Source organism: Daphnia carinata, chromosome 5 (genome assembly GCF_022539665.2).
Source record: "Daphnia carinata strain CSIRO-1 chromosome 5, CSIRO_AGI_Dcar_HiC_V3, whole genome shotgun sequence".
In the NCBI taxonomy this organism is placed as follows: Eukaryota; Metazoa; Arthropoda; class Branchiopoda; order Diplostraca; family Daphniidae; genus Daphnia; species Daphnia carinata.
The window spans coordinates 6,220,316-6,275,891 of record NC_081335.1 but is presented as its reverse complement, the minus strand read 5'-3'; the positions used below and the strand labels follow the sequence as shown (position 1 = coordinate 6,275,891).

The 55,576-nt window shown below is 36.0% G+C and overlaps 5 protein-coding genes across 5 annotated transcripts; 3 read left to right on the top strand and 2 right to left on the bottom strand.

Moving 5' to 3' along the window:
* Nucleotides 1-6,559: 6,559 nt before the first annotated feature.
* Nucleotides 6,560-7,895, bottom strand: LOC130702977 (uncharacterized). The gene has a single exon (XM_057524604.1). The coding sequence runs from the start codon at nucleotides 7,626-7,628 to the stop codon at nucleotides 6,666-6,668; it is 963 nt and encodes a 320-aa protein (XP_057380587.1). The 5' UTR covers nucleotides 7,629-7,895; the 3' UTR covers nucleotides 6,560-6,665.
* Nucleotides 7,896-12,290: 4,395 nt separating this feature from the next.
* LOC130703038 (uncharacterized) lies at nucleotides 12,291-14,703 on the top strand. Its single transcript, XM_059495402.1, has 4 exons — nucleotides 12,291-13,362; nucleotides 13,431-13,923; nucleotides 13,993-14,106; nucleotides 14,201-14,703. The coding sequence occupies exons 1-4, from the start codon at nucleotides 12,970-12,972 to the stop codon at nucleotides 14,701-14,703; spliced, it is 1,503 nt and encodes a 500-aa protein (XP_059351385.1). The 5' UTR covers nucleotides 12,291-12,969.
* Nucleotides 14,704-28,047: 13,344 nt separating this feature from the next.
* Nucleotides 28,048-29,280, top strand: LOC130703037 (alpha-(1,3)-fucosyltransferase C-like). The gene has a single exon (XM_057524656.2). It carries the CDS (start codon nucleotides 28,063-28,065, stop codon nucleotides 29,059-29,061), a length of 999 nt encoding a protein of 332 aa, XP_057380639.2. The 5' UTR covers nucleotides 28,048-28,062; the 3' UTR covers nucleotides 29,062-29,280.
* Nucleotides 29,281-36,837: 7,557 nt separating this feature from the next.
* LOC132087991 (uncharacterized) lies at nucleotides 36,838-38,109 on the bottom strand. The gene has a single exon (XM_059495401.1). It carries the CDS (start codon nucleotides 38,107-38,109, stop codon nucleotides 36,838-36,840), a length of 1,272 nt encoding a protein of 423 aa, XP_059351384.1.
* Nucleotides 38,110-45,517: 7,408 nt separating this feature from the next.
* On the top strand, nucleotides 45,518-46,634 carry LOC132087990 (uncharacterized). The gene is made up of 3 exons (XM_059495400.1): nucleotides 45,518-45,847; nucleotides 45,911-46,469; nucleotides 46,617-46,634. The coding sequence occupies exons 1-3, from the start codon at nucleotides 45,753-45,755 to the stop codon at nucleotides 46,632-46,634; spliced, it is 672 nt and encodes a 223-aa protein (XP_059351383.1). The 5' UTR covers nucleotides 45,518-45,752.
* Nucleotides 46,635-55,576: the final 8,942 nt, after the last annotated feature.

Genomic DNA, 55,576 nt, shown 5'->3' with positions numbered 1-55,576 from the left:
AAGGATAACCTGTTGATAGTTTTTTCCCCAAATTCCAATCAATCTGTCGAATTGATAGAATAGGTTTGACAGAGGTAAATAATAAAAAATACATAAAAGGTACTCTAATCTGTACATCGATTTTTTAATTGTATATTTTCAGCCCGGCAGGTGAAACATGGAAGAAAACGAAACGTGAAAATGAAAAAATTTAGTTTAAGATTGGAATTAATCACTCTCTAAATGATTTACCATCGCAGTAGCTAGATATGTGTTTGTTAAATCATTATTCATCACCAAAACACACTTTTTTTTAATTTCTGAAGGATCAAAAGCGTACTGATGTTTTGATATCCCCACAAGACGTGTTGTTTGTCCACAAATAGGATTGAAATGAAGATCATTGAAAGGGGAAGGCAAAAATATATGCTTCGATTCTGAACCATATTTTTTCGCAATGATGAATGTCACAGATAATGATTCAAGATAAACTATGCTGTCAATAGCAATAAAGTCTCCGTTTTCAAGCAATGCGCAGTAATTGATTCTTTTAGGGGATTTTCCATACTCGGTGGTAGTAAAAATGGAGCCAATTGAATTAAGTTGAGCCCGAGGGAAAAAATCGAAAATTCCTTGAAAATCTATTACGTCTCGAAAATGATTTAACTCCGGATGGTATCGCAACTTATTTCTTATTGCTACTTCCTCGCTCACTGTCAATTGCCGACTAAATGATCCACCAATTAATTTGACAGATCCAGAATTAGTTATTTTGCCTTTGCCAAGTTGGCCAACAGAATCATCGTGGGATAAATTAAGCAAATCTCTAAAAAGGTTTTCGACAGGCAATGGTACATTTTCGGTTTTCAACAGCCGTATTGTTTCCTCTCTGACTGCCAAATTTATCAAATATGTTGTGCTCATTTGTTCGGTAATTGCCTGTGTCCCTTTACACATTGAAACCAACACCCCATTAAACCATTCAGGAATATAGGCCGAAGTTGCCCACAAACATCCCCATTTCCTTACACTATCTGGTAAATGGGTCAAAAAATGCAAATTGATCCCAATGTGTTCGATCCCATAAAGGGTTTCTGTGTCAATAACAAATTTGTGGAACACAGCTTCTACGTTGGAAACGTCGGCCACATTGACACATTCTTGTAACAACATGGACATGCCGTACACAAGACTAGAGAAATGTTCAAAAAAAGGTGCTGGCAAGAGGCCTTCTAAGAGATGAAAATAGTATAGGACAAATGTCCGATACATAGACGCTTTCCAATTGGTTAAATCACTAAGAGAATCAATAGTGCGGGAAATATCGTAGGGGGGTTTGGCTTGAGACAGGCGGGCATTAATAACGGCGAGGTAGTGACCTATATACCATTTTTTCACCTTATGTTTCTTGTCAGTCCAAAGCATAATGAAAGTCTTGAAAACACCTAGGCAACAAGAATGCATATACTCCGGAATATATGCCTCTACGTGGTCGAAAAAATTCAATTTTTCGAATGGATTAGGGCCAACAATTCCATGGATTGGCTTATTCCTCAACATGCCAACCAGTTGTAGATCCTTTTTATGTTGTTCCATGGACCTCGGTTTAAAGGTGGGGTATGAATTAGGCTGCGGATACACCCGGACATTACCCTTTCCTTTTCGCACTCGTTCGCCAGGATGAAGGCAAAAGTCGCATCCAAACTCACCATTAAATTGAGTTGAATTGCGAACGAGTGGACGAGCGACAGTGTCAGTCGAAATAATTAAAACACGCACTTTGTAGACTATTCCGTTCACATCTACACCGTGTGTCTGAAGCTTATTCAGTTCTTCAATAGGTTGTTTGAGCAGAGTTTCTCTTGGTGGCTTCTTATTTCCGTACCAAAGGGCTAGTAAAACAATACAAGATCTACGTATCTTGTAATTGGCTTCGTTAATGATCCCCATCAATGGCCAAATTCCGAACTTGCTAGATTTGAACGTCTGAGCTCCATCAGTATTTATCTGCAAAGTAATGGTTTTTTCATCGATAATACCGGCTTCTCGTAGTTTTCTGTAATTTCCGCCTGAGTTCACATCGCTGCGAATGTTAGGGTCATCTGAAAGATGTGCTGACTCTTGTAGTTTATAATGATGAGTTTTAATGTAATTAATAATCTGTTCGGCAATCGGAAGTTGAAGTATATAGCAGTCACTTGAGCGATTTTTTGTATGCTTGTGTCCACATTGTTGTTTTTCAATCGGGACTTTATTCTCGTCTACCACAAGTTCCGCATTACATTTTTTCTGCCTACAGACGTATGTTTTTTGAATTGTTGTCTTCAAATGGCTGTATTTTGATAGCAGGTTATGTGGGCTCGTTAAATTTTTTATGCTAGTCTTTGTAGCCACCATCAAGATTTGGAGATGATGCTGTAAGGCAACTTTAGACAAACGGTGTCTTAGGTAGAAGAGTAGACATAGCAATGGCAGATACACCGATGAATCAGTTTCAGTTTTTTCCTAAAATGGATGTTTAAATTACCATTACAATTCACTAATAAAACCAAGTTTATGATTATACTTCCGTTCCTGAATACAGATGCATGTCACTGCTGGTTTCTTCTGTTATGCTATCTACTTCTACAGAACTTCCATCGGCTACAGAGTCATTTGACATTTCACGTTGTAAGATACTAGAAACAACTTTTGTATCAGAAGCTTGATGTATATTTTCTTGTACTACAGGAAAACTACAGAAATCTTCTTGAATTATACTTTGTCGATGAGAATTTATATCTTCCGCAGCCAATATTGTCAGAGTGTCATTAGGTATTTCACATTCAACTGCAATATCTGTACCTGGACTACTGGTTAGAGGATGGTTAGAGGTCTATGAAACGAAATATAAAGTAATTTAGGAAAATTATGATTGACAAAGTTTTCGCACCTCATTTTTAGCTGTCTTGCAAGGAGGATTCAACATTCTATCGACAATTTCAGAAGCTTTCCTTTTTCCCATTCTGTTGAGAGTCCATCTAGAATATCCAGCTTTTTTCTCGTTCTTACGAAGACTCATGTTCCGGAAATAAAGTATGTAATATGAAATATAATTCAACGTGTTGAACTTAACTTAAGTACAAGAACGCAAGAATGAAATTCAATGTTTTCTTCACTGTTTACATTCGAATGTAGTCTGCTACAAGCTTTTTGACAGAAGCTTATAGATCAATATTTAAACATCGAAATTTTTATTGCAAAGTTAATATTAGTTTTAGTAGATAATTGAAAGAAAAAATTTCCTATATTAAATTTATACAATGATTATGTATTTGAAAGCATATCATACTTTTCAGATGAAAATGCAATCTTGCAACAGCGGTATTTGGCGCCAAAACATTTTCAATTCGCCTCATGCTGGATTTGTACTGCACTGTTTACTTAGAGTATAGTGGGTTTCAGACACCATTCACTTGGCTTTCAGTATTTTTATCTTTATTTGACGAAGATAGTGTCGTTTGATTCACAAAGGTATTTCCACTTGTCAATTTCATTGTATTCAAGAAAAATTTTGCAATACTTTGTGTTATTTTCAGAAATGGAAAAGTCTTCGAAGAATGTTTCACTTCCTTTGGTCTTGTTCGAGTTCATTGAAAGTGATTGTGTTGCTGGTGTTGGAACACTTGGATCTATTTATAAGCCTCCTCTTCCAGAGAGCTTAAGTGAAAGTGTTCTTATGGTGCATTCTTGGATCACATCAAGTCAACATTTCACCATCCGGTAAGTATTCAGCATTTTATCTATTAAGTCATTAATAAGTTCAAGCGTCTTTCACAATATTTTCTTTTCTCTTTGCAGATGGCAAAAGAAATGTAAAAACAATTGGAATGATAAAATTTATGGAAACTGTTCAACTGAAGATCCTGAGGATGAATTTAGACTTTGTCGTGCAGTCATGTTATCAGGTATATTAAAAGTTATCGTTTCATCATTATGTAATTGAATCATCATTGTGTTTAATATCTATACAGAAGATAAAGATTTCCTTAAAAAACATCTGCAAATGTTAAATAAGAAATCTGCCCTGGCGAAAGAGGCCCATCAACTTAAGGCAAACAAAGTTAGACGTAACAAAGGCAATGTTACGATATCTACAAATAGCAACAATATTCCTGTTAGTATTGCTACTAAATCGAAGCCCTTATCTGCCAGCCCAACTGCTCGGAAGGATGATCCTAGTAATAAAACTAGTAAAATTCGTCGCCAACTAAATTTTAATTAATCGAAAAAATGTCTAATACAGGAGCTCTAACTGAAAATTGTGATGGCGATCAACATACCGGCTTATCACCAAAAACGGACGATGCAATAAGCCTTAAACGTCGATTAGTGCAGGTAACTATTCAACAATAATGTATGTCAAATAATATATATATTGAAATAATTATTTGTTTGACTCTTACAGGAAAACCAAGATTTAAAGAAGAAAGTGGCTCGACTTGAAAATGAGAAGGAAGAAGAACGAAAAATTCTCAGTGGACAGATAATGGAACTCGAAGAGCAATTGGGCACACTCGAAAAACTTTGCAAAGACAAAGCTACGGAGGTATCGAACTTAACTGAAACACTTGAAAAATTGCATGCCGATCAACTTGCTCCAGGTGTTCTTATCCAACGTGAGTTTTGTACAATTAATGCTCAAAGTAATTGGCTAATATCGTTCTTTTACCCTTTAGATATGACCGACCTGATTAGTGTCATCAAAACTGATTCGGAAAAAAGACAGGGTGAGTTTCTACGCTTATCAAATCAATTTGCCAGCTTCCCTTCGTCTTCTGTTTCCACGCCTTGTTCGTCCCAACTGGCTACTCCGACAAAGCGATTAGTAATTTCACATTTTTTAGTCTTCGAATCATTAATGAAAATTTACTAATACTTGCTATACCTTTTTTTGATTGGGCAGGTCAAGTTTGATGGAGATATACTGATTGATCCAGATGCGCTAAAGAACGCCATTGCCTATGGATCTACTGCCAACACCGATCATAATTTAAACCTAATGATCAACACGATCCTTGACGCATTTTACAAGCAGAGCGAATTGGCAGCCTTTAGTTTATCTGGAAAGCCATGTCCTAATATGAAGGGGAGTAAGGCAAAGCCTAAAATTCCAGCACAAATCATGCAAGCCCTTAAAAGTAAGTAATTTTTTTATTTGAAAGGCTCTTTACTGCATAATTATGAATTATTATTTTTTTAGATTTCATACGAAGGCATTGGAAACAATGGTACCAGGTTGTTCCAACCGATAAAGCCATCAACAGTGGAGTTGGGGCAAAACTACGCTCCTGCCATACAGCCGCTAAAAAACAACAAAAAAAGTCTACAAATGCGAAAATTTCTCCAATAATTAACGAAGACGACATCGGCAATGATTCCAACAACTTGAATAGTAATACCTTATTAGACGACAATCCTGGAGATGACCTAGAAGATATTGAAGTTTCGTCAAGCTTCGAGGAAATTGGAAAACAAAGTGATGACTCGTCATCGGCTGATGAAAACGAAAACGAAATTTAATAACTTTCCACATTTGTTTAAGAGTATTGTACGTTGTGTGTGTTTTGTTGTCCTTTAAAACAGGGTAAGTATGAATGAAACTGGGCTTTTGCGTATATAACACTGCCATAAATTATTCAGAAACATCTTATGATTGTTTTGGTGAAATAAGGATTGTACGTGCAATATGTTGCAATAAACACGGCAATAATTATGAATGTTTTTCGTTGTATGATTAATAATGTAATTAATGTACAAATTCTAAAAGACAAAAAATCTAAACTTTAAACTAGCTTGCTCGATTAGAGAGGAATACCAACTAGATAATACTATATCATACCCAACGTAAAGTTAGCATTCGAAAAAAATCCATGAAACTAGCTAAGTAAAAAAATGTAAAACACAAACGAGTAAAACGCTTGCTTGTGGGGGTGCAAAGCTAGCTCGCTAAAGACATGTTGGGAACAACTAAAAACCAGGCATTTTGGCGAACTAGTTACTAGCTAGTTTAATGTAACATTTTTCGCACGGGATTATTACTGTATTTTTCTAGACACAATGTCACGGCGCTAATAATTTTTTTTTTATGTTTAGATAAAATTAAATATTTCCCAGCCATGTTTTCTTAGAAAGTACACACCAATAAATTTTTCACTGGCAAAGTTTACAGCAGTAAACTATCAAAAAATATAGCAATCGTTTTTCAACTGCTTCCCGCATAGGCCTTCGCCGAATTGATTACTTTCATACTTTTGTACAAATCTAGAAGAAAAGGTCAATTTAAGTGGATCAAATTGAACGGAAACAAAAGGAGAAAAAACCAAGCAGATATCAATGTTTTTTAGATATCTAAAATACTTTAAGTGTCATCAATTTAATGTGTTCTCTAAAGATCACCCATCTACATTCCTATTACCCCAAATTTTTTCAAACTCTGACTCTTCCAGAGCTATATTTTTTGTTTCAATTACCTTGGGTTTCAATTTGCCTTCTCTCTTTCCTTAGTTGCACGATTGTAAAATGCATGACATAGAAACAGTTGATTAAAATGATTGTTTATTAGTATTTTGACAACAGCGCAGATCCACATGACGGAATATCCACAACGACAGAGTGACGTAACGAAATGGAAACTTCCAATGGCACTAGAAGGGAGACGGCGAAAGTTTACCATTATACCATGCTATCTCGTGACCGAACGATCCCCACAATTTGATCTCGGTGAAATTACCAACCGACCACGGGTTGTGTTTTGAGTCAAAACGAATCATTCCCGCTTTTTCGACTGATCTCAAAATTTTTGCCCATTCGCGATATTTTTCTATATTGTCCCTGTGATCCAGATGAATTTCGATTCCCATTTGTCGAACTTTGGACAACATTCCAGATTGTAGGATCTGCGGAAGGGCTATCCACTCGTAAAATTCAATATCTATCTTCAAGTAATCTATAATGTTATGACCATGATGATTGACAAGGCTTTTATAAATTGAAGATAGGGAACGCATCGTCCAATTTTCGAAGACATTATGCTCATCTTGATTACTCAGTCCCCAATTATAGAAATGAATACCAGGGCTGTGGTCATGACTTTCCACATTCATCGATGGATCGAAAGCAAAAACTTCACAGCCATATCGTTCCATATATTCGTCGAAAGACCATTCATTGTCAATGCCGAAAGAGTATACCAAACACTGATTTGGTTGTGGTGCCACCTTGGGATCGATGCACACTGCTTTTTGTCCAGCTATTCCTGTAGGATTTTTTCTGATTTCACCTCCAAAATCATGCGTTAATAGGCAAGAAGAATGGTTCGTCCACGTAAAGTATTGCATGACTTGGGAACCGGTTAGGGATTCTGCGTCCAACAGAAGGTCCCAGTCAGTAAAGTGATCCTGAAATAAAGCGTCAACTTTACAGGGAGGTAAAGTTGTTACTGTAAATTGACTCGAAATTTTCACGTATTGTTGGATAAATTGCACATAAATAATTCTCAATGAAAATGCAAAAATTACGCATACAATGCATGACATTAACAAGAAAAAAGTTACTAATACGGTTCGTTTTTTAATGATACGTTTACAAGTGAAACAGATACGCGCCATAACATAGCCTAACCGTTTCGAAATAGTAAGGCACAAAATGAATTCCTATGCGATATTTTTAAAACAAAGATAGCCAACGATCATTTGCTGCAAATGAATTCGCTCTGGCAACATTAATCGCAGTTCACTGTAACTCAGTCGAAAATATGTATATGGAACGTGATTTTTCACTTGAACAGGATGCTGGTATTATTAACAAATAAGTTGGATGAGACAAAACATGGTCATATATAATGATAGACAACCATGGTACAGGGTTTTCTCTCCCTCCCCTCACCCCGAAAAACTGCAGATTGAAAACCAGATTACACGAATAAAAGCATTCTGTGTTCCAACCTCATAGCGTGGAAAAAAGTACTAGAGGAACAACAACTACAAAGGCAAGTAGTAGTGAGTATACTTCTTACACTGATACATGCTCTGTTTATCTCACGTTGCACTTGTTTGTGGTTTGACGGTTAAGTTGAGTTTTTCGCATAAAAATTTATAACGCACCCGTATTTTATTCTTTTACTACTGTAATTGATAGAAGACGAAACTAGAGGGATATAGAGAAATTGTGCTTAATAAAGTAGAAGAACGGTAACAATTCTACCATATGTACGATGAGTACACTCTCAATTTTCGCCTTCTACCATTTTCCTACTTTTCGACTACCATACGTGGTAGAACTGAAAAGGTAGAAGAATGGTAGAAAAAATTGTCTGCTTTCAGCAAGTAGAAGATTGGTAAGGTATCTACCAGTCCTCTACTATATGGTAGAGCACTAGGTGTCTACCACAAGGATGGAATTGGTAGCCATTAAATCTCAAACGCCATCAAGAAAATGGACGACGACCGAGAACATTATATCCGGGAGAAACTTGACAACATGTGTTATATCGTAGTAACATGTGCACTTTGGTGATCTGGGATTTCTTTTTAATGTCAAATTGTTTTGTATTAAAATACTGCAAAAATTAGAATGTAAGTATAATGTAAAATATTATGAAGATTTACATTGTGTGTTTAGGGACCTAGAACTAAAAAATGTGTGTGGTCAACCTGATTATAAATTTTTTACATGAGGTTTTCATTAGTCTTAAAGGCTTTTCAAGGATCTAGTGTCTCTCCTACAAAAATTTTGATATATTTGTAAGTGTAAAATTTGTTCTCCGTTTTGCATCTACAAACGTGCGCGTTTTTTCATTTGTAGGATTATTGATAGTGGATGGATTCTGGATTACTTTCTTTCTCTGATTCTTGATGTGATTTCCCATTTAGTGCCAAACAATCTACTGTATCTTATGGAAATGGTGCAAGTTCGCGTTTTTTTTTGTGAAGCAAACGAATTTTTTCTAACCACTTCAAAGGTATACATATTCTTTTATTTTATGTAAAGATTTTAATCAATAATCCCATCGATTATTTTCTAATTTTTGTCCTTTTCTTAAAAAAATTGTCCAGGAGAAAATTGAGGGAAAATAAGGAATGCTGTTGCCCGGCTAAAAAGGCAAAGCCTAATTGCAGGCCTGACAATGAGCTTAATAGGAATGGAGACCCAATTTTCGACGAAGATGATGATAAATTCTACATTACATGTTTTTCGCTTTTGATTTTATTTTTTTTCATAAACAGTAAGCAGTATTGCTTCACTCAAACAAAATTTTTTTTGCGCGTATATTAAAATTGAAAAAGGGTGGTAAAATAGTAGAGCAAAAAGTGGAGAAAATGTAGAAAAATAGAAGGGAAATGGTAGTGCATTTTCCGTGGTAGTATGGTCTACCAATGCGAAATTTTTGAATGGTAGACGTATTGGTAAATGATTTACTTTCCTCTACCTTTTCTCTAATATATAAAAATCAACGACTTTCCTACCATAGCATGTTGTACATTATATGTTATAGCATGTTTCATTTCGCTACCAAATGGTAACCAAAAGCAGTGAAAAAGTAGAAATCAAAAATTGAGAGTGTACACTGCGGTAGCACGTACACCATAATCGGAATATACCACCAATAATCGGCATATACTAACCATAAATCGACACCGATTTATGGTGCGATTTATCGCAATTTACGGTACAAACACATACAAATTTTCATCGATTACCTCTACCGAAAATTTCCTTTAATAATACCCCTGTGAAAACAAAAAAAAACCGGAATTGCAAAAATAGTTCACTGGTATTATTTTCTACCACTTTTCGGTGTTGCTTCCACTAAACGGTAGCAGGCATCGGTATTCGGTATCACTTTCTACCGAAAAAAAGTACATTTTGTAACAGTGCAGGTCGAATAAGAGAAGAATACAACGAATCCGATTCATAAAAATGGTTTAAAATTGCACACCTGTTCTTTTTCTTTACATTGACAATTCAGTGTCACCCTTAAAACAGTCGACCCCTTAAACAAACCCTTAAACGATGGAAGAAATTATAAAAAAGGTCTTGAGTCATTTCTAGTTCATTTTTCTATAAAATGATTACATAATTTTTTTCCTAGCTCGTTTCTATATTCTATAAACAATTAATTTCCGTGAAGACCCATGCTAGGGGCAAATGAACACCGATGCGCGTCCTCTTTCCTGCGATTTGGCAACACCGTTCAAGCTATTGCAGATAAATTGCCCAACTTGGTCTCCGTGGCCTAGGCCAACCGTTTGGCTCTTGAATGAAGCCAAACAGTTGGCTTAAGCCAATGGTTTTGCGGAGCCCCTTCTAACCGAAGCGCTTTTTCTTCTTGGGCTCAATCCGCTTACACACCGGCTTTGACATTTGAAATTCGTCTGCTGGGTTGACATTACACTTTTTTCCTGTTGGCCAGTTTTGGTCAAGTAGCCCCGGTCAACATTGACAGGCGGCAATAATGGACGACCTCAAGGTCGTGAATTTGAAACGCTACTTTAGCCATTAAGCTCTGAATTTGCATATAAAGATATTAATATAAATTAATTTCGATTTTATCAAAACATAGCTACGTAAGAGATCTGCATGATTTCGGAAAAGTTATGCTTTCCAATTACGATAAATAGCCGAACTGGAGGCTTTTTGAGTCGAAATTCAGAAATTTATACGCCATTATGGCAGCTTTTAGTTTTTTTAAAATTATTTTGAAACCCCAGATAATCTAATTTATTGGAAATAATGGGTATAGCGACTTAGCTCAAGAAGAAAAAGCGCTTCGGCTAGAAGAGGCTTCGCAAAACCATTGGGCTATGCCAGACTTGCTGCGATCGCGATCAAAAATTGATCGCCGATCCGATCAAACTCAAAAGATCGCATCGTCGATCGAGATCGGAAAATTGATCGGCGCGGCAAGTCTGGCCTAGGCCACGGAGACCAAGTTGAAATTGCCAAATACAGCCTTTAAAATTTACTATTTTGAAAAATATGGTCTGCTGGTTGGCTTGTACGTACAGTATCGTCTGCATTATATTTTTTCATTTTTTTACAACTTTGCCAACGTTACGTTGCTTAAACTAATTAATTGGTAAAACTCAATTATTTTCATTCATAACAATTAGGATATATGTTTTAACAGCAATAAATGCTATTATAAAAATTGAATTTTCATATTAGCAACCGTTTTCCGATTTTAATGACTAACTATGAACAGTGTATTGGATTTTTGCCCGCAATTCAAATCAAATCCAAATCAAATCAAATCATTTTGCTGATTTGATTTGGATTTCAAAATTTTTTTATAATGATGCTTTGGATTTGGATTTGATTTGAAATATCGTGAAAAATCCAAATCAAATCTAAATCATTACTTCCAAAAATTGCTTTGCAGATGTCGCTAGTGACATGAGCGATTCGCACGTTTTCCGATGTTTTAGGGGCTATAGTTATAGGCCTATTAAGTAGCCAGTGGGGTAAATTTCGTCGTTCATCGTCACTAGCAGTCATTGCCCATTTGTCACACGCAAGACAACAACAGTTCTCAGTTAATATATCGTGTTATCAACTTATCGTCCTAATTTTATCTCATCACTCCACGTCCTACAGATACCTTCCCTTTCTGATTGGTAAGTTACTTATTTGCTACATTTGTTCGCATATACCTTATTGTCTTCTATGGAAAATATTTTACTTCTAGTTGTTGCTGAAGTGACGGTTGACAAGCTGTCTTCTTACTTGGCTTTGCCTCTAATTAGGCTCTAAATAGTCATTATCACAGGCACAGGCAAGGCAGCAAGAAGTCCTCAAGTGAGGGTATTGTTCTGTCATCCTCCTTCTATCATTCTACAGATACCTGCCAATTCTGATCGGTAAGTTTTTTGCTATTTTTGTTTGCGCCTAACTGGTTGACTCTCCCATATATTCTATTTCCAGTTTTTGCTGACTTTGCCTCTAATTTGTACCATAGCCACAGACAGCCACTGTCAAGTGTCACATTTAAGACAGCAAAAGTCTTCGAGTGAGTTTGTGGGTCCTCATTCTAACATCCCACAGATACATAGGGTTTGCATTTCTGATCTTATCTTTGTCTAAGATTTAAGTCCTCATATTTATCAGGTTTCATTCTTAGGTGATTAAACATGGGTGGACCAGGTAGTGGCAGCAAGCGTGGTGCTTCAAGAGGATCACGAGTTGGATCAAGAGGTGGATCAAGAGCTGGATCAAGAGGGGCATCAAGAGGTGCATCGCAAGTTAGAGAATGTAACCGTGCAATAGCCCCTTCCATTCAGGATCCATTATTGTACGAAGAGGAGGAAGAAGACACTATTACAGAAACCCAATATGAAGGGGAGGCAAGTGCTCCTGATGGAGATGAAATGTCATCTGAAGACGAAGATGTTCTGGACAAGGGAGTAAGATCCATCCCAGTAGAACTACCAAAAAACGCTGTGAAAACGCCAACCTTTGATCAAACGAAGTGGCCTCTCTGGAGAACTAATTGCTGGAAGAACTGGCATACTGATTACGCAAGCGGAAAGGTCTTCGCGCAATGTAAGTATTGCAACAACGGGAAATATCACCACGGACATGCAGATTCCTTTTCCAATTTCATCCGACATTTAAGAAGATGCCACGAAGAAGATTATAACAAAGTAAAAGGAGGAGGGAAACCAAACCTAACAAACCAGTCTTCCATGAAGAATTTCATAGCAACACCAAAAATACCAAAAGATACTCAAAAGAAAATTGACACTCTTTTAGACGAAATGATTGTTTCAGACAATTTGCCTTTAACAATAGTGCAACGAGAGGGATTTCGGAAGCTGATCTCATTTCTCGCACCTACATATCAAATTCCGAGCTATGAAAAAATGAGATATGGTATCATACCATCAATCTACTCAAGGAACTGAATGGAAAGGTTAGTACCTTATCTTTGTATTTCTACGATTCTGCATAATGATTCATTTATATTTCCAGGTTGTTCGCACTGTGACTGATAATGCGTCAAACATGACTGCTGCATTTCAATTACAACTCTCAAATTTCATCAGAGAAGACAAGGAAGATGAATTCATTGAACTAGAACTCGAAGCCGGAATGGATGAAGTACCAAATTACGTTTTGATTCCAGAATACTTAGAGTGTACGTCATCAGCTGACGGTTCGCAAAATGAAGATATCGTCATTGAAAATCTAGTATCTGCATTAGAAATTGACCTCGCAGAGCTGATACCTGAAAACAGCTGGAAAATCAACGAGACGGGTTTTGTCACAGCCACTTCGTCTCACGCAGGATGTTTGCCTCATCAGGCACAGTTAGTCATTAAAGATGGCCTTAAGGCACTCGATGTAAGTATCAGTTCATTGTTTCAATTTCCTTGTTTGCTGTCCCCTAACCAGTTCTCAAATTTTTTTAGAAATTAGTTTCGGAGGCCCTGGATTTGTTGTGTAAGATAGTAGGAGGGGTTCGGCGAAGTGTCGTAGATACTAAGGTTCTGGTAGATTCCGTCGGATTTAAAATACCAATGATGAATCTTACTAGATGGAATTCGCAATTTTCAATTGTGAAGTACTTCCTCAACGCCGTCGATATTGACCCAACCCTTCAGTCTAAATTGAATGCTTGCAAAGCTCACGAATCACATTCATCTCTGCAACTGAAATGTTTAAAAGAGTTCGTTACCCTACTAGAGCCCTTCAAAATTGCAACAGACGTTTTCCAGAAGGATACGGAAACAGTAGGATTGGTAATTCCATTTTATTTGGATTTGGTAAACCAATGTTCTTCGGACCCAAAAATGAATCACGAAGCAAAATTCATAATTTCTTGCAAAAGCATGGCAGAAGAATTAAGCACATCTCTCACTAAACGATTGGGATGGGTTACAAAAGACACCTTTTTTGTATTGGGTATGTATTAACGTTGAAGTCACTGATATGGTTATGATACTATTTCTTTAACTTTCTTAACTATTGCAGGATCACTGCTTGACCCAAGAATAAAGGGAACGTGGATAACAGCAGCCGGAGAAGACGAAGAAGACGTCATTGCTACTGCTAAGGAATTACTGAGATTGCGCTATCGTACAGTCGGTATGAAAACCACTTTTACATTCATGCGTCTTATACACATTTGTGTCTTAGGTAAGCTGATTTATATGGTTGAATTTATTATTTGAAATTTTAGGTGGTAACGAAGAAGGGGGAGACAATGAAGACAACTCTGGCAGTGGTGCTGAAGATGAAAGAACACGTAAAGCAAATGAAAATCCATCAGCTACACCTGTTCATAAGCGAGCAAGACAATCCATCCGTCCTCTACTTGCCAGCGTGCTCGTTCGCCCACGAACTTTGTCAAGGGGTGTGTCGAAAGTGCTCGATGAATTTGATAACTATCTGAAAGAGCCCCCAATTGTGAATGAAAAGGGTCAATTTGGTCTTGATTTTAGTCCATGTGAATATTGGAATCTTAATCAACATAGATTCCTAGCCTTAGCCCCAATTGCAAGGGATATCATGGGAATTCCATGTTCTTCCGCTAATATTGAGCGTGCATTTAGCACGGCAGTTGACATTTTGTCAGCAAAAAGAAACAAGATAAAACCCAAATTGTTTGACATGCTTGTATTCATTAAACGAAATGCTCATCTTTTGGAAACTGTCAATCGGCAAGAGAAAAAAGTAAAATAAATTGGATTTGATTTGGATTTGATTTGGATTTGATTTGGATTTTTAAAAATATAAAATGATTTGGATTTCAGCCATATTTTCAAAGATTTTATTTGAAAAACCGGTTTTTCACCCTGATTTGATTTGGAATGATTTGCCGAGCCTTTTTTTCAAGGATTTGATTTTAAGTTTTAAAAAGTACCAAATGCAATACACTGACTATGAAGCTAATCTGAAAAATTACAAATATTCATTAGATAATATTTAGTTGTTCCAGGAAGTTCTAAAATACCTTAAAAAATGTAGAATAACGTTTTCTATATTTTAGTAAAAATTTCATCGAAATATGTGTCCCAAATTCTGAGATATCGTCATTTTAGTTTCTTTATAAAAACGTGAGCTCCTTTGTGGGAAACCCCACGTTTCAATTGCCCAGACGCTCTGTTTCAGTTGTCCGGAAAGGATTGGCAATTGAAACATCTTGAGGTACCGCCTGTTTTTTTTTACCCATAACAGATGTTCTTCTTGGCCGAACCCCCCCAAAAAAAATATTTTCATGTAGCTGAGATAACTGGCTACAAACATATATATTTTTTTTGCTTAGTTGGACGATTTTTGTAATCTTAGGGAACAAAAATGAGTTTTTTGTTCCAACCACGCCCTACCTCCCCTAGCTAAACAACAAAACCCAGGAAGATTCTAAGTTTGAGCTTTCCAGACCAACGAATTTGAGATTTATTTCGTTCACAAGTCTAAGAACGTTGCGGTTTCTTACACGAAAATTGTGAATGGAACGTAACCCCAAAATTCAGTCAAATGCGAAAATTTAATTTATTTACTTTTTTTGGAGTAGCTATAACCCGCCACAAATTGTTTCCATTTTAACAATGTTTTCGGACAATAGTTTTTCCATCACATTCATAATTTAGAGTAGATCATGTTTCAGCGCAATTTTATAATATTAACCATATATGTTCTCATTTTAAACTTTCAGGTATGGTAAAAGTTTCACCGGAGGGATGCAATCTACTATGACTTGTGTGAGATCGCAACAACGCACTGCACATCTACTACTAAAAACTTTTTTATTTTCCAGATATTAGTATTTTACAACATTCAGAGCAGTTCACACCGTTAGTACTAAAGGTCCTACATCATCGTTGTTATTCAAGACCTATCATTTAATCACCCACCGATTGCCATATTTATCAATTCGGGTGATATCTTCACCGTGATTAGGTAGTACGGATTATTTGTTACAGCGTTATATTTTTAAAATAGGCTAACACGTATCAAGTTGTTGAGTATTGCATGATGAATTCGCATTTTTGGTAATTGCAACAAAACGCTGTTTCTTCCTATTCACAAATGAAATAAAAAACTAATTTTTGTAACGTGTGAAATCTGGAGCAAGGAGAGGCTTGAACGACTTAAAAAATTCGACCCACATCGAGAAATTTTTTTACACCGATAAAAAATAGGAAACCTTGTAAAAATCAGCAAGCTCTGCTGATACGTTTTCATGCAAAAACATTTTACGTCACCATGAGAAAATGAAACCAAAACGAGCACACAAATTCATTCCTTTTCCAAAAACAAAAAATCTGCGTGAACTTATTGGTGACGATATTGGAATAAAAAAGTTGGATGAACGCGTACGGCAGACATTTTAGGTTAGGCCAACCACTTAGGCATGTATTTAGGCATCCCTACTTGATGGGGGCGGTGGTAGCTGCAAAGATCATCTTAGGGGGATTATTTAAAATTTTTCAGTCACTTTTATAGGATTAAGCTATGCACAATATGTCTAATTGCAGCACATTTGCTATTTACGTCTCTGTTTTTTCAGAAATTACGAATAAGTTCCCCTTAAAACACATAAATATCTTGCCAAAGCATGGGGTTACTAGTTTATAACGTTTTTTATTAGTTATTAATAGCTATATTTATTTTTTGAATTTAGTTCCTTATTGGAATTTTGGAACTAAAAAAATTGCTGATTCAAGTGAAAAATTTTCCCTTATAAAATATTTCGTTGAATATTAGCTATAATGTAGGTAGAACAAGGTGGGGCCAATCACAACGTGGGACAATTGAAACAAAAAACCTAGCCCTTGACGATTGACAAGAAGTGTATACGATTGGTCAAATCAAAGTCAAACTAAAGTCAAATCTAATCTGAATAGTCGCACAGTTTGATTTGGACTCGAAAAATTTTTGAATAGGGGATATTTGATTGGCATTCGAATCGATTTTCCTCAAAATATCGAAATCCAATGTTGGTATAACTGAAAACATAGACTACGAAGTAAAGACCGCCATCCTCTAATATACCCCAGTGCAAGCGCAATATTATACAGTCGTGGCTGTATAATTCTATATCTTATATACGTATATTCCATGCATTACTAAACATCGAGAGCCAAACTTTTCATTTCATTTGGCTTAAGTTTCAATTAGTCTTAAAATATTCCATACGAAAATTTCAAGAAACCATAAATATAGAATAAAATTTCTTTTACTATTTTAAATCTTAATCTCCATTGATTTTTGTGTAGGACAAATGGTGATGATATCGAGAATGGAGAACGTGATCGGATTTTTTTCAAAATCAATGTTACTCATTATCATTTATTACGTAATACAACTCAGTCGACGGGAAGCATCGCAGATTACTTCAATTATGGAAGTTAACGAAGGATTCCGTTTCGAACAGGTTACATATCAAATAGATCATTTTTACATCAAACCATTTTTGCTTAAGTCCAAGAATGATAAAATGACAGCCATTTTTAGGCAATATGCTATTCAAATTAAAAAAAAAAAATTTGGGGTAACATTTTGCCTTTTTCATGCAATATTACCTACAATAGGAAGTTTCTCCCACATATCGACAATTAAAGCTACATATCTTTGAAAGTGGCACTATTATAAATAAGCCTACCAAAAACTAATGCAACACTATTTAAAAAAAAGCCTCGAATTTCGGTGAAATTTGCACCTAAGTCGGACTCTGCCAGATGGGTGGAAATATCACCTAAAAAAATTTAGGGGAGGCTCCCTGAAATTGGTAAAAGTCCTCCGAAAAGTGGTTAAAATGACACCTAAGTTACAACACATATTTACCGAAATATGAAACCAAATGGCCCGTTCGTGTACTAGTTACTTATATGAATAATTGAAATAATTGCAGTAAATCCAACTGAAAATGTTATTTATTGTTACTGTATCTTAGTTAACAGATTAAGATTAACACAAAAGTATAGATTTCGAGCTCTGTGCAGTTACAAACACAATGAAGAAGTCTACATTTTATCCACCAATGCGGAAAGGGAATGAACAGATGCACAAATATCAGTTGCTTCGTCCTTTACGCCTAAAACGTAGGACTGAAGAAACCACAATGCGCTTTGAACCTTACCGTTGTATTTAAAGTGGAAGACGTAGCAGGTCGCCTTTAATCTATTAAGGATGAACAGTGATCCTCTTGTTTCTTGCTCGATGCAACTTGCTAGGTTAGCTGATTCCTAATAATTAAAACAATAGTCAGATAAAATTTTATAATTTGTAATTTTATATTTGTTGCTTCCATAGCAGTCTGAAAATCTACTTGATTAAATTTTCTTTCATCAGACAGACAGAGGAGAAATAACGTAAAGTCACTATAAACAAAATTAATATTTTTTAAGTTCATGGATATGGAAAACAAAATTTATTCTACTTACTAGCTGTGGGGCTTCTGAAGCACTTGTTCTTCTGTTGAAAAGTAGATGCTGCAACTTCAATATTTCCTTCAAAGAATGTTGGCCGGTGAGACCGCAAATGTTTTCTTAGTCACCTTCGGTTGGATATCTTCTTTCACAACCAGCCAACCAATGTGCATCAAATGTACGATCGCCTCGACGAACTGTCCTATAATGTGACAGCATTTCTTTTTTTTGTCCGTGTACGAACAGTACAATTCACGACTACACATTGGATTACTAACGGCGAAGAGCAGCGAATATACATACTGTAATACTAATCGGAGGCAAACAGTGCTACACATTTAAATTCACGTATTAATATGGCATACCTGTATTTTCTACTTGAATTTCCATGAGGCAGCAAATCTGGAACTCACAAGAGTTAAAAGTCAGAGCACAACAGACGAACTATTTTTATGATGTCTGGCCGTTTCAAGTTTCATTGAAAACATAAACAATTAACAGCGCCACCTTTCGGGGTAGCAACTTCATTTTTTAGTTTTTTAACACCATTTTCTGATGCGTCAACCCGTTATCTGGTGTGTAAAACCCAAAATATATTTTTCGGGTGAAAATTCACCATATTTTTCGCAAAAACTGAAAATCACCGTTTTTAGGTAAAATTACCCATTTTAGAGGAGGTAAATTACCGAAAAAAGTACATATTTTTAACAGTGAAGGCTACCTATTTTCTGAAATATTTTTGTTTATTTCATGGTATTTTGTAAAAAATAGGTAGCTTTAATTACATATCAGTTAATTAATGTAAGGAATTTGCTGATTTTAGAACCACGTTTAGCTTTTTTCGGGATGTTTAACCGCTAATAGCCCAAACATTCGAACAAATACGCCAATTTAACTTTTTTGGAATCAATGTTGATCAATCATCGGTAGTTTCAAACAAAGTTTTTAGCTTGTAAAATCCTATGCTTCTAAATGCCTAAAAATTTCACAGAAAATTTTCAGTTACACCGTGCATCTGATTTCCATTTAATGAAAAATCTCTAACCAAAACTATTAATAATGTGCAGTAGTTGCATGACAAGAGACTGCTAAAATTTATAATTTCAATATAATGGTTTTAGGTACCATTACCTAAAATAAAATAAGATAATTCATCATCAACTCCCTAAAGGGAAAATAGAATTTACGTAATTTTAGCTACATTTTTTCGGTGTCACTTTTTAACATGACCTTCAATGTCACTGCAATACAGTCTGAGGACTTTTGCTTGTGTGTGGGTTGCGTTGGTAAAGTGATGCAATATTATAGAACGAAATGTCGATCGGCGAAATCTACAAACAAGCTAATGGCAATCCTGGAATTACCTACTGCCCAAAAAAAACTGCCTGCCTTTTTGGGTTCCACCCCTTACAAGATGTCCGGGTGACCGAAAATCGAAAGAGAGACCATAAGACAACTTTAAGCTTGAATTTACTGCCTAACATGGCATTCTTGTAGTGTTGTCGCGTTAACGAAACGAAAAACAAAAATCGTTCGTTAACGAACGGTTTTTTGGAAACGAAACCAAATCGATAACGATTTGTAATAAAATTTAAAAAACGAAATCGAAACGAAGAATTTGGGTTCCGTTTTCCTAAATTTCGTTTCCGTTTTATTTTTCCTATACATAAACATATATTGGGGTTTTGGGGGAAAGAATAGCAAAATTCCTAAGAATTAAGAATCAAGTCAAACAGCGTAAATTGGTACAATTAGATTTCCCTTTCTAGAAAAATCTACATACAAATGAATTTAATACAAAACTAGTAAAAACATCGCCTAATTAAATTTCCAACTGCTCAATTTTTCGAAGCCTTGACTCTCGGTTTCACTATTTTTATTTATTATTCATTTATTCCATTTCCGTTTCTCTATACCAGGTTTTTCTTTCTTTCTCAAGGTTTAAACATTTGCTTTCGTGACTCTCTACTTGCCTCTGTATAAGCAATTTTAATTTTTTTTTCGTAAAAATCAAAACAATCCGGCATTTTTTCAATAATTAAAAATTTGTTTCGAAACGTTTTTTGTTCATGAAAGACAAAAAAATTAAGAAATTTACGAATCGAGATTTCTCTTTTACCTTGAAACATTAGAAAACGAAAATGAATTTTTTTAATGATCGTTAACAAAATTGTCATTAACTAATGATCATTAAATTTCAACAAAAAAAACGAATATTTCCAAAATTTTTAAAAACGAAATTGAATGATGTGAAATTTCACTGAGGAGGGTGGACGCAAATGGAACACGGAGTAATTGAAAGAAAAATTCTACCTCTCGAAATATGGTAGGAATTTGGTTAAAAATACTTGGGTTCAACGGAATTAGGATTCTTTATGAGAGTACCAAAAACTTTTTTTTACTGTCCAAAACTTTTTCATTTTCATCCTTAGAAGGATGCAAGGAATTATTAAAAGTCTTGCATAACTCCTGGCTCATATGTCTACAAACTGGTTATATTCTTTTTTTCCTAGCTCTTTTTATACCCTGAAAACAACAAAATTCTGTAAAGACTCACGCTAGAGGCAAATGGAAGTATGGAACACCCTTGTTTTACTTGCCCCCTTTTTGCATGCGCGTCCCCTTTGCTGCAATCTGGAAAAGGTGTTTTAGCCCTATACAGCGAAACAACGAAATACTGCTTTAAAATTTCCTATTTTGACACATATGGTCTGCTGATTGGCTTATACCTATCGTCTGCAACATTAAAAAAGATTTTTTTACAACGTTGGTTAAACCAGTTAATCAGTAAAATCAATTCCTCTCATTAATTAGAATTATGATGTGTGATTGAAAAACATCGAAGAACATACAAAAAATGCTATTATAAACATTTTGTCTTCATGCCAGCAACCGTTTTCCTTTATTAGGGACGTTATTCTGAAGCTAATTTAGAAAATTTTAAAAATTCGTTAGGTAACAATTTGTTAGTATCAGAATATCTAAATTATCTTAAAAATGTAGAATAAAGTAAAAAAGTAAGAATAAAGTTTATTCTGAAGCTAATTAAGAAAATTTTAAAAGTTTGTTAATCAATAATTAGTTAGTACCGCAATCATCTAAATCATCTTTAAAAATGTAGAATAAAGCTTTTTATATTGTATAGGAAAAATTCCATTGAAACATTTATCCCGAGATATTATCATTTTGATTTCTTCACAAAAACGGGAATATCCTAATAAGAAATCCCATATTTCAACTGACTCGACGCCCTGTTTCAATGTCCTCGAAATATTAACAAATGAAACATTTGCAAAACCCCCAGATTTTTATCCATATAACCTGTTTACTTGTAGCAAACCCTCAAAAGAATTATATTTCTGTAGCTTAGCTAACTAACTACAAAACAATATATTTTTTTTGCTTAATTTGACAATTTGTTTACTCTGGGGGAATACAAATCATTTTTGCGTTCCATCCAACCCCCGGTCTCCTCAAACGAGGCAACAATAAGTTTTTCTACAGTAATCTGGTTGGCAATCTTTTCTAACTCAACGCGTTTGATAACACGCGATTATTTTAAAAGAAAAAATTCACGTGAAATTCCTAATAAACGTAAGATGTATTTTTGGTCCACCAAAGAAGACGAACCCATTAAATTCAGCCAAAAGAATGCAGTTATGTAGCAAATTATCTTAGCTATACAACAAAAACTTTTTGGTTGGGTTACACAAACATTAAAAGCCGAAAAAAGTTTTAAACTAGAGACATTTTAAATTTTGACAACGTCAAAATCTCTGGCAATCGAAACACGTCGTCAGGGCAATTGCAACGAAGGTCTCTCCATTAGCGAGCGCTTCAACGCCGTTGGCGATTCGTTGAGAGAGAGATTCGTGACTTCGATCGTGTCCACAACCTAAGCATTGATCTTCGTTATATTTATTATTTTATATACTTTAAAAAAATGTTTAGAAAAAACGCATGTAAAGAAAATGTAGATAAATGAACGCGGATCGATTTAATACTTTTTGCAATAATCTATTTTAGGATTTTTTGAGAAGAATTGAAAAAATAAAACGGAAATACATTAAATGGACATAAAAATTCTATATTTTAGCGAAAGCTTTTTTGGCCAGTAATTTCAAATTTATCAATAATTAAAAGGCCCATTCCTACCCACATCGCACGACTGGCTCCTAAGTACCTCCGCAGAACATCCTACTATTCTCCCCAGTCTTCCCCATAACCGTCCTCGATTCCTCTTAGAACCTTCTTTTTGGTTACCTGGCAGCTGCCTGACAGGCTCTTCAGTCCCTCTTGTATCATCCTCAGGTAGTACCAATAATCTCCCATGGTATTAGTATATAGAATAGAACCAATACAGAACCAATTATAGAACCAAGCATTTAAATGTAATTAAAATAAAAAATGAATATTAAAGAACAATTGAATATTTGCAATGGTTTATTCACATTCAAAAGCTTGATCTTTTATTGGAATTGGCGATGAAATAGGACTGACTTTTAAAATATTTTAGGTCAGACCTATTTTACCAAGGCATTAGTCCTATTCCCATTTAGAGATAGGACTATTTTCAAAATTGTTCCAATTGAAACGATGAGCCTCCAATCCGGTAGGCAATATATTGCGTAAAAAACGTCGGCTTATATGCATTTTCCTTTTTAAAATGATGGTGTTTACTCATTACTTAAATGGTTCACAAAACCTTTCTTTCTTATGCTATTTTAATTAAAATTACAGGAGAACATGAACTATATTCTATTTAATAGAGTTCATTTAACAAAATACTATTAGAGCAAAATGAGAAATATTTATTACTTATATTGCACTTTATAGTGGTCATAACAAAGTTTTGCAGTTTCATAAATTTTTTACTATTTCATGCTACTATCGTTAGGTACTTCTAAATCTCTAATTTTTAATTCTAATTTGAAATGGTAAATCCCAAAAAATACATTATCTAACAATTCTACTTGAGCCAAATGTTCTTGTGATACTTTAAAACTCACGCGTCTTACTTTCATGGAGGGATCTCCTAAAGCACTCCTGAGCATATCACCAACAATTTCTTGAATTGAAAATATTGGCATGTTTCTCCACAATTTTGCAGCCTCTTGTGGCCCTTCTCAGTACATCTCAACGGTATGATTGATGCGCTGGGGAGGCTAAGAGCCTTTTAGGAGGTTCCTAGGAAGGAGATGTGCCGTGTGGGTATTACTCAAATTTTTTTCTGAGTTATACCTCTTATATGTTGAAAGCTCAATTTTTGTTTCAATTGACTCCACCCCTTCAACTTAAGGAAAATTACAACTTAAGGAAAATATAGTAACGAAATTTAAAATGTTAGTTCTGTTAAACAGGAAATAAAAATAAAACTAGAAATAAAAAGTCATTTGAAGGTTGCCGTAAACCCTTGGGAGTAATCCAGTTAAAAACGAACATCCGGAAATGTAAATGGGTCCCGGGAATGATGCAAGATTGTCGTCGATCTTGCATCAGTGGATCGTGGGTTTCGCGTTGGTGGAGGAGAGTATATAAAAATGGTAGAATATAGAGTTGGGAGGAAGAAGAAAAAGAGATACAGAGAGGGTGGGATTCGGTTTTAGTTTTTCGGTGGACATAACGCTAGTAGAGTGACGATTCGAGCTTGTTCGGACAGTGTTGGTTTTGTGAGTTTGATTGGTAGCGTGCAGTTGTTCCTTTGTTTTCGATAGTGTAGAGGCCCGGCGGCTTGACATGTTAGACTTCGGATCTGTAGTAAACTAATACCAGACCGAAGAATAACTATCAAGACTAACCGGTGGCCAAAAGCACGTCAATTCCGTTTCAAAACGAAAAAAATCCCCGACGTATTGTGGGTCTTTGTCCAAGACCACGTTACAATATTATTGAAAGCATCATTTTGCTAACACTAAAGGTTTATGCTAACACTACGGGAATGTTCGAAATAAGTTTTTGAAATAAAATTAGTATGAAGAGCAGAGAATAAGAGCCTTCAAGTCTCTCTAAAAAGTGATATAAAGAAAACGGTACACTCTCAGTTTGTGATTTCTAGTTTTTCACTGCTTTTGGCTACCATTTGGTGGCGAAATGAAACATGCTACCAAATGGTAGCAAGTACTACCATTTGGTAGGAAAATCGTCGATTTTTATACAGTAGAGAAAAGGTAGAGGAAAGTAAATCATTTACCAATACGTCTACCATTCAAAAATTTCGCATTGGTAGACCATACTACCAGGAAAATACACTACCATTTCCCTTCTACCTTCTACTATTTCCCTTCTATTTTTCTACCATTTCCCTTATATTTTTCTACCTTTTCCCCATTTTTTGCCCTACTGTTTTACCACCCTTTTTCAATTTTAATATACGTGCGAAAACAATTTTGTTTGAGTAAAGCAATACTGCTTACTGTTTATTGAAAAAAATATAATCAAAAGCGAACAACATGCAATGTAGAATTTCGCATCATCTTCATCGAAAAATTGGGTCTCCATCCGTACTAAGCTCATTGTCATGCCTGCAATTAGACTTTGCCTTTTTAGCCGGGCAACAGCATTCCTTATTTTCCCTCAGTTTTCTCCTGGACAATATTTTTAAAGAAAAAGACAAAAAATAGAAAAAGAATCGTCAATAATAGAAACGGAACAATGAAATGCTATAGTTTGAAAAATGTAGGTTTTTAGCACAAATAAAAAGTTTGGAGATTTATAGTATACCTTTAAGTTTTGTAGCATCATATGAACCGAAGTCGATCGAGAGCAAGGTGATTATACATGAACCGCATTAAGCTGTGAAACATCCATGAGGACCGGAGTACAACTTGCATAATAAGGCCATGTTGAAAAGAAGAACGAAACGCATCAACAACGGCCAAAGAACCAAAGTCAATAAAAAAACAAGAGGAAACAACTCGACCCTTCATGGGATTATTTGATTAAAATCTCAACATCAAATAACAGAATATGTTTACCTCTGAAGTGGTTAGAAAAAATTTGTTTGCTTCACAAAAAAAAAACAGCTTGTACCATCCCCATAAGATACAGTAGGTTGTTTAGCACTAAATGGGAAATCACATCAAGAATCACAGAAAGAAAATAATCCACAATCCATCCACTATCTAGAATCATATGAATCATCCAATATAGAACATATGAAAAAACGCGCACGCTTGTAGATGCAAAATGGAGAAAAAATTTTACACTTGCTAAGATATCAAAACTAAGATATGAACGACACTAGATCCTTGAAAAGCCTCGAAGACTAATGAAAACCTCTGTAAAAAATTGATCACCAGGTTGACCACACATTTTCTAGTTCTAGGTCCCTAAACACACAATGTAAATCTTCATAATATTTTACATAATACTTACATTCTAATATTTTGCAATATTTTCATCCAAAACCAATTTGACATTAAAAAGAAATCCCAGATCACCAAAATGAACATGTCACTAGTAATGTTGTCAAGTTTCTCCCCGATATAATGTTCTCGGTCGTCGTCCATTTTCTTCATGGCGTTTGATATTTCATGCCCACCAATTCCTTCCTTGTGGTAGACACCTAGTGCTCTACCATATAGCAGAGGACTGGTAGATACCTTACCAGTCTCCTACTTGTTGAAAGCAGAAAATTTTTTCTACCATTCTTCTACCTTTTCAGTTCTACCACGTATGGTAATAGAAAGGTAGGAAAATGGTAGAAGGCAAAAATTGAGAGTGTAGACAAAATTTGTCTAGCGCAATTTTTTTTACATATTGTACAGAAAATGGCAGACCGTTTATATGAAATAGGTTAGTACTTCATTCATCTTCATAATCTCAGCGGAGGCCACTGCAATTGTGCTTCAAGGAAAAAAGGCCTTCTTTCGTTGCACATTTTCGCATGACCCCTACACCCTCATCATGCGACCGCTCGTTACTGCTGTTTTGCCACCATGACCACCAAGGCCATTGCAATTAGGCCTTAGATACCTAAGGCTCTAGGTAGATCTAATTATTGAGTTTTTAAAAATTACACAAATTAATTAATGTTTTAAGCCTTTGAGTATAATGGGTAAAAATTGCCTGGCATCTGTAATTAAATATTTTTGCAGCTAAAACACATTTTAAAACCTTCTAACATAATATCATTCCTTCCATCAATTTCTTTTCTTTCCCCACTAAATAAAAATCTTTAATGTAAGTATAATAAACTCTTTTCAGAGAGCTAGATTAATTAATATGCTAGTTGAAGTGAAAAGAACTTTTTTCACGTAAAGCCGTGCTTACGCAGTAATAGCAGTTACTTTTTCACACATAAAAGAAAATATTTCAAGTTCTTTAAAATTTGTCCACAATGTTCTGTTAGCCATCATGTATCGTCAATAACGGCAACGTTTCAACAAAAGTTATTTGCGACAAGAATGATAAAACCGTGTAACATAGGGCTACGGACCTAAGGGACTGAGGTTCGAATTCTGCAAATACATGTGAAAAAAAAGAATAATTTAATATATGCAAGATAATATTATTTAATCAAAATATAAATAAATGATATAAAACTTCGCTTTCCGAATAACACCTATAAAATTCCTGGCTTCCTGTTCCCTTGAATACAAAATATTTAAATTATAAAAAACCCATTTCCGTTTTAAGCTCTAAAAGGATTAGGAAATCGAGGGACAGAGCGATTACTTAGGTAACATAGAGAACGGCATTAAGGAATACACCCGTTACATCACAAGGCATTCTGCCTGTATTTTTTAGACACAATGTCTCGGAGCTAATAAATTTACTGAGATGTTTAGTTAAGAGCACCTTTCAGATCATTGTTGACCCTTCGTCCTGGACAATCGTCTGGACGCAACGCAAATCAACCCAACCGATCGACCAAAAAGCTACCCGATTGATTCTACGCCTGCTATTTCCCCCATGTGATTCATGAAAGGTTCTCGAACCCTACCAAAACTTTCCGTCGTACTTTTCCCGGTAGGGGTTCAGGCAGCCGAACACAGTTAAAAATCACAACTATTTTTTGGTGTGAAAAAAGCCCTAATATTGCGTTCAACCAGGAATGTTATCGCAGTGTCTTACCAGCGTACGATGTTAGGTATGATTTACTAAACAAACATCCATTCAAATTCGATTCAAGGGCTTTGAGTGATACAAAAGTTTTGGGGAAATTTTGAAAGATTTGGAATTATTTGACTTTAAGTGCTACAATTTTGTTTTCGAACTTTCGATTCTCAAAAATGTTTTTTTATGGAATTGATAATTCTAGGTTGCTTAAAAGTAATATAATTAAAAACAATGAATGAAAATGAGTGTGAAAAAAAGTTGAATAAATGAATTTGAATCGATATACAAGTGGCTAACAAAAACAAATGTTTTACACATAAAATGTTTCAGAGTATTATAATACCTGGAAAACAATAAGTACGTACGTTGACTGCCATGCAAACAAGAGAATACCCCGAATATAAAAAAAAGAAAAATATTGTAAGATTGTAAGAGCACGATTTTGTTTAAAGCAAATAAATGTCGATGTGGATATTAAATCGTTAAATTTAATGGCGTGTTTAGTAATACTTTCTTACATTTTCGAACTTCACAGGAATTATCGCTCAACGTTTCTCGCTTTAGAATTCCTGGAAACGACCAGTTTGCTCGAACGGTTGAATCTACAAATATGACAACTAGAAGACCGTTTAACAACACGGAATTAAAAACCATTCTGATGTGGAGTAACTGGGATTCAACTATGGCAGATAAAATTTTAGTAAATTCTCAATGTCTCGTAACTTCATGCCTTTTTACGTCTGACGTAACGTTGTTAAATCAAAGTGACATAGTCGTGATTTATATCGATACATCAACAAATTTTCCTGTTGACCGCCATTCCCACCAGCGGTTTGTTTTTTTTAACCTCGAGCCACCATCGTATTCGAGTGTAGCCAAGATAAGTGATCCCCGTGTACGTTATGGATATTTTAATTGGACAATGACCTACCGTTGGGACTCGGACATAGTTCATCGTGCTGATTATGGGTTTATTATAAAAAAGTCATTACAAAAAACACAAAAGGCCGAGCATGCTCGTGCAATTAACATGCTTATCAAAGGCAAAAAAAAGTTGGTGGCTTGGTTCGTATCCAACTGCATCACAACAATCCGGCGTGAGGAGTATGTTCAGCAGCTGAGTCAGTACGTACAAGTAGATATTTTCGGTTCCTGTACTATGCGGAATTGCTCGTCTATGTGTTATGATATGTTACGCTACGATTACAAATTTTATCTGGCTTTTGAGAACTCATGGTGCACGGATTACGTTACAGAAAAGTTTTACAGAAGTCTCAAATACGATGCTGTTCCCATTGCTATGGGTGGTGCTGAATACAATCGTTACGCACCTGCTAATTCTTTCATCAATGCCATGAATTTTGCGACCCCTCAAAAGCTTGCTGAATACCTTTCACTTCTGGATAGAAACAATACGTTGTATTCAAAATATTTTGACTGGCAAAACAATTATGAAATTGCAATACCATACAATCGTGGCTTGTGCGATCTGTGTCGCATGGCCCATGAAAAGGAGTTGCCTCCAAAAGTTTATTGGGATATAAAGAGTTGGTGGTTTGACAAAGCTAATTGTAAAAATAGCTCAGATTACTTCTCCCTGACGCAATGAGAAGCACTGCCGCTAAAGATTGTTATTTTTGTCTAATTTTAAAGAAGCCTTTAATGCATTGCAGAAAAAGAAATCGAACGGTCTTTCACCGTTTTCCTCGAAAGGCAGCTACCAATGAACACTATTAGCGAACGAGGCGGTTATATTGCCTGGGGCCAATTCTTCATTTATAAATTGCATGGGTACTTTTTGAATTTAAAATAACACATTTTAACTTTTACACACTTTTACACTTTTAGTTTTTCGCAACTTTATTTAGTATTACAAACACGAGAAATTCAAACCAGATTCGTAGATTTTAGGTGCCAGAAAATTGTATAGATGTGTAAACAAAATTTTTGGGTTTTTCCCCTTACAAATGTGTAGTTTTTACCCATCATGTTTTGTGTTAAAAATACTTTTCTCAGAAGATTTTTCTAAAACAAGATACAATTTTATTAATATGTCAGTCACTGTTAAAACGGTTACCAATGTTTGCAGTGTTTGACTCCGAAAGCTTTGCAACCCACCAAATTACTCGTAACGGACCCGCAAACTGCAAAGTTGATACAATAAATGTACGGTTTATGCTACAAATGCTAGATTTCATGAGTTTAAACACCAGAATAAGGTATGTGTATGTGTGTGTATGTGCTCATGTGTAAAACAATTGTTTTGTTTAACCACTTGTATGCAAACATCCGCAAAAATTCGTAAGTTTATCTTTATATTACCAATGTTTATGTATTACATTAAAATATCAATTCAAATTCATTCATTCAATTTCATTTTTTTCATGCTCGTTTTCATTAATTGTTTTTTATATTTTTAGCAGGTAAAATAAAATGTTTTCAAATCTTTCAAAATTTGTAAAAATTGTTGCTGTTAGCCAATGTTTTTCGGATCGAATTTGAATGGATGTTTGCATAAACATAACTGTTAATTTTGGGTTACGCCTTTCGTTGGTTAGGGGGAAACTAACACTGAGCTGAGTTTGTGATATTCACAAAGGTAATCTATGGTTAACACTCTTCGTTCGTTAAAAACAAACGAAAAAAGTTAACCACGAATGATTTCCCTAAAGGTGCAATGGTTTTTTTGTCGGTTTTCGTGTGTGAAATATGGCATATGAAAACGATTCACGCGTTATATCCCTACATACCCTACATTGACAAGGGCGACTAAACAGCATCCTTTATCGTTTTGTCAATAACGCCAATGATATATTTATTTCACCCTAAGCAAGTAAACAGCAATATGAAATTAATATGAGATAAAAAATAATTTCGCCCTTATATTATAGTGTCGCGCTATCGACTATCACTGAACTCAAGAAGTTAAAGTTGTATCACGCTACTGTGCGCTTCAACAGTACAAACAAGATTGTTAAAGTTAAATTGGCTAGTTCTCCACAATACAATCGATAGCCCATGTCCTGCAGGGCGGGATGCGATCACCATCGCGTTCACACCATTCTTGTATATTACCACCTTCGTTCATACAACGCTGACCCATCTTGCTGGATCTGGCGTGATCGACTTGACATGCGGAGACGTCCGGTTAAATGGTCGCGACAAAAAGCATTTTTATTTATCATTGTTGATTTTATTAACCAATTACGTGATTACTAACAAATTATAGTTTTTAGGTTATACGAATGAAGAATTTTATTGATTTTCATGATTTAAATCTTGTAGCTAATATCACGTAACTCCAGTACAAACAAAATTAAGTTACAGTATAAAAATGGTTATCGAGAATTGAAAATTTTAACAACAATGAAGACGTATCAGTGGTATTAAAAATCGTTTTTGACAAATAGTTATCTTCATTTTTTAATTTTCTGACTGTGTGTTTGTTTATTCTATTATATCTATTTATAATAAGTAGCTAACTACGCTACAGCCACGCTGTCGAAGTAAGCCACAAAAAGCAGAATTGCATCTATCAGGAAAGGGGGGTCGCCCTCGAAAGGAAACTGCACAAATCAACGATCATGGTGGTTTCGACAACGAAGAAAAAGAGGACAATTTCTATTAAAAGTTTTTAAATATTCATAGTCTGACTGGAAATTTTATTTTTCTTAGTTGATATGGTGTCCTACTTGGAAAACGTAAAAGCTTTAAAACAACAACAACAGGGTAGCGGAAATGCTGTTTCATCGACGCTTTAACAAACCTTACTTTCAAAGGCAGACGTCGTGAAATTGTCGAAATGGACCGAATTTTAGGTCCCAATAGTTGTATTTCTATTTGAAAATTGATGGCAATTATGGACTGACTGACTGTTATCGGATAATAAACACGGTTTTTCTGTAAACATTTTCCGATTTTATTTATTTTTATATCCACTGAGGTAAGCGGTGTGCTTGTGGGTGTCAATAAAATCATGATATTGCTCAATTTCGAAGGTATTTTACAACGATTTTCGGCAAAGAAAGTTACCGAAAATCGTCGGAATAAACCGAAAATTTTTCGCTTTCGGTAACGTACTATCAGCTTTCGTCGGTTAAATCATGCGTCCTTTGTTCACCGCTTTAATACTATTTTTCGGTACGAAAGCCGCTAACTAAAACTAACAGCAATTATATCGAAAATGGCTTAGTGGTAAGACATTAGACTACGTTTCTATGGTTGTGGAGTTCGAATGTTATTGCAGACAACTTCTTTATAAGCTCAAAATATATTTTGACGTTGTTGATGTTTTGTGATCAAAATATATATGTTGTTAATGGACAAAGTTGAGTTTGATGAGTTTAATGTGACTGCACAAAAAATAATTATAATTATTTTTTGCAGTTCAGCATCATTTTTGGGGGGTTTTAAACCCCTATTCTGGTTGAACACAATATTAAGGGTTTTTCACACCAAAAAATGGTTTTGATTTTCAACAGTGACAAGATTGCGAGTATTAATTGCACAATTTTTGGAAAATTTTGGGTAATTGAAACTTGAACAATCAAAACTTTGACACTTTATTCTGCGTGGCCACTTCAGTTGATTTTGTATGCTGTAACTAGCGTGTTTATTGGGGTTTTTGTAATGCAAATGGCTAAAAAAAATGCGATGACAAATTTAAGCATGGTTCTTAAAATTAACATATTTGAGAACAAATTACTGAAAATTTTGAATAAAAATTTAAATTAACTCGCTTTATTTTTTTATTTAGAATTGTTGCGTATCTCGAAAGAGTAGCAATGGCTTTACAGACCGACAGTCTTAAAGCCCCTGGTTCCCCTGTCTTGTCGAAATAAGAATACTAACTAAGGTTTAAGTAACTGTATTGCCAGAAAAAACCCACACTTCAGTTTAATTCTGACAAGTTTTAGGGGAGGAGTTCGACCACTATGTGTCGTGTAGAACAAAGAGCACACTGGCCTGGATCGACCTACACATACTCCAAAGAAACCAAAAAACAAAAGCTAGTTAAACCGATAAGGGAGTCCTCTAGGGAGTCTTGCCCTTACCGATCAAATCGGTGACAGCGGGCCCTTGTTCGTTACTTCAACGAACAATATTTAGTTGAGGAAAAAAAACACAGTAGGGAACAAAAAAAAGGGGAATTTCTTGATCCCAAACGCACCAAAAGAGAGGTCGACCACGAAGCACACTACTGGTCACTCTGACGAGTGACGAACTTGGCTCGACAAAGCAACTGGTGATGAGTGGCACTGTTACAGCGGAAACAATGTCGAAGGTGAGAGCAGCTGGCTCCTATATGCTTCGCCTCTCCGATAAAGGCTCCCCTTTCCCAACACCGGAAGCATAATAAGCGTTGGGCGATCAGCTTTGCTCGTTCGGTGGCCGTCATTTTTTCGATGAAGACTCGGCACTGGTCTATATTGTGTGGAGGCAAGGTTTCGACGTGATCCACAAAGCACGGCAACGACGGCGTAAAGCGTGGGACGGCTACAGCTGGTGGTGATAGCGTGGGAGTGGATGGTGGATCGACCTGCCTCGGGGAATCGCGTGGTGGGGTGGTCGCCATGATTTCTTCGCACCGTACTTTTTCTATGTAGTTTCGGCTGGAATTTAGAGCACTGATAGTTTGTTTAACGACACTGACGTCTAGGGAAGATGAGTCAGCAAAATCCAGGCTTTTTGTTCTTCACAGTCGAAGTTTTTCACTACACTTTTGAGTTGGAACAATAGTTTCTTTTGACGATTTTTGATCTCTTCCATTTTAACGATTTAAATGCCACTGACACAATGTTCGATCTTCGATAAAAGGACGGTCACTAGCACTTTTTGTTCGACACGAGTTTGTTTTAAACACAATTTAAGATACTGAGGAAGTCGACTATAACTGATGGCTAGAAATTTTCTAATGATCGTTGGTCAGTGCTGCACAATACGTTAGACGACGTTTGAAACAGTAAATTGCCGAGGGGTTTACTAGAGGGCGGTCCTAGACAACTTCACGTGTATGGTCAACTACGGTAATGGGATGGTTTTTTTTCTTCTTCTTCTTTAGGCGAGTCTGGCAGTGTGGGTGTCTAGCTCGTTTCAGGTGCGATTTCGTTTCGCGTTGAAAGCACGCATAATCTTGTCACAGGACGAGTTAAGGTATTTTTTGCGCCGGAAATTTTCACGTTAGCTACGCGCACGACATTGTCGGACATGCTCGGTAAAATTTCGACTACCTTTCCCAATGGCCACTGACCCCGGGGAGTTAATGGGTCGACAACGAGTACAACATCGTTCACTTCAATGTTTTTGTGACTCTTGGCCCATTTTTTTCTTTCGGTGAGGTACGGTAGACATTCGCTGATCCATCTTTTCCAATAGTGGTTGACAATGAGCTGACTTTGTGTGAACTGGTTTTTGAGATCCTCATATTGTCGAGATCGACGAATGCCAGCGGGATATACGGTATTGGTCTGGCGTGTAAAAAATGGTTTGGAGTGAGAGGGTCACGATCTTCGGAGTTTACGCTGAGATGAGTTAGCGGTCGAGCGTTAAGCAATGCACCGATCTCTGCCAGAATAGTATTTAAGACTTGATCACTAACGACACTATTTCCGATGATCACTTTCATAGCTCTTTTGCAAGCTTGCACAAGCCTCTCCCAAACTCCCCCGAAATGAAGTTCACTTGGAGGAGAAAAACGGTACTCGATGTGTCGACAAGTGAATTGTGCTTCAAGGGAATCTTTGCTAATGTGTGGTTCTTCGATTGCCTCGTTCAACTCCTCTTCTCCAGCTACAAAATTTGTCCCATCGTCGCTATATACAACGACTGGCTTTCCCATTATGCTGGAGAATCGAGAAAAGGCCAACAGAAATGCCTCTCCCACACGGCACGACTGGCTCCTAAGTACCTCCGCAGAACATGCTACTATCCTCCCCAGTCTTCCCCATAACCGTCCTCGATTCCTCTTAGAAACTTCTTTTTGGTTACCTAGCAGCTGCCTGACAGGCTCTTCAGTCCCTCTTGCATCATCCTCAGGTAGTACCAATAACCTCCTATGGTATTAGCATATAGAATAGAACTAATACAGAACCAATTATAGAACCAAGCATTTAAATGTAATTAGAATAAAAAATGGATATTAAAGGACAATAGAATATTTGAAATGGTTTATTCGGATTCAATAGCTTGATCTTTTATTGGAATTGGCGATGAAATATGACTGACTTTTTAAATATTTAAGGTAAGTGATTGGCGGTGAAATAGGACTGAAACGAAATAGGACTGGAGAAATAGGACTGAAAATTTCCAGTCCTATTTCTACCGGAGAAATAGGATTGACTTTTAACAACTTTTAGGACAGTCCTATATCTCCTTAAAAATAATCCTATTTCATTTTTCTATGTTCCAGTAGGAACGATAAGCCTCCAAAACAAAACAAAATACTATTAGACATACTACAGAAATATTTATTACTTATATTGCACTTTATGGAGTCATCTCCAACTTTTCCAATCGCACTAATGTTTTACTATTTCATGCAACTATCTTTACATTATATACAGTTCTTATATATTCTGATGTTGCTCTAATAGTATTTTATTAAATGAACTCTATTAGATTCAACATAATTCATGTTCCCCAGCAATTTAAATTAAAATAGGATAAGAGATAAATGTTTTGTGAACCATTTAAGTAATGACTTAACGCTAACGGCTTTTTAAAAAAGGAAATGGATATAGCCCGACGCTCTTACGCAATAAGTTGCCTACCGGATTGGAGGCTCATCGTTCCTAATGGAACAAAGAAAATGAAATAGGACTATTTCTAAGGAGAAATAGGACTAATGCAGAGGAGAAATAGGACTGATGCCATGGAGAAATAGGACTGTCTTAAAAGTGATTAAAAGTCAGTCCTATTTCACCCAGTCCTATTTCTCCGGTAGAAATAGGACTAGAAATTATCAGTCCTATTTCGTTTCAGTCCTATTTCACCGGCTACTAGGTAAATCCTATTTTACCAAGGCATTAGTCCTATTTCTTTTTAGAGATAAGACTATTTTCAAAAATTGTTCGAATTGGAGCGTTGAGCCTCCAAAACCTTTTTTTCTTATGCTATTTTAATTAAAATTACAGGAGAACATGAACTATATTGTATTTAATAGAGTTCATTTAACAAAATACTATTAGAGCAAAATGAGAAATATTTATTACTTTTATTGCACTTCATAGTGGTCATAACAAACTTTTGCAATTTCATAAATTTTTTACTATTTCATACTACTATCGTTACCTAACGAAGGAGATGTGCCGTGTGGGCTGCACTGAGGCTGGCCGTTACTTCTAGATGCACTGCTCGGTTTGTAAGGCAGATCCATCTTATTTTGTGTCTTCGCCCTCTCCCTCCTACTTTGACAGTCAATGGGCCAAAGTAGTCGACTCCTGTATGAGCGAACGGAAGCAAGAAAGGCGTTATGCGATGACCTGGTAGCTGAGCCATGAGTGGTGCGACTGGTTGTGAGTTTCTTCGCTTGCAGGGAATACACTTGTTATATGGATAACCTAGCGGTTATCCAGTACATCGTTCGAAGTTCGTACAATAAGCGATCGGACTTAATTTTGAACGTGGGCATCCCAGACTAATAGGCTTGTGATACGTTCCTCGGGAGGCAAAATCACTGGAGTTCTTGTCACATAGTCGACAGGTGCTTGACCAATTCGACCGCCCACTCGCCTTAGGTGTTGTTCGTTGATAAATCGTCGAAACTGCTCCAGTTTCGACCGGTTTGGCAATTCCTTTCCCCTTTTCAAGAACAAGACATCTTCTGGGTAAGCCACTTCTTGTGCACGTTGAATGCACATTGCCAGCGCTGCTTCAGTTTCGACTGGCGTCAGTTCTCCTGAAGTCACCATTAGCTTCTTTTCTTTGGTATGACAGTTTGCGATGAACCGTGAACACCACGCAAGCACTCGCTCCAGGCGTACTTTGTTTGAATAATATTTTACGCACTGGTCAATCACGTTATCACTGAGCTCGGTTTTCGTTGTGTAGACATGAATGGCTTCGGGATCTTGATGGTCGTTTGGTTCGATCTGATCCCACTTTGGCCATAATGGAGGTTCCAACAACAAAAAGGCTGGTCCTTGATGGAACTGCTGTAACTCTTTGAGATTGTCGGGAACCAGTCCTCTACTGCAAACGTCTGCTGGATTCATGATTCCTGGTACGTGGCGCCATTGTCGAGAATCGGTGTTTATTAGAATCTTTCCAGTTCAATTGCCCACAAACACTTCGTATTTGACGTTGGCAGAATGGATCCATCTCAGAACTGTCTGGGAGTCGACGTGAAACGTGGTTTGACTCAGATCCAGGTTCATCTCACGGCAAATTATTGTGGCCAGGTGTAAAGCTTCGACAGCTCCTTGAAGTTCGAGCCGAGGGATCGAGAGTTGTTTAGCGGTGCAACATGCGTTTTGGCCATGATGAAAGATATGTCGACCCTTTCACTGGCGTACGTTGTTCGCACGTATGCAACTGCTCCAAACCCTAGTTGACTGGCGTCAGCAAAGATGTGTATCCGTTGAGTTGTTGGATGTTCTTCGTTTACTAGGCATCGGGGAACTGTGATGCGTGCTAAATTTGACAAACTTTGACACCATTTTTGAAATCGACATTTCAAGTGTTCGGGTAGCTCTTCGTCCCAATCCAACTTGGTTCGCCATACTTCTTGCGTCAACATCTTCATGGCGAACACCACTGAAGCGACGAACCCAAGCGGATCGTATACAGTGGCCACCACATTTACGAGATTTCTTTTAGTAGGCGTGGCGTGCAACTGAATTTCCTCTCCCACCTTGAAAGTGAACGCATTGATTTCCCTGTCCCAAGGAATCCCAAGGGCGCGATCTATAGGCAATTTGTCCAAGTCTAAATCCAGTTCTGGTTTGGCCAAGCCTAATGGTTTAAGCGCTGCTATGACCTTTCTTGACGACGACGACCACTTGTTGAGATTAAAACCCCCCAGCTGCGACAGTTCCTTTAGCTGGCGGGCCCGTTTGATTGCCTCTTCTTCCGAATTGAACGAATCCAAATAGTTGTCGACGTAGAAACTTATTCTTACGCTGGCTGCTGCGTCTGGAAATTTCGTTTTGTTGTCTTCGGCTGTTTTATTTAAGGCGAACAAGCAAGTCGACGGCAACGAGATGGCTCCAAAGACATGAACTATCATTCTGTAAGTATGCGGTGTCGACGTGCTATTAGGCGACTGGTACAAAAATCGAAAGGCATCTTGATACTCCTCTGGAACTAAAACTTGATGGTACATCTTCTCGATGTCACTACTGATGTGAATTTGGTGCTTGCGAAAGCGCAAGATTATTCCAAGTAAATTTAGAAGGTAGTTCGGTCCACGAAGAAGATTTTTGTTTAAGGAGGTACCTTCACACTCTGCTGAACAGTCGAAGACCACTCTTGTTTTTGTTGTCAAGCTCGTATGAGGCATATAGTTTGTCTTTGGTATTCTCCGTTTAGCTTCTTCGGTGGATAAGAGACGAGCATGGCCAAGTTTTACGTATTCTTGGATGACGTCATCGTATCGTTTGGCGTAGCTGGAGTCTCTATTCAATCGCCGTTCGATTTGGAAAAGGCGGCTAAGCGCCATACTACCCATCCATTGGTTTACGCGATTCGCTGTGGCCGTGAGCGTCTACTACATCGAAGCCAATTAGAATCGTTACGTGGTCGGATTGGACTTCTGGGAGCTTCAGGCTTTGCGGATGAGGGAATGCCTTTGCTTGTAAGCCCGAAAAGGTTGGATTTTGAGCAACCTGTAGATTGGGTACTGTATAAGCTCTTGTGCTTTGTACGAAGTCGTTCCCCCCCTCTAGGGAGTCTTGCCCTTACCGATCAAATCCGTGACAAGAATCAGATTTTTAATTGGCCCATTTTTAATCAGGTTTGTGCGTTTATGCTTTTTGGGAGAGGCTAAACCCGTAAAAATAGAATTTGTTTTATTTATTTTTTAAATTTTGCTTCTAGAAAAATATTATGGAATTTGTGGAAAAGTTTTTCCGGTTACTAATAACCACGAAAAATTCAATTTTTTTTTCAAGTTTTGCATATACCTACGTGAATAGTGTTATTATTTTAACGATCGCTGTCAAAAATTCGTGTCTTTAGGTAATTTCCTCCTCTAAAATCGGCGAGTTTTCCAACAAAAAGTGACTTTCAATCCGAAAAACAATGTTCGGTTTCATGCACCAGAAAAAAAGTTTGGCGCACCAGAAAACGGGGTTGTCCCACCAGATAATGGGGTTGAAGATGGGTGAAATCTCGCAAAAGGGGAAGAGGGGCTGCTCGCACCGAATTTCAGCCTTAGGGAATTTCTCACATCTGTTGGCGGGAGATTTAAATTCCTGGTAGTGTTCTGCAGTGTGAATGAATGTGTAGGCCTACAATATACTGGCTTCAGTTAACCATTTAGTTTATTGTATTCTTCTTAAAGTGCGGTGACGCACCGAAACATTTTTATGCTTTAAAAATATGCTTGTTAAGTTTTAAAGTCTAGCGTTAGGGGAAATAGTAGAATGTAGTACACTGTCTTGCCAAAAGAAAAGATGCACTGAAATGATTCAGTTAAAACTTAAAATTCAAAGGGGGAGCTACAGAGCTACTGAAATGACTCAGTTAAAACTTAAAATTCAAAGAATGAGCTACAGAGCTTAAACTGGGGAAAACTAAGAAAAACATAGTTTTGTTTGCAGCTCTCAATCGGGTTCTGAAACCATAATTTTTATCGTATGGCTGGTTGCGTTGAAAAAAGCAGGTATAAAAAGGTTGGCGAACCCCATCAATGGTAGAATTATGGCAACCCGAATAGAATTAAAGCAAAATGAAAAATCTGCAAAACGGGAAGGGTTCCCCCTCGCAAGACTTGCCCCGTTTTGTGGGGCCTTACTGTAATGGTCTCAGCAAACTAGAATGCGACGTTACCCAAACCCCCCCCCCAACATATGGCGCTGTGATTTCTTAATGCTACTTATGAGACTTTCAACTGGCAAATATCATTAAAATAGATAGTCTCAGTAACACTGTTAAAAATCACTACCGTTCGGCAGAAAACGCTAGTGATTTTCGGTTCTGCCAGAACAGTTTGAATTTCTAGCCGTTGTATCTCTTCAGTAACATGTACCAGTAAACGGTATCTACCTTCCATTAATCGGTATATACTTACCATTTATCGGTACCAATCTATGGTACGAATGATTAGCAGTTAACGGTACCAATCTATGGCACGAATGCTTACCAGTTAACGGTAGAAATACATAAAAATATGCATCGCTTACCCTACCCAAAATTTGCTTTAATCGTACCCATCGAATCAGTGAAGACGCCTTAATTTAGTGACTTGGAATGTTGCGTGTTTTGGTTTATTTACTTTCCTTAGATATGGCAACCCATCCCGGCTTGGCAGCCAAGGAGTTTCGGCCTAGAGAAATACATTGTTTGACAGGAGGTAGCAAGATTGTTAAATACTGTGGCTTGTGGTATACATATGAGTGGCAAAAAAAATTCATTAGGTTTTTTGTACCTAACTATTTTTCCAACCTCTGCCAAACCCATACCTTAAGGCTAGGGCACGGGTAGGGATAATCAATGCGGGCTGTTCTAGGGTTTAACTTAATATTTTATGTCTATGATTTATTTCATAGAATCCTGAACGGATTTTTCACAGAAAAATTTGAGATAAAGAGCATTACTTTATCTTTCAAATACAAAAAAAAACGATAATTTTTGCGTGCAACATTTATATACGAAAAAAAATTCCGGCGCGAGAAACCGTGTTAAAACAGCAAAATTGGAAGGGGGTGATCCAATTTTTCTGGTGGTACTATAAGGACCTCTAAACATGGCCTGGAGAACATTTCGTTTTATGGTCGATCATCATTTACTTACTTTGTCATATTGATTAATATTGCAAAATTTCTAAGACACCATTTATCCGTGCTTAAGATATTCTTTCCAAACTATGAATTGGTGGTTGTTCTAATTCTCGTACTAACTAGACAAAAAAAATTTGCTCTGCCAAGGTGCTTTGGGTTATCCGTGGATAATAAACTGACATCGAAGAAAAGCTTAAATCATCTAGATTTACAGGCTGTGGCAAGAGTTTTCGGGCTTGCAATTGCGGAACACAGTATTGCGCCAAACACTGAAACTTTAAAGTGGGCAGTTTCACAACTATTTCAAAAATATGGAAAAGCAATTATGGTAGATTCAAACAATGAAGACGTATCCGTGGTATGAAAAATTTGCTTTTGACAAACATTTGTCTTCATTTAATAATTTTCTGACTGCGTATTCGTTTATTCTATTAGACAATAGAAGTAGCTGCTCTGCACCCATGTTGTCGAAGGAAGCTACAAAAAGCAGGATTGCATTTATAAGGGAAGGGAGGTCGTCCTCGAACGGAAACTGCAGAAATCAACGATCATGTTGGTTTTGACAACGAAGAAAAAGAGGGCAATTTCGATGAAAAGTTTTAACATATTCATAGTCTGATTGGAAATTTTCTATTTCTTAGTTGATATGGTGTCCTACTTGAAAAACGTAAAAGCTTTAAAAGAACAACATCAGCGTAGCGGAAATGCTGTTTCAATCGGGACTTTAAGAAACCTTACTTTCAAAGGCAGATGTCATGAAATTGATAAAATGGACCGTATTTTTGGTCCGAACACAGTTAATTTTGGGTTACGCCTATCACCGGTTAAGGGCCAACTAATATCGAGCGGATTTGGCGAACAAGACGAATAAATTAATTTGTTATAACATTTTTATTAACCAATTATATGATTAACCAGCTAGTGATAGTTTTGTAGGTTATGACCCTAGTAAGTGAAATCCGTCTTATTTCGGTATTGGTATGTTATACTGAAATCTATACGGAATATCCGTATCAAAACAGTTCAAATGTCGTACACCAGTAATTTATTTTAGTAGTTGTTTTTTCGTTTTACATACTAAGTTTATACTTTTCCCATTTGCAGTTTTAATGCGTATGATGGCCAGTTTTTGCGTACCGTTGTTATAGATAACATTGCGCTTGGATTTTCCGTTTCGAAACCGTTTTGGTCTCGAATTATAATTTTTTTTAATGTTTTGTATTTTCGTACGACAAACTGAATTTTTAACGAATTTCATCCTAGATTATTTTGCGCCTTGTAGCCTGTTTTCGTAACTAGATCATCATGGTGAACACTGAAATCAGTATCTATTCCGTACACAGTTTTCCCACAGAATAGTTTCATAGTTTAGCGAGACTAGTTCATTCCACGATAAAACCATAAAAGCTCAAACTTGTATGGAAAAACGTAGCGGTGGCGTCTCGAAACCAGGTTTTTTGCAAGTCGAGCGACATAGCGTCATCGTCAAGCATCGCGACGAGTATTTAGTTAACATGTTTTCTGACAAGCTGCTAGTTTCTGTTGTGCTGATTTTAATCTACCTGAGGATTAACTAACTTGTAAAGGTAACTATTAATAAGTAATAACCTAATAACAGACGTTTGCATAGCTTTTGGCTAGGGAATTACCAGAAAATTGGGAAACCACGTCGTATCAACAACTGCAGCCTAAGTATATTTTGTAAACTTTGGTTCCTTCTCTTTGTTTCAGCCTTTTTCGCTAAACATTTTACAAAAATGTGAAAATTTTGAATAAAATGGTTCCTTCTTAAAAAATCGATTTGTATTTCACTATTTAGTATAACTTTTATCTAAACTTGGTACAGAATCTTATTTGTATACTGATTTAGTTCTAGTACACAATTACACACGGAATATGTACGCATTTCCTTTACCTTTCATGTACCGTATTTAAACGGTACCATCGTACTGCAATCAAACAGAAAAAACGTTTAAAATGAGTCCGAGAGACACTTTCAGGACTAGTATAAATGTCGTTTTAAAAAATTGAGTATAGAATCCGCGTATTTATTGTCAGATAATTAACGTCTGAAATCTGCGCTTCATTCGCAAAACGCAGATGTAATACTCAGCTGAAACGCATCTCCAGCCGGTTTTCATTTGCTAGCGGAAAGAAGATTTTTTATAGATTTTCACATTTTAAATGTAGTAGTTAATATCGTATAATTCCAGTACTAACAACAATGAATTTATAAATTTGTTACCAAGAATTGAAAATTTTATGACAGTGACTAGACTCGAAAAAAACCTTGTAATCGCAGTCTCATTTCTTACATCTGCCACGTATTATATAATTTATGAACTATAATAGATGTATGAAGTTTAGTTACCGGTATATTCAATCCAAAAAGAAGTGCAAGCTTAAAATATAATTTTTTTTTCACATTTGGTTTTTTTTGGCTCTTTAGACTACGTAAAGGGGCATGTCATCCTAAAAGCCTCCGTAAAAATAATTAAGTTTAGTTTCTTAAAAGAAATGTAAAAATTTTTGTTTAGTGAAAATAAAACCTAAAATATTAATTTATAAAATTCAGTTCGATGTGAAATCTGTTCGATATAAATTATAATCGTTCGATATAATGGTAGCCGGTGAAATAGGACTGAAACGAAATAGGACTGGAGAAATAGGACTGAAAATTTCCAGTCCTATTTCTACCGGAGAAATAGAACTGGGAGAAATAGGACTGACTTTTAAAAACTTTTAGGACAGTCCTATTTCTCCATGGCATCAGTCCTATTTCTCCTCGGCATCAGTCCTATTTCTCCTTAGAAATACTTCTATTTCATTTACCTTGTTCGAAGGGGAACGATGGGCCTCCAATCCGGTATGCAATGTATTACGTAAGAGCGGCGGCTTATATCCATTTCCCTTTTTTAAAAACCGATGGGGTTAACTCATTAGATAAATGGTTCACAAAACTTTTTTTCTTATCCTATTTTAATTTAAATTACAGGAGAACATGAACTATATTGTATTTAATAGAGTTCATTTAACAAACTACTATTAGACATACTACAGAAATATTTATTACTTATATCGCACATTATGTGGTCATAACCAATTTTTCCAATTGAACTAATGTTTTACTATTTCATATATCTTTCGTTATATACAGCTCTTACATATTCTGATTTTGCTCTAATAATATTTTATTAAATGAACTCTATAAGATTCAAAATAATTCATGTTCCCCAGCAATTAAAATAAAAATAGGATAAGAGATAAAACATTTGTGAACCATTTAAATAATGAGTAAACGCCATCGGTTTTTGAAAAAGAGAAATGGATATAAGCCGGCGCTCTTGTGCAATACATTGCATATCGGATTGGAGGCTCATCGTTCCCCTTGGAACAAAGTAAATGAAATAGAACTATTTCTAAGGAGAAATAGGACTGATGCCGAGGAGAAATAGGACTGATGCCATGGAGAAATAGGACTGTCCTAAAAGTTTTTAAAAGTCAGTCCTATTTCTCCCAGTCCTATTTCTCCGGTAGAAATAGGACTGGAAATTTTCAGTCCTATTTCTCCAGTCCTATTTCGTTTCAGTCCTATTTCACCGCCAATCGATATAATTCAGAAAACGAAGTATTGCCTGCTAATTCCAGCCCTACTCCCCACCCCCTCCCGTTGTTTTTGAAATTTACACATGACAAAATGGAAATCTTATAATTTTTACGTTGTTCGATATAATTCAGAAAATGAAGTTATAAAAATTGTTACCGAGAAATGAGAAGTTTTGTAACGTAGACTAGTATCGAAACAGAGACCCTTGTGATCGCATCCCCGTTTCTTACCCATCTGGCACGTAAGAAGATCTTAGTATATTTCACCCAAAACGAAGTGTAGGGTTAAATTTTTTTTTTCTAATTTGCTTTGGTTGACTATTTACACCACGTAAAGGGCCATGTCATCCTAAAAGCCTCCTAAAAATAATTAAGTTACGTTTCCTAAAATAAATGTAATGAAAGGTAAAGAACTTTAAACAATTTCCTTTTTTTTAAACAAGCAATATTCTGTAATGCTAATCTTTTTTTTGCAGAATCATATATTTTGCACCCATTGGCCAACAAGGATAAATATTTAATGCCTAATGAAATGCATAAGTATAAATAAAAATTTCTATATTTGACCAAAATTAGCTACACATGTAGCAGAATTGGAAGAGCAAATGACGACGGATTTTCTGGATTTAAAATAAAACTGATCCAATATTCACCCAGGAATGTCTTTATAAAGTAGTTTCAAAATTGTCTAACCCGAAAACTTCTGCAAGTTGGCTACTGTACATTAGGTGATCAAATTTATGCAATGTTTTTGATTTTGAAAACTTACACTCAAACTTCAAAAACTGTTGTTTTTTTAATGCAAGACGGCTACATATTCATTGCTGATGACGAATAGCAAGAGTCCAGGGAGGATTATAAAATTTCCGATTCGTTTTTGTAGAGATTTAATATATGCGTGTTTACCCTCATACTGCATACACCAACGAGCGCAATAAGGTCACAGAAGCAATATTTAATTGACATAATGAACCATATGATGCATTTTTGGGGTAATTCTCTTGTTAAAACATGTTTTGAAAGAAGGCAGAAACTTTCTTACTAGACCTTCCAGTCAAAGAATTTCGAAGTACTTACACGTTAAAAATATGTACTTTTTCGGTAATTTACCTCCTCTAAAATCGGTAATTTTACCTAAAAACGGTGTTTTTCAGTTTTACCGAAAAATATGGTGAATTTTTACCCGAAAAATACATTGTGGGTTTCACACACCAGATAACGGGGTTGACGCACCAGATAATGATGTTAACGAAATAAAAAACGAAGTTGCCACCCGAAAGGTGGCGCTGTTCATTTTTTATGTTTTCATGAAACTTGAAAGGGTCAGACATCATAAAAATAGTTCGTCTGTTGTGCCCTGACTTTTATTCTAGCGTGTTTCAGATTTGCTGCATCGTGGAAATTCAAGTAGAAAATATAGGTATGAAATATTAATAAGTGAATTAAAATGTGTAGCAATGTTTCCCTCCTATTAGTATTGAAGTATGATATTCGTTGCTCTACGCCTTTAGGAATCCAATGTCAAGTCGTGAATTGCACTGCTCGTACACGCACAAAAATAGAAATACTATCACATTATGGGACAGTTCATCGAGGTGATCGGACATTTGATGTACCTTGTTTGAGCGGTTGTGACAGAAGATGTCGTACAGAAGATGGACTAGGAAAACATTTGCAGTCTCACCACCCAACATTCTTTGAACAAAATATTGAATTAGTAGACCTAGCACCTGATGATTCAGAAGAAGAAGATGTAATGTTACGAGAGGAAATACAGGGTCTTAATTCATCCCTTGCTGCAGCATCTATCTTTTCAACAGAAGAACAAGTGCTTCAGAAGGCACATAACTAGTAAATAGCATGTATTTTGTCTTCCATATGAATGAACTTAAAAACTATTAATTTTGTTTACAGTGACCCTGCATTATTTCTACTTAGTCTGTCTGATGAAAGAAAATTTAATCAAGTAGATTTACAGACTGCTATGGAAGCAACAACAGATTTTGTGAACAAAGAAATCATTTCTGTTTTGTCAAGAACAATCTCATCACTGAGAGATAGCCATTGTACGCACATCAAGAGTATCCAACAAATGGAACAACTATATAGATCTACCTTTGCTCCTGATCCATTTAAAGGTCTACGCACCCAGTACAAGCAAAGACAATTTTACTCAAAATATTTTGGAATGGTAAATCCAACCAAAATACGACTGCCGGCCCTACCAAGCGATTATGGTAGGCATCGAACAAGGCAGCCGCAAACATTCAAGAAACAGGAATACGTCGTGGTGTCCTTGATTTCTCAACTTCACTCCCTGTTGCAGAAATATGATGTCTACAATCAAGTCTTCTCCGATAAAATTCCCCAACCTGGATTCCTCTGTCGCTTTGAAGATGGGACATCATTTTCAGAAAACCCCTTATTCATGCGGCACCCTCATGCTCTTCAAATCCATCTCTACTTGGATAAGGTACAGTTATGTCACGCTCTTGGGAGCGTTTTAAAGTTTTTAATAATAAGCTAGTATTTGTTTATTTCACTATCGGAAACCTTGAGATGCGATATAGATCAGCACTCAGTCAAATTCAGTTATTGTCAATTTTCTTTAATCGTCAAGTTGAACAATATGGCGTGAATGTTCTTTTAAAGCCTACTGTCGATGAACTTAAGAAACTAGAACAAGGAGTAGAAATTGTTATTATTAAAGGCGTAACACACAATATTTTTGGAACTCTTGCAATTTTAACTGCCGACAATCTAGCAAGTCATGCCGTAGGGTGTTTCAAAATTGGCTTCTCTAAAGGGTTTCGTAAATGTAGATACTGTTTAGGTACAGACCTTGAAATTCAGAATAATTTTACAGACCAAGAATTTGTTGAAAGAACTAAAAGTAGTCACAATTTGCATTGCGAAACTCTAGAGTCGGATGAAGCTGAGTATTTTGGAAAATTGTATGGTCTCACAAGTAAAAGCATTCTCAACGAACTAATGTATTTTCATGTAATTGGGGGAAACATTCCCGACGTAGTGCACGATTGGTTAGAGGGAGTTTTTCCGGTGGTGATTTGCAAATTATTGTGGGATTGCATCAGAGTTAAACGCTATTTCACTTTAGATATGCTTAACCATGCCATTCGGAATTTTATTTATGGTCATAATGAAGTAAAAAACAAACCATCTCAATGAAGTTCAATTACTTCATTTGGCCAAATGTAAACTTAGACAAAGTGCTTCGCAAATTTGGTTATTAGATTACCTTCTTCCCCTGATGATAGGTACATGTGTTCCTCCCGATGAACAAATATGGTTAACTTTTAAATATGGGCTTGAAATAAGTAGATTGCTTTTCAAAGTAGCTACAAATCTGTGAATTAGAAATTTGTAGGCTAGATTTTTTAATTGCTGAATTCATAAATTTGTACAAAGAAGTTTTCCCTGGGTCCCGAGTAATACCGAAAATGCAGTGTATCATACATTACCCGCGTTTTATTAGAAAGCTCGGCCCATTCGTATCCTTTTGGTGCATGCGGTACGAGGCCAAGCACAGCTATTTCAAGCAAATGTCTCGCGCAATCGGAAATTTTATAAATTTGCCGCTTACATTTGCCTTTCGTCATCAAATGTCACAATCGCAAAATTTTATGAAAAATCCTTTGTTATTCTTTAACGTACAAGTGGCAACCCCGAAAAAAAAATTTGTTTCTCTGGTTTCTAGAAAATATTGTGGGCTAATTGCCGACAAATTTTCAATTCCCTGTAATAATATTCGTGAAACTTCTATTCGCACTTTACCATGGATTACTTTTTGTTCCACCAAGTATAAAAAAAGAAACACTGTTGTGCTATGTAAGACAGTTTCTCGACCAAATGGTGAACTTGGCATTGTTAAAGCAATTTACGGGCACTTGAAGCAATATGTATTACTTGTAGCAATGTATAACATTGTCAATTTTAATGACCATTTCCAATCTTTCGAGGTTTCCCAACGTAGGGACAACTTTCACCAACTTTTATATGTCAGTGAGTTTCTTGACCACAAAGTGTTCCAATTACAACATTCCGTTGATTGATCTGTATCAACAAATTGCATGTACCCTTTGTCTGACTTTATCGTCACCAAAAGTGAAATAAACGATAAATAATTGTTCACCATATTGTACTGTATGGCAATGTCACATACGTTTTGTCAACTCTAACCTACGCAAGCTCTTTCAAATTAGTCGGCCATTAACAGCTACACCGCCTACACACTTCAATTGTGCAGCACAGGTCAGTTTTCAATTTTAAAAGTAAAAAAGTAACTTCCAACTACTTTAAGAATGGTAAATTCTGGTCGAAAAAATGTTATTGTAGTGCTTGATACTAAAGAAGACGAGGACTCTGACGATAATTTTGAGATTGGTTTTTCGAATGAGAATGAAACATTTTCTGATCTTGCTTTGATCACCCAAAAATTGATAGCCAAGAGTGAAACAGTTCGAAACTCTGTAAGGGACCGTGACTTGGTTTTAATATTGTTTTTTTACAACTTCAATGACTTCAGTATGTGCACGCCCATGTTTTCTTAATAAAGCTGCTGCTTCATCAAGTTTTGTAGCAACTATTTTTTGGACCAAAACCGCAGTTCCTTTATGAACAGATTGGATGTCGACTTGCGTCATCTTATGATCGGACATAAGAAGCATGACAAACTTGGCTGCTTCAAAAGAGATATCATCAATAATCTGACCTAATTGTTCAATGTTCAGTGATTGGAAAAAACGTGGAAAATAAGTCTATTACCGGAAGCTTCTGTTTCTATCACTTCTTCATTTGCATCACCAATAACTTCAACATGACCATTCTGATGTAGAAGATCCCACTGCAATATTTCCTGTTGTGGAATTAATGTAAAAAAAAGTTAAAAGACCATTCAGATATTTCATCGGGAAGGTTCAACAGATAACTTTCTAATTCGTGACTTAAAAACAATATTACTTGGACCGCAGTTTTCATTTGCTTAAAAAAAAAGCACTGTGAAACGTATGTAAGTGTTTGTTTAAATTTGAAGCCGATTTGAACTTTTCAGTATAGAAGCATTGTTTCAAAAACCAACAACTACTTTCATATACTGGGTCTTTTGCATGTATTGCCCTGCAGTGTTTAAGCAAAGCTCTGCCATTAGTTAGTTAGTAGTAGCTTTAAAATTACACAACCCCACTTGGCAATCCTAATTATCCAGATGATCCCAAGCTATACTATATTTTGCCACAGTCATTTTTCACTAACAGATAACTGAATGTCAGTATATAAGTAATTTCTGATAATAGTTGTTCATCAACGCAAATCTGAACACACAATGTTTTTTTTAATTATTCTCAACAATGATATAGTATTGTCTGCTAATTCCAGCCCTACTTCCACTCCCTCCCCCTCTCCCATCGTCTTTTCAATTTACACATGCCAAAAAGCGATATGTAATTGTTTTTACATTTGGAGAAAATATAAGTTGGCATAATGCCAATTTAAAAAAAAAATCATATTCTAATGACCCTTGAAGGCAGGTCAAAACTCGTTATAAGAATTGACAATCCAAAACAGGTGGAAAGTTCTATAAACATTGGTAGCATTGGTTTCATCTTTTTCAAAAGGGACAGGGGCAGTTGTGATTGTAAATTTCACGGAGAAAGGCTACAGAGCGTAACTAGTTATGTAACATTTCTATTTTTATGAAAATAACTGTTTCTTTTCCATTGTTCTGCTTTTTTCGGTTTTTTAAGGATTCTCTTATATTTTCTTTATTTCCTTATGAATATGGAAGATATTACTAAAACTACTATGGTTGAATTCGATGGGAAAGAAGAATTTGAAATTGAATTCTGATTGAATACTGATTTTGAAGTATTTGAAAGCTAAGTCAAGCAGATTCAGTGTGGTTTTGCAGTCTGCAGATTTTGTCTTTGAAAAGCAAAGTGAGAAATTATGTGGTCGATGGGTAACTGTGGGTGACCAGTCACCTGTTAAAAATATGTGCACCATGCAATGCATAAGCACCAGAAAACCTAGCTGTTCCCAAGTAGTATTCCAAGACTTACATCTAAATATTTAAGAAGTTAATTTTTATTTATTTTCAATTATCAACTCGTGTAACTTTTATCTTACTACACCTCCCACTGAGATGAACACTAGGGCACGCCAGGCTGCTAAAGAACAGTTGATAATAGGTGAGAACACCATTTTCACAGTTCCTGCTACAATATCTCTACTGGAAGGTGGTTCCCATTTCCAGGGGTCATGTGAAGGTATTTACAACGATAGACAAATGTTATATTTTTAGTATTCGTTCCTTGTTATATTTTGTTTGTCAAAGGACATAAAGTGATTCAACTTTCACAAGGTGTCCACAGCAAGGGAACTTTACCTCTATGTCTAGTGATTTCAGAGAAGGACAACAATTTACAACAGGCAGAGTCTATGTTAGGTGGAACAACTGAACAGTGTATAATTGAAGTGATACCAAGGCAGGTACAAAACAAACAACAAGGAAGTAAGTCCTATAGTTTATCATAAATCATATGGAATATCTAATTATTTTAGTTTCAGGTCTTGAACTTGCTTCAAAATTGATCGTCAAATATACAGAAAAACATTGGTCTACCAAGGTGCTTTGGAATATCTGTCGATAACAAACTGGAATCGAAGAAGCGTTTAAATCATCTAGATCTACAGGCTGCGAGCAGAGTTCTAGGGCTTCCAATTGCGGAACACACTATTGCACCTGACATTGAAACTTTAAAATTTTGTATTTTCCCAATATTTTTAATTATTTCAAAAGTATGGAAAAGCAATTATGGCATATTCAAACAATGAGGACGTAAAAAAAAATTTTTGACAAATATTTGAGGGAAATATTTGTCTTCATCTTATATTTTTCTCACTGTGTTTGTTTATTCCATTAGAGAATTCAAATAACTTCCCTGCCACTCCGCTTTCGAAGGGAACGACAAAAAGCTGGATTGGAACTATCGGGAAAGGGATGTCGTCACTGAAAGGAAACTGTACAAATCAATAACACTGGTGGTTTGCCACACGGCACGACTGGCTCCTAAGTACCTCCGCAGAACATCCTACTATCCTCCCCAGTCTTCCCCATAACCGTCCTCGATTCCTCTTAAAACCTTCTTTTTGGTTACCTTGCAGCTGCCTGCCAGGCTCTTCAGTCCCTCTTGCATCATCCTCAGGTAGTACCAATAACCTCCCATGGTATTAGCATATAGAATAGAACTAATACAGAACCAATTATAGAACCAAGCATTTAAATGTAATTAAAATAAACAATAAATATTAAAGGACAATAGAATATTTGAAATGGTTTATTCACATTCAAAAGCTTGATCATTTATAGGAATTGGTGATGAAATAGTACTGAATTTATAATATTTTGGGTAAGTCCTGCTTTACCAAGACATTAGTCCTATTTCTATTTAGAGATAGGACTATTTTCAAAAATTGTTCCAATTGGAACGATGAGCCTCCAATCCGTTATATATATATATTGCGTAAAAAACATAGGCTTATATGCATTTTCCTTTTTAAAATACCGATGGTGTTTACTCATTACTTAAATGGTTCACAAAACCTGTTTTTCTTATGCTATTTTAATTTTACAATTACTGGAGAACATGAACTATATTGTATTTAATAGAGTTCATTTAACAAAATACTATTAGAGCAAAATCAGAAATATTTATTACTTATATTGCACTTTATAGTGGTCATAACAAACTTTTCCAATTTCATACATTTTTTACTATTTCATACTACTGTCGTTACATAATTCTAAATTTCTAATTTCTTTAACAAATAATATATAAATAATTTCTTAATTTCTAGTTTCTTTGACGAAAACCGTTATAAAATACCATCGAAATTGGCAAAAGTAATTATTTTTATATACAGCTAAAAATGCACCCATAACCTTCCAGAAACCCTCCTATCCACCCCTTTTATTTCGAAATATTTTAAATAATTATTGTAACTCTCAATTTAAAACAAACAAAAATAAAAGAAACATTTTCAAGTAATGGTTTATTCGCCAAATGTGTACATAAATTTATTTAACAATACATTCGAAATGAAAAATGATTTGAATTAACAATCCGGGATCTGGAAACGGGTGACGTTCCAGTAATTCTGCAGACAGACCCAGTTCGCCCCCTAAAGCTCTTACTTCATCTTTATGGAAGTTTATCGAGAAAAATTTTGAAAAGAATAAAAATCATGTTAGAATGCCATAACGCAGGAAACACCTTAATATCATTACCTTTAAGAAGTTCCACTATACGGCCGCGAACGCACAACTGACGAACCATTTCGGAATCGTTATGATGAGTCTTTATGGCATTAGCGCGCGAATAATCCATATGCGAAGCTAACTCAAATTAAATGTGGCCTCAAAGTACCTGTGATATTTTCATAAATATTGAAATTAAATATTAGGCAATATGGTGCACTAAAAAAACAAGGGAAGGTTGATACCTTGTCCCAGAAATAGATTATCCCAAGTGAGGTTTAAATCGTTGCTGTTCTATGTGTCACTTTCACAAATGTATCGCCAATAATACGCGTTTTCTTCCGGATTAACTGCCCAACACAACGATAAAGTTTGGCGACCATGCACTTTGGTGGAAGCATCGTAGAAAGTCAGGCTTGCTTTAACAACCTAAAACAATACGAAACATCAAATCTGATCCCTGGTATGAAAAATATCAATGAACTCTACTTGTTTTTGAACATACTATAACTGATTTAAAACAACCTTCATTTCTTTTTAACTATGAAGCGATAATAATTGCCTGAATAGACTTCATGGACTTCCACAATACAAAGAGTGCCGATCAATGAGTGCACATCGGTTGGTAAATCAGAATGGCATGCATGAGTTCTCAGCATAGCAAGTAATTTTTTTTACGAACATGCTTCACTCCAGGTAGAACGGCCCATGATGCTAATTTCTCAAGGAATGACATACTGCATCTGACCATCTTGTTTTCGAAAAATGCCGTTGCTTACAAACGTGAAATAAACTTTAAGAAAAAGCTGTTTATATAATATTAACTTACCTCGAGTTTACTTTTACACAATTAAGTACAACACAGATATTTGTAAAGAAATATCCCGAAAACAAGAGCACAAAAAGATCGTTCTCGACTTATGTAAACGACAAGGAAGACTGAGAACAAAGGGTGACGCCTTGCTTTAAGGTTGCCAATTTGCGAAATTCGCGTAATTACCATTTTAAAAATCTTATCTGCTTTGTAGCAGACCAAAATAAGCTGGAGGTTTTTGGGATGGAAATAGGGGGATTGGGGATGTCTAATAAAGGGCTTTGAGTTGCTTTGCGGGATATCTATGATTGGATTATTTTTTAATTGGGTAGCTGGTGAAATAGGACTGAAACGAAAAAGGACTGAAGAAATAGGACTGGGAGAAATGGGACTGACTTTTAAAAACTTTTAGGACAGTCCTATTTCTCCATGGCATCAGTCCTATTTCTCCTTAGAAATAGTCCTATTTCATTTACCTTGTTCCAAGGGGAACGATGAGCCTCCAATCCGGTAGGCAATGTATGTTGTTGCAATGTACGTAAGAGCAGCGGCTTATATCCATTTCCCTTTTTAAAAAACCGATGGTGTTAACTCATTAGATAAATGGTTCACAAAACTTTTTTTTCTTATCCTATTTTAATTTAAATTACAGGAGAACATGAACTATATTGTATTTAATAGAGTTAATTTAACAAACCACTATTAGACATACTACAGAAATATAATTTATTCTGTAGTATAATAACTAAAATAAAATTTTCAGTCCTATTTCTCCAGTCCTATTTCGTTTCAGTCCTATTTCACCGGCTACCATCCATTTCACACGAATGCGAGCACAGCAATTCGGATCTACTATTCGGTCCTTTCGTCACATAACTGTAACAAGTGTTCAGCTTTATTAAGGAATGCATGAATAAAAACACCTATATATATATATAACATACGCGAGATGTTTGGTCCAGGACGGGGCGAAGCTTTTTAATTATTTCCTTTACGTTTTTAAATACTCGCGTATCAATTTCGTGACGCCTACCTTTGAAGTAAGGTTAGTCAACATTTCAATTGAAATAGCATTTCCGCTCTGCTGGTGTTGTTCTTTTAACGCTTTTACGTTTTCCAATTAGGACACATATCAACCTAAGAACACAAAAATAATATTAATAATATAACACACCTAAGAAAACGAAGATTTACAATCACATTATGAATATACATAAATTTTTCCCCAGAATTACCCTCTTCTACTCCGTTGCCAAAACCACCAGGGTTATTTATTTGGACAGTTTCCTTTCTAGGGCGATCTCCCTTTCGTGCTAATTGCAACCCAGCTTTTGTCGTTTCCTTCGAAAGCGGAGCTGCAGGGAAGTTATTTGAATTCTCTAATGGAATAAACAAGCACAGTCAGAAAAATATAAAATGAAGACAAATATTTCCCATAATTTTTTTCTTACCACTGGTACGTCCTCATTGTTTACATCTGCCATAATTGTTTTTCCATACTTTTGCAATAATTGTGAAACTATCCATTTTAAAGTTTCAGTGTCAGGTGCAATAATGTGTTCCGCAATTGCAAGCCCTAAAATTCTTGTCACTGGCTGTAGATCTAGATGATTTAAACGCTTCTTCGATTTCAGTTTGTAATGGACAGATAATCCAAAGCACCTTGGGAAGAAAGTTTTTTTTTGTCTATTTGACGACCAATTTTTGAAGCAAGTTCAAGACCTGAAACTAAAATAACTTAATATTCCATATGATTTATGATAAACTGTAAGACTTTTTTTCTTGTTGTTTGTTTTGTACCTGCCTTGGTATCACTTCAATTATAGACTGTTTAGTAGTTCCACCTAACATAGACTCTGCCTGTTGTAAATTGATGTCATTCTCTGCAATCACTAGACATGGAGGTAAAGTTTCCTTGCTGTGGGCTCCTTGTGAAAGTTGAAGCACTTCACGTCCTATGACAAAAAAAAAATATGACAAGGAACGAATACCAAGAAAATAACATTTGTCTACCGTTGTAAATACCTTCGCAATACCCTATGAATGACTTTCGAACAGGGAACTGTGAAAGTGGTGTTCTCACCTGTTATCAACTGTTCTTCAGCAGCCTCTCGTGCCCTAGTGTTCCGCTTAGTAGGAGCTGTAGTAAGATAAAAATTACACGTCATGACAGTTGAAAATAAATCCAATTAACATACAACTATTTAGATTTAAATCCTGGAACGCTACTTTTGAACATCTAGGTTTCGTCGTGCTTATGAATTGCAAGGTACACATGTTCTTAACAGGTGACTGATCACCCACAGTTACCCATCGACCAGGTCTCACTTTGCTTTTTAAATACAAGGTTACGCTCTGTAGCCTTTCTCCATGAGCTTTACAATCGCAATAGTCCCTGTCCCGTTTGAAGAAGATGAAACCGTCTCCCAGTGCTGCCAATGTTTTTAGAACTTTCCACCTGTTTTGGATTGCCAATTCTTATAACGGGTTT

What these genes read in the sequence shown, in the direction of transcription:
- LOC130702977 (XM_057524604.1), bottom strand. Translation starts at nt 7,628, where the DNA reads ATGGCGCGTATCTGTTTCACTTGTAAACGTATCATTAAAAAACGAACC.
- LOC130703038 (XM_059495402.1), top strand. Translation starts at nt 12,970, where the DNA reads ATGATTCATTTATATTTCCAGGTTGTTCGCACTGTGACTGATAATGCG. An exon ending in ATGGCCTTAAGGCACTCGAT is followed by an intron (nt 13,363 to 13,430) that starts GTAAGTATCAGT and finishes AAATTTTTTTAG; the next exon opens with AAATTAGTTTCGGAGGCCCT. An exon ending in ATTGCGCTATCGTACAGTCG is followed by an intron (nt 14,107 to 14,200) that starts GTATGAAAACCA and finishes TTGAAATTTTAG; the next exon opens with GTGGTAACGAAGAAGGGGGA.
- LOC130703037 (XM_057524656.2), top strand. Translation starts at nt 28,063, where the DNA reads ATGACAACTAGAAGACCGTTTAACAACACGGAATTAAAAACCATTCTG.
- LOC132087991 (XM_059495401.1), bottom strand. Translation starts at nt 38,109, where the DNA reads ATGGCGCTTAGCCGCCTTTTCCAAATCGAACGGCGATTGAATAGAGAC.
- LOC132087990 (XM_059495400.1), top strand. Translation starts at nt 45,753, where the DNA reads ATGTTACGAGAGGAAATACAGGGTCTTAATTCATCCCTTGCTGCAGCA. An exon ending in CTTCAGAAGGCACATAACTA is followed by an intron (nt 45,848 to 45,910) that starts GTAAATAGCATG and finishes TTTTGTTTACAG; the next exon opens with TGACCCTGCATTATTTCTAC.